The following is a 51878-nucleotide window of genomic DNA, read 5'->3' on the forward strand; positions in this document are numbered from 1 at the left end:
TCTGTGGTTGGCTCCAAACTGCCCATGTGGTTGGCTCCAAACTCCCTCATGCTGGGGTTCGGTGGATGCTTCATTTCATCCAAGGGCCAGGAAAATGGTTCATAAGCCAGGAAGGCAATGGATAAACTGGCTCTGAAAATGACAGGAGTGGGGGTAGAAAGGGGTTGGATGGCAGGTGATTTTCAAAGTAAAAGAACCAAATAAGTATAAAAATTCATAATTGGGAGAAACCATTAATGAGATGGAAGTATTAATGAATTGCTTCTCATATGACTATTTCAGGAAAACCAAACCAACACAGAATGATTGATTATGGTTATTAATGAGACTGCAGCGACCAAAATCAGTGATGAATTCTGGTCACTTGCCACCTCAGGCATGTTGGGCATTTGCTAAGAAGAATGAGACTGCAATCCAGGAGTAACCACATAAAAATGAACAAAGGATTCTGCTTCCTTTATACTAAAGTACAGCCCAAAACAAAACAACTGAACTCAAATTTAAAATAGGGAAACATTTATTTAAGTACTCAAAACTGATTGAAGAAACCAACAAAAAATTAAATCCACAAGGATTATCCAATTGAGACACACCAACTGAAAAAAGGTAAATCAAACAAATGATACAATGTATGAACTCTTAAAATAACCTCTTAACTAACTTGAAATTCTAAAATAGAATAACTTAGGATACTAACAAGCATCAACAGTCCCCCCCCCCCCCAATAAAATTCACTTGTAGCTAAGTATTATCAACAGAATTTAACAGCTAATCTTAAAGAAAACATTTCAGATAACTATGTATAACCTCAGTAAAGTAACTGGATTACAAACACTATAATTCAACTTGATATTAAAACGTTTAAACTCAAAACAAATTTGGATGAAACTAGATAGGTTGAATAGTAACAATAACACTGAAAGTAGTGTAAACAGCACAAAATCTACCAAAACCATTACTACATCTTTTATTTCTGTCTTTAAAAGGTAGCATTGTGAGGCTAAGCATGATTTAAGGCAAATTCGCAAGTCATATGATCACCACAGCTCGAAATTCAGCCGTGTTTAGACACACGTATCTAGTTGGAAATGGTTACAATGACACATATAATAAATGAGGTACAAGAATCACCCAATTTGATTATTATACAACAATGCAGATGAGAGAGGATTAGCTTTGGTTTGATGGCGTTAATAGGCAATTTTACAAGGGTGAAAGTTCAGAAAGCAGTTTGATTAACCAAGGTATTCAAATTAAAGTTAGTCAAGGAGACCGAGGGAGTTTTCTTAGAAAGTTGAAAGGTGCTATATTGCAGGGAGATCCTGGTATTTGAGTTAATTGGTGGGGGGAGGGGGGAGGGGGAAGAGAGAGAGAGATTATTAAAGGTAATTCCATACACCAATAGGTAAACATTGTAACATTCAAATATAGAAAGAGAACTATCACAAAGTACCATACCCTGCTACTGGTATATAAAATTGACAAATGTAAAATAAGAACTGGTTAAATTCTTACTCCAAGATTGGGAAAAGGTTTGTGTGGAGTGTAAGATATAAACATATTAGATCATTCTGTAGTTAGAAACACACAACACAACTGAAGTTAGTACAAAATTATACTAAAGTTTAGAACACACACAAATAAAGACTGACGAAGAGATTTTTGAAGTTAGACAATAACTTCTCTCACACACAGTGTAATGTTACAAGGGTGAGATCTCACTGGCATTTAATTCTCACTCACACATGCAAAAACCGCACAGCTGGAGGTGCTGAGGGAAAAATCCAGGAAAGAGTAGAACAGTGATTAACAAAGTTGCTAGTTCTTAGTAACACTTCAAGATAGGACCTGAAACAAGACAACAAAAGTATTAATTTCCACAAAGATACAGTAACACAATCAGCACAGCTGAGATTTAGTTATGTTCTCATCAAACCAAAAATTTGAAGGGTAGCTCTTTTAAGCAGTAAGCCAGATAATTTAGTAAGCAAAGTTAAGTGCATCCAGCACCACACTCCCATGGTGTGAACAATAAGTCTGGCAGCTACAGGTTACAGCATGCAGTTTAAAGCAGTCAAAACCTGCAATGTTGTCAGATTCAAACCCTATCTTACTCTAGTTATGTTCTTTAAGGCTCTGTTTCTTTGAAGCACTGAAAATCCCTATGGAATTGTAGCAGCAAGTTTTGATTTCCTAAATCTTTCTGCGCTTTGAAGCAGGTGCAATTTCTCACCCTTCCTTCTGCTGTTCAGCATACAGCCTTCTTTGTGGTGAGTGATGGGACTTAGGATCTTACAATCATTGGAGAAGGGGGATTGGATCCAGAGTCACCCACCTTATCGGTGGATGCCCTGACCCACAGGCTGTGGAATCATTCTCACACTCTCACTCTGGCCCAATGACTCCTTAAGTATTTATATACAGTGGAACTGCTTTGCTAGGAGAGACAATGAGACACTCACATCAGAGTATCCCATACTTTGGTAGTTCAGCCACTCTCCTGAGAAGTGCAAGATCCCTGTTCAAATCCCTTTGCCTCAGCAGGTGGGGGTGGGGGGACATGAACTAGGTGTCTCCCACATCCTGGGTGAATAAAATAGCCATGAAGCTAAAGGTTATGAAAGAGCTCCTCCATCTGCTTCCTTCCCAGCTGTGTTGTGTGGAGATAGGTGGCCTCTGAATGTGACTTCTGTATCAAACCCCATTAGCAGAGGAACATCTAAATTCCCCAGTTCCTGACTTAAAGGAAGAGGCAGGCATCTATCTCCATAAAAGGGATGGGGCTTAGAAGACTCCTCTCCCGGTGGCATCCTCCACTGGGCAGCTTAGGTGGCTACCCACCTAGTATGTTGGGTTCTGTGCCAACATTGCTTTTAAAAAGCAAAGTTGCACTGATGTTTTGGGTTTTCTTTTAAGACTTTTATTGTTGTTGGGTTTTTTTAAACAAAGTTGCAGCCTGCCGGTTTTTTGCTTAATTCCAAATGACCTGAAAATCAAAAAGGAATCCTACAAAAAGTGGAAACATGGTCAGATCAATAAGGAGTAGTACAAAAGAACAGCACAAGAATATAGGGACAAAAGCAGAAAGGCTAAGGCACAAAATGAGTTACACATGGCAAGGGACAGAAAAGTCCATAAGAAGAGGTTCTTTAAATACATAGGAGCAAGAGAAAGACAACAAAAAGTGTGGGCACTCTACTTAGCAGGAAGGAGAGCATCAATAGACACTTAATGCCTATTTTCCTTCAATCTTCACTTAAATGATTAATGATGACCAAATACTCAACACAATTAATATTGACAACCGGGGGAAAGAAAGCAAACCAAAATAGGGTAAGACTAGGTTAAAGAATATTTAGATAAATTAGATGTATTCCAGTCAGCAGGCCCTGATTAAATGAATCCCAGGGTAGGTAAAGAACTAGCTGAAGCAATCTCCAAGTCATTAGCAATTCTCTTTGAGAACCTCTGGAGGACAGTGAGGCACCAGAAGACTGGAGAAGGGCAAACATGGTACCTATCTTTAAAAAAGGGAACAAGAAGGACCTGGGGAATTATAGATCAGTCAGCTTATCTTCACTAGATGTAAATATGCTGGAGCAAAGTATTAATCATTTTGTAAGCACCTGGGGGATAATAGGTTATAAGGCATAGTCACAATAGATTTGTCAAGAACAAATCATGCCAAACCAATTCAATTTCCTTCTTTGATAGGATTACTGACTTAGTGGCTGGGAGGAAGCCGTAGATGTGTTATAACCTGATTTTAGTAAGGTTTTTGACAGAGTTCCACATGACATTTTCATAGGCAAACTAGGGAAATGTGATCTAAAGGAAATTATTATAAGGTGGGTGCACAACATGTTGAAAGACCATACTCAAAGAGTAGTTATCAATGGTTTACTGTCAAATTGGGAGATCATATCTAGTGGGTTCCCACCAGGGTCAGTCCTGGGTCTGGTACTATTCAATATTTTAATTAATGACCCGATAATGTAGTAGAGAGTATGCTTATAAAATATACAGATGACAGCAAGCTAGAAGGAGTTGCAAGCACTTTGGAGGACAGGTTTAAAATTCGAAATGACCTTGACAAATTGGAGAATTGGTCTGGATTCAACAAGATGAAATTCAATAAAGACAAGTGCATAGGACTTCACTTAGGAAGGAAAAAGCAAATGCAGAACAATAAAATGGGAAACAACTGTGTGGGTGGTAGTACTACTGAAAAGAACCAGGGCGGGGGGAGAGGGAGGGAGAAGAGGGGGAGTGTATAGTGGACCACAAACTGAATTTGAGTCGTCAATGTGACAACTGCAAAAAAGGCTAATATGATTCTGGGGTCTATTAACAGAAGTGTTGTATGTAAAACACAGGAAGTAATTGTCCTGCTCTATTCAGCACTGGTGAGGCCCCAACTGAAATACTGTGGACAAATTGGGGAGAGCTCAGAGGAGAGCAATAAAAATGATAAAAGGTTTAGAAAACCTGACCTATGAGTAAAGATTTAAAAAATGGGCATGTTTAGTCTTGAGAGCTGTTATAAAGGGGATGGTGAACAATTGTTCTCCATGTCCACTGAAGGTAGGACATGCAGTGATGGGCTTAATCTGCAGCAAGGGAGATTTAGGTGAGATATCAGGAAAAACTTTCTAAATATAAGGGTTGTTAAGCTCTTCAATTGGCTTCCAAGGGAGGTCAAGGAGTCCCCATCATTGGAAGCTTTTAAAAACAAGTTGGACAAACACCTGTCAGGGATGGTCTAGGTTTACTTGGTCCGCTGGCCATGGAGAAGGAGGCTGGACTTGATGACTTCTCAAGGTCCCTTCCAGCCCTGCATTTCTACGATTCTATGAGAAAGGGTTTTTTTTTCCTCCAGGTTTTTCTGTTGTGCTTTGAGTGTGCTCCTCCTGCTGCCCAGCATGATTGACGAACACCTGTTCTGCAACTCTCCCTCATTTCTGCCTGGCAGCCAAAGGACTCATTATTTCTTTTAAAAGTAAGCAGATGCCCTTGATGAGCCATTCCACTTTTTATTTTTTAAGATTATAAATTTCACTGATGGGTTTGTCGTGGCTATTTGAAGAGCAAGATTTTTTCCCTTATTTCAGAATTGGTAAGGGTTCTGAGTAGACTTCAGTACCGGTTAGGTTTCGGATGGGTTTAGTTTCCCTTCCTGCAGCTGTGCTATTACTATTCCTTCTTGCATATCATTAAAAATCCTTCTGATTATCTGATGGCCCAGAGAAGAGAGAGGGAGCTTTAAAGTATGGGAAGAACATTTTTTGTACTGAAGCATGTAGAAAGACAATTTCACTTTCTTTTGGAAGTCAAGGATGTTGTTCCCCTGAGCAAACAGCATCCGCCCCCCACTGGGAATCATAGCCCTAGGGGTATGAGTCAGATGTATATGGGTGGGGGTGGTGTGTGGACGTAAGGGGTACATGGCGAGGTATGTGTGGGAGTGTGTGTGTGGGGCGGGAGTGCAATAAACAAATCTCATGACAACATGGGAATTTTATCTCAGCCTCTTGGTCTACACAGCTTTGTTCCAGGCATGTGATTTCATTCTCTGCTTTACTAACTAACTATTGCAGGTCCTCATTACAGGGCCACTCCAGCCTGGCCTGACCCTTTGAGGTTCATGGTACTCAACAGAGGTCTTATACACATGACCCATTCCTAGGGGTTGTGTCCCGTGTGGATTCTCTGATATGTAATGAGGTTTGAGCTCTCACTGAAGCCTTTCCCACATTTCTCTCACTTATAGGGTCTCTCTCCGCCACGTGGGTTCTCTGATGCTTAATAAGGGTTGATTTCCGACTGAAGCTTTTCCCACAGTCGGAGCAGTTATAGGGTCTCTCTCCTGTGTGGATTCTCTGATGCTGAATAAGGTTGGAACTTTGACTGAAGCTTTTCCTGCACTCATTGCATTTGTAGGGTCTGTCATCAAGGTGGGTGCTCTGATGATTACAAAGGGCTGAGCTGCTACAGAAACTTTTCCCACAGTGAAGACACTTATAGGGTCTCTCTCCACTGTGGATTCTCTGATGTTTCCTAAGGGCTGAGCTCGCATTGAAGCTTTTCCCACATTCGGGGCATTTAAAGGGTTTCTCAGCCATGTGGATTCTCTTGTGAGTAACAAGAGTTGACTTCAGTCTGAAGCTTTCCCCGCAGTCAGGGCAGTTATAGAGTCTCTCTCCCATGTGAATTCTTTGATGTGTATAAAGGTTTGAGCTTTGACTAAAGCTTTTCCCACATTCACTGCATTTGTAGGGTTTCTCTCCTGTGTGGGTCCTCTGGTGACTAGTAAGATGTGCACTGTGACCGAAGCTTTTCCCACACTCAGCACAGGTATAGGGTTTCTCTTCTGTGTGGATTCTCTGATGTGATAGAAGGGTTGATCTACGACTGAAGCTTTTCCTGCACTCGAGACATTCAAAAGGTTTCTCTCCCGTGTGGATTCTCTGATGTGACAGAAGGTTTGAACTCTGATTGAAGCTTTTCCCGCAGTCGGGACACTTATAGGGTTTCTCTCCCGTGTGGATTCTCTGATGTTGAATAAGGTTGGAGCTCACACTGAAACTTTTCCCACACACGGGGCAGTCATAGGGTCTTTCTCCTGTGTGAGTTCTCTGATGTAATAGAAACTTTGAGCTCACACTGAAGCTTTTCCCGCACTCATTACATTTGTAGGGTTTCTCTCCCATGTGGATTCGCTGATGGTGAATAAGGGTTAAGCTCTGACTGAAGCTTTTCCCACAGTCACCACATGAGTAGGGACTCTCTCCAGTGGGGATTCTCTGTTGAACAGTTTCTTTGATTTTCTTGATGCCTCTGCTCTTGTGAGTGGATTTACCCAATCTCTCCTCTGAGTGGTTTCCCTGCTTCCTTTTTGGTCTGCGCTGAATTTCACAGGCTTCTCCCTGCTCAGGACTCTGGGAAACATGCCCTTCAGCTCTTCCTGATACTATTCCCTGTGGCTCCACTCGCTCAGGACCTTCCTGCTGAGGATTTTCCTCCTCATTCTCACTCACCATCCCATCACCTGCTGGAACAGAGAGCAAATCCAGACAGGAGTCAGTCCCTGTGCCATGGACAGGGAACCTCAGAAAGGGAAATAGGAAAGGGGAGAACAAACCCAAATAACAGCTGGGGAGATTGAACTATCGGGAGCTGAATCCTGCTCCCCCCATACCCTTTCCCATAGGAGGGGACCCATTCTTCCTCCACATGCTATGAGCACAGATGAAGGCAGGGGCTGAAGGGTCAGACAAGTTTGATGAAAATGCATACGTGACATCTACCAGGATGACAGAATAACTGATTTCTGAGTAAGTTTAATTGATTTTTCACCTGTGTGGGGGTCTCTCAGAATCTCCCTTTCCTCATAGTCCCAGAGATCAGAAATGCACAGCCTCTCCCCTTGTTCCAGCTGGGAGATCACATCAGGTTTGGAAACTGGGAATCCTGCTTGGCAGAGGGGGTGAGGAAACAAGTGTTGATCTTGGTCATTAAGCTCAGGCCTGTTATTACTTCCAAACCAAGGATCTGAGCAGCTCACCCACAGAGGCTTCTTCCTCTCCCTACTCCCAACCCTACGGGGACTGGGTTATAAATCGTACAAGATCCCATGATGCACTGCTCTGGAGCAAGGGTTCACCCACTCTGCCTAGGGAATGGCCCTGACTTATTCCCCTGAGGAGCTGAGCGGAGTTGCTACACTCTGAAGGTACCTGGGGTATGACTTAGCCTCCATCATTTACAGTCACATCTCCCCCACCCCACCCACCTCTATAACTCTTCTCAACACAAGGTAGAACAGGAGGATATTACTCAGACCATCAACTCTTTGGTATGGAGACTTCTCTCCTAGTCTGCATCCATGCAGCACCTAGCTCCACAGGGCTGTGTCACCTGATTAGGGACCCTAGATTCTCTCCCAATGACAAGCTGTTCAGAAATAAACAGAGGAAACACCATCCAGGGCCTGGAAAAAGATTACTAGACACCTGCCCCCTGTCCAACGCAGGAAGCAAAGAGCTCTCCATGAGTCATGATGGACCAGCAAAAGGGCCCCCCTGCGCTTGCTGATCAACTGTCATTCATCCCTTCCCCATTATCCATAAGACCTGATCTGCTCCTGCTGGGGTCCGGCTGGCTCACACCTCAGGCCCGATATTGGCTTTTCCTACCCCCTTAGCCTGCTCCATACACCTCAGAGCCAGAGAGGACAGCTCTGGCTGTGATTAGATGTTCTTCTCCCACCTTGGCTCAAATCATAGAAATGTGTTGCTGAAAAGAACATCAAGAGCTCATCTGTCCCAGCCCCCTGCATTGAGACAGAACCAGGTACCCCAAGACCAACCCTGACAGATGTTTGTCTATCCTGTTCTTAAAAGCAACCAGTGACTGGCTCTTTGTCTACACTGGCGATTGAATGATAAAACTTTTGTCTTTCAGAGGTGTTAAACACCCCCACCATCAGAAAGACAAAAGTTTTGCCATGACAAGTGCCAGTGTGAACAGCATGTTGTCGGCAGGAGTGCTCTCCTAAAAAGCTGTGTAGTGTAGACAAAACCTGGGATTTCACAACTTCCCTTGGTAACCTGTTCCATTACCTAACTGTCCTTACAGATAGAAAGTTTTTCCTAATATCAAACCTAAATCTCCCTTGCTGCAGGTTAAGCCCATCACTTCATGTCCTACGTTCTGTGGACATGGAGAACAATCGATCACCTTCCTCTTCATAACACCCCTTCCCACATTTGAAGACTGATATCAGGTCTCCCACTCAGTCTTCTTTTCTCAAGACTAAACATGTCCACTTCTTTTTGCCTTTTCTCATAGGTCATAATTTTTCAAAACCTTTCATAATTTTTTTTTGCTCTCCTCTATACTCTCTCCAATTTGTCCACATCTTTGCAAAAGTGAGGCACCCAGAAGTGTCCACAGTACTCCAAATGAGTCCTCATCAGTGCCAAATAGAGAGGGACAATTACCTACGTGTCCACAGGACAGAAGCGACTTTGTCTGTACAAAGTGCAAGCTGGTCTCCATATTGGAAGAGAAGGTTCGAGGGCTGGAGAAACGAGTGTCGACTCTGCGTTGCATAAGGGAAAATGAAGATTTCCTGGACAGACGTCAGGAGATGCTTCTACGGCCACAATGTTCTGAAGATTCAGAGCAGGCGCAGCAGGGACAGAAGGATTGTGAGGAGGTTTGGCAGCATGTGACCTCCAGAAGGAGAAAGAGGAGCGTCCATGCACCAGCAATGGAGATACAGGTAAGCAATCGTTTCCATGTTCTCTCTACAGGTACTAATGCGGAGAGTGGACTAGATGACCCATCTGAGGGAAGGGAACAGAAGGAGACTCCACCGATTGGAAGGCAAAAGATGCACTGTCCTAGGGATGGGGGTTCCACGACCACCACTTCCAAGAGGAGGAGGAGGGTGGTGGTGGTCGGGGACTCCCTCCTCAGGGGGACTGAGTCATCTATCTGCCGCCCCGACCGGGAAAACCGAGAGGTCTGCTGCTTGCCAGGAGCTAGGATACACGATGTGACGGAGAGACTGCCGAGACTCATCAAGCCCTCGGATCGCTACCCCTTCCTGCTTCTCCACGTGGGCACCAATGATACTGCCAAGAATGACCTTGAGCAGATCACTGCAGACTACGTGGCTCTGGGAAGAAGGATAAAGGAGTTTGAGGCGCAAGTGGTGTTCTCGTCCATCCTCCCTGTGCAAGGAAAAGGCCGGGGTAGAGACCGTCGAATCGTGGAAGTCAACGAATGGCTACGCAGGTGGTGTCGGAGAAAAGGCTTTGGATTCTTTGACCATGGGATGGTGTTCCAAGAAGAAGGTGTGCTAGGCAGAGACGGGCTCCACCTAACGAAGAGAGGGAAGAGCATCTTCGCCAGCAGGCTGGCTAACCTAGTGAGGAGGGCTTTAAACTAGGTTCACCGGGGGAAGGAGACCAAAGCCCTGAGGTAAGTGGGGAAATGGGATCCTGGGAGGAAGCACAAGCAGGAGAGCGCAAGAGGGGAGGACTCCTGTCTCATACTGAGAAAGAGGGACGATCGATGAGTTATCTTAAGTGCCTATACACAAATGCAAGAAGCCTGGGAAACAAGCAGGGAGAACTGGAAGTCCTGGCACAGTCAGGGAACTATGATGTGATTGGAATAATAGAGACTTGGTGGGATAACTCACATGACTGGAGTACTGTCATGGATGGATATAAACTGTTCAGGAAGGACAGGCAGGGCAGAAAAGGTGGGGGAGTTGCATTGTATGTAAGAGAGGAGTATGACTGCTCAGAGCTCCGGTATGAAACTGCAGAAAAACCTGAGAGTCTCTGGATAAAGTTGAGAAGTGTGAGCAACAAGGGTGATGTCGTGGTTGGAGTCTGCTATAGACCACCAGACCAGGGGGATGAGGTGGACGAGGCTTTCTTCTGGCAACTAGCAGAAGTTGCTAGATCGCAGGCCCTGGTTCTCATGGGAGGCTTTAATCACCCTGATATCTGCTGGGAGAGCAATACAGCGGTGCACAGACAATCCAGGAAATTTTTGGATAGTGTAGGGGACAATTTCCTGGTGCAAGTGCTGGAGGAACCAACTAGGGGCAAAGCTTTTCTTGACCTGCTACTCACAAACAGGAAAGAACTAGTAGGGGAAGCAAAAGTGGATGGGAACCTGGGAGGCAGTGACCATGAGATGGTCGAGTTCAGGATCCTGACACAAGGAAGAAAGGAGAGCAGCAGAATACGGACCCTGGACTTCAGAAAAGCAGACTTTGACTCCCTCAGGGAACAGATGGGCAGGATCCCCTGGGAGAATAACATGAAGGGCAAAGGGGTCCAGGAGAGCTGGCTGTATTTTAAAGAATCCTTATTGAGGTTGCAGGAACAAACCATCCCGATGTGTAGAAAGAATAGTAAATATGGCAGGCGACCAGCTTGGCTAAACAGTGAAATCCTTGCTGATCTTAAGCAAAAAAGAAGTTTACAAGAAGTGGAAGATTGGACAAATGACCAGGGAGGAGTATAAAAATATTGATCAGGCGTGCAGGAGTGAAATCAGGAAGGCCAAATCACACTTGGAGTTGCAGTTAGCAAGAGATGTTAAGAGTAACAAGAAGGGTTTCTTCAGGTATGTTAGCAACAAGAAGAAAATCAAGGTAAGTGTGGGCCCCTTAGTGAATGAGGGAGGCAACCATCCACAACTGAGGATGTGGAAAAACCTAATGTACTCAATGATTTTTTTGCCTCTGTCTTCACGCACAAGGTCAGCTCCCAGATTGCTGCACTGGGCAGTACAGCATGGGGAGAAGGTGAACAACCCTCTGTGGAGAAAGAAGTGGTTCGGGACTATTTAGAAAAACTGGACGTGCACAAGTCCATGGGGCCGGATGCGCTGCATCCGAGGGTGCTAAAGGAGTTGGCGGGTGAGATTGCAGAGCCATTAGCCATTATTTTTGAAAACTCATGGCGATCGGGGGAGGTCCCAGATGACTGGAAAAAGGCTAATGTAGTGCCCATCTTTAAAAAAGGGAAGAAGGAGGATCCGGGCAACTACAGGCCAGTCAGCCTCACCTCAGTCCCTGGAAAAATCATGGAGCAGGTCCTCAAGGAATCAATTATGAAACATTTAGAGGAGAGGAAAGTGATCAGGAACAGTCAGCATGGATTCACCAAGGGGAAGTCGTGCCTGACTAACCTAATTGCCTTCTATGATGAGATAACTGGCTCTGTGGATGAGGGGAAAGCAGTGGATGTGTTATTCCTTAACTTTAGCAAAGCTTTTGATACGGTCTCCCACAGTATTCTTGCCGCCAAGTTAAAGAAGTATGGGCTGGATGAATGGACTGTAAGGTGGATAGAAAGCTGGCTAGATCGTCGGGCTCAACGAGTAGTGATCAATGGCTCCATGTCTAGTTGGCAGCCGGTTTCAAGCGGAGTGCCCCAAGGGTCGGTCCTGGGGCCGGTTTTGTTTAATATCTTTATTAATGATCTGGAGGATGGTGTGGACTGCACTCTCAGCAAGTTTGCAGATGAAACTAAACTAGGAGGCGTGGTAGATACACTAGAGGGTAGGGATCGGATACAGAGGGACTTAGACAAATTAGAGGATTGGGCCGAAAAAAACCTGATGAGGTTCAATAAGGAGAAGTGCAGAGTCCTGCACTTAGGACGGAAGAATCCCATGCACTGCTACAGACTAGGGACCGAATGGCTAGGTAGCAGTTCTGCAGAAAAGGACCTAGGGGTCACAGTAGACGAGAAGCTGGATATGAGTCAACAGTGTGCTCTTGTTGCCAAGAAGGCTAACGGCATTTTGGGCTGTATAAGTAGGGGCATTGCCAGCAGATCGAGGAACGTGATCGTTCCCCTTTATTCGACATTGGTGAGGCCTCATCTGGAATACTGTGTCCAGTTTTGGGCCCCACACTACAAGAAGGATGTGGAAAAATTGGAAAGAGTCCAGCGGAGGGCAACAAAAATGATTAGGGGTCTGGAGCACATGACTTATGAGGAGAGGCTGAGGGAACTGGGATTGTTTAGTCTCCAGAAGAGAAGAATGAGGGGGGATTTGATAGCAACCTTCAACTACCTGAAGGGGGGTTCCAAAGAGGATGGAGCTCGGCTGTTCTCAGTGGTGGCAGATGATAGAACAAGGAGCAATGGTCTCAAGTTGCAATGGAGGAGGTCCAGGTTGGATATCAGGAAAAACTATTTCACTAGGAGGGTGGTGAAACACTGGAATGCGTTACCTAGGGAGGTGGTGGAATCTCCTTCCTTGGAGGTTTTTAAGGCCCGGCTTGACAAAGCCCTGGCTGGGATGATTTAGCTGGGAATTGGTCCTGCTTTGAGCAGGGGGTTGGACTAGATGACCTCTTGAGGTCCCTTCCAACTCTGATATTCTATTCTATGATTCTATTCTATTCATACATATGACTCTCCTTTTAATACAGCCTAGCATGATATTAGCCTTTTTTGCAGTTACATCACATTGTTGGCTCACATTCAATTTGTGATCCACTGTAACTCCCAAATGCTTTTCTACAGTACTACTTCCTAGCCAGCTATTGCACATTGTGTATTTGTGCATTTGATTTATCCTTCCTCAGTGTAACACTTTGGACTTGACTTATTCTTGACAAATCCATGTTGGCTATTACTTATCCACTAGGTGCTTACAAATTGATTGTTTAATAATTTGGTTCAATGTCTATACAGGTACAAAGTTAGGCTCATTGGCCTATAATTTGCAAGTCGTCTTTGTTCCCCCTTTTATTGATAAGTACTATGACTGCCCTTCTCCAGTCTCTGGGACCTCACCTGTCCATGAATTCTCAAAGATAACTCTTAATAGTTTTGAGATTGCTTCAGCTATTTCCTTAAGTACCCCAGGGTGAATTTTGTCAGTCCCCGATGACTTAAAGAATATTTAAATAAATTAGATGTATTCAATCTGTTCTCTCTCAACTCTGGCTTGTGTTCCTTCCCCCATTATTTTTTATATTAGTTCTATTAAGCATCTGGTCAACATTAACTTTTTTACTAAACACTAAAGGAAAATAGGAATGAAAAACTCAGCCTTTTTGATGTTATCATTTTTAGCCCTCCTTCCCCTCTAAGTAGTGGGCCTACACTGTCTTTTGTTTTTCTCTTGTTTTGCTCCTCATGTATTTACAGGATCACTTCTCATTGCCTTTTATGTCTCTTGCTATTTGTAATGTGCCTCAGACTTCTTGATTTTCTCATTACATGCCTCTTCCGTTATTTCATACTCATCCTTAGCAAGTTGTCCATGTTTCCACTTTTTGCAGGATTCCTTTTCAATGTTCATGTCATTAAAGATCTCCTGATGCAGCGATATTGGCCCCTTGCTATTCTTCCTATCTTTCTGTGTTATTGGGATATGCTTTTGGCTTGTAAATATTGTTTCTTTGAGAAACTGCCAGCTCTCCTGAACTCCTTTTTCCCTTAGATTTCTTCCTATGGGACCATACATTTCTTCCTATGGGACCATACATACCAAGTTCTCAGAGTTTGTGAAAGTCTGCTTTTTGGCAGAACATTGTCCTTATTCTGCTAGTTTCACCCCTTCTTTTCTTTAGATGCAGGACAACTCCATCCAAAGAAATCCCACCAAGCGAATCCCTATAGACCCCCAGGTTCCTAGTCGAGCAGCTCTCTTGTAGTTAGTGCTTGAGTCACATTGGTGCTTGGTGAATAGAGAAGTTTGCTGAATTGGGACTTGACCAAATTTCTGACTAATCTACAGATCTGCAAACATAGATTACCAGATGTAAAGGCCAGAAGGGAATATTATGATTATCTAGTCTGACCTCCTGTAGGTTAGACAGGTCAGACAACCTTACCCAGAGATTCCTTCATCAAGCCCATATCTTGTGATTGAGCTAGACTATATTTATTAGAAAGAGACATCCAAGCTTGATTCAAAGACTCTTAGTGATGGAGAATCCACCACATCCCTGAGTAAGTTATTCCAATGGTTAATTCACCTCACTGTTAAACATCTGCACTTTACGACTGGTCTGAATTTATCCAGCTTCAGCTTCCAACCACTGGATCTCCTTCTGATTTTGTCTGCTAGATTAAGGAGCTCTCTGCTGTCAGAAATCTCCCTCTGTAGATACCTAATGTTTCTGTTTAAAATACCGCTTAATCTTCTCCTGGATAAACTCAATATACTGAGCTCTTTAAGTCTCTCACTCTAAGACACATTTTCCAAACTTGAAATCATTCTTGTGGCACTTTTATGAACACCGTGCCAACTTGTGAATATTCTTCTAACCTCCCTGGACCATCCCTCTGACATTCACATGGGACAGCAATAGACTCACAGAATACTCCCAGACCACCAATTACTTCATATACCCTCCTTCAGCCCTGAACACAGCCCCTCTCAGTGCGAGGAACCATCATGGGCAAGAAGAGACACCAGGACCAACATCCTCCTTTCAAGAACTCAGCACCTTGGCAGAAGAGATAGCTCTAGAGACACTAATGGCAACCAGCCTCATGACTCTGGTCCATGGCCTTCCTGACAGGTAGAAGAGTCTAGAACATCTGGCACCTCCCGCTAACATATCTGGCTCAGGCAGAATGCAGTCAAGATGGAGATAAAGTGCACTTACAAATCTTGGTTCTGGGAAGAATAGCACCATCAACATGTCCCTCAATCTTCTATCCTATGGGAAGGGACAGTCTCACAGACACACGATCTAGGGACTAACAGGGCTGATCGTTACAGAAATATGGGGGATCAATTAAGAATCCTGAAGAGAAGGTGACCCAGATGCTTCTGAGACCCCCAGTTTCTAATACCCAAGGGGACAGGAATCCTTACCCAGTGAGGTCACGGTCTCATAATTTTCCTGCATAACATTCCTGTACAGGGCTCTCTGACCCAGGTCCAGTAGGGCCCATTCTTCCTCAGTGAAATACACAGCCACCTCCTCGAAGGTCACCGGCTCCGCTGCAGCCATTTCCCTTCCTTGTCTCTCCATGGATGGGATGAACTGGAGCAAATGTGGATTTTATTCTGCAACCTGTCAGAGTGAGAAGGGAGATAGGGAAGGTTTCAGAAGGGGTTTAATACATTACACACCCCGATTTCCCCCAGACTCCTTCCCTGCCAACAGACACTGTAGACTGTCATCCCTGAGAATACTTGAGCCAAGACACTAAAAAAACAAAACAAAAAAAAAACAGCCCAAAGTTAAGTCCCAAATCCACAGTCAAGTCTCTCAATAAGTGGCCTGCGTTTCAAGAATGCTGAGCCTGCCACATTGGGTCTCAGTTCTGAGTGTCCAGCCTTGCTGATAATCAGGCCAGTGACTGAGCTGTCTGAACACAGGTTTCTACATTAGTCTCCTGTTTTTTAAGGATCCTGGCTTTCATCATTTTATTTACAGCCCAGCCCATCCCCTCCCACAAGGACTAAACCCACAGAGACTTTTAAACACTATTAGTGACAGAGAGTAAGTGAAGTCAATGGGACCACTGAGATGCTTAATATTTAATATGTGTGAGTGGTTTTAGGATGAGTTCCCAAGATTCCTACAGCTTAAGGCCAGAAAGGACTAGGAGATCATCTAGTCTGACCCTTTGTATGTCACAGTCCCTTGCATTTTACCCTGTTACCCAGTTCTGAGCCCAATGACCTGCATTTGTCTAAAGTATATTTGTCGGAAAAGCATCCAATGTTTATTTAAAGACATCAAGAGATGGAGAATCCACCACTTCCTTTGGTCATTTGTTCCAGTGGTTAATCACTTTCACCCTGTGGGGTGGGCGGGTCCAGCCTAAACCAGGAAGTCTAGGTAGCCATGAAACAGCCCTGCTGCCAGAGCCCCATGTGGGCTATCACAGGCCAGCTGAGGGTTTTGCTTTTGCTGTGTAGACATACCCTCTGTGGCTCAAAAGCTGTTCTCTTTCATGAACAGAAGTTGGTCCAATAAGATATTACTTCACCCACCTTGTCTCTTGAATAGGAATTCTCAGTCAAATGTAAAATTTTTACCCAAATTCTTAAGGGACTAGAATTAGTTTAAAAAATAAAATGGTAACATTGTAATTTGCTCTTTTCCCAGGCCCCTTCTCAAAAACAAGCTAAGTGTTTTCCCATATCAAACTTTCCAAATAAATTCATCCAGGACAGAGACTCTCTGCCCTAAAATGAGCATAGGAATTGTCAGACTGTGTCAGACCTGAGGCCTGTCTAGTAACTCTGAGTGTGTTATAAGGAACTGAAAAGCTTCCTTTAGACTGAAACGGTGCAGCCAACACTGTCAGTGTCACTGTATGCTCCAGCTATACTGAAAGAGCAGAACAAAAGCAGCCACTTTGGGGATCCCGCCTGACACTGTCCCCAGGGCAGCGCATCCCCCCAGCAGTGCGGGGACCAGGCAGAGGCAGGAACTGGCTTTTCCTCTCCCAGCTCCTCCCCCGGAAAGTCAGTCTGCCCCGGGGTGCTGCAGGGAATGGGGCTGGGCAGGGCTGGGAGCCGGGAACCTCCCTCCCCACTGATTGCTCCTGCTGCCCCTTCCAGTCTCTATCCCTGTCTCCCTCCCGCCCCCTCCCCTCGGGCTGGGAGACTCGGTCCCTGGCCGGGCCCGGGGCGTTCGCTCTCCCGGAGCTGGCTCGGCTCCTGCAGGCGCTCAGGGGAGCAGAGCCTGGGGGGGGGGGGGGGGGTCGGGGAGGGCAGCAGCTCTGGGAGGAGCCGTTGGTGTGGAGTCACTTTCCTGCCCGGCCCCAGCCCTTTCCCCCGGGTCTCTCCCCTCACCTGCAGGCTCCGGCTCTGGGGCTGGTTCCAGCCACCGGAGAAAGTCCCCCGGGCACAGAGGGGGGTTAGTGCAGATCTGTCCCCGTACAGACCCCGCTGGAGCTGGAGGCAGCAGTCAATGTTTGACCCAGGAAGTCCAACCTCCACCTGTGCAGCAGCAAGAGCCAGAGCAACTTCCCCTCCCAGCACTAAGCAGAGCAGCAATCTGGCGTTACAGTGTTAACCCCTCAGCTGCTGGACGCCAGCCAGAATCCTTCTCTCCTTCCTGAACCGAGAGAAACCCACAGCGTGTAGACAAGTATCAGAGGGGTAACCGTGTTAGTCTGTATCTACAAAAACAACAAGGAGTCTGGTGGCCCCTTAAAGACTAACAGATTTATTTGGGCGTAAGCTTTCATGGGTAAAAACCTCACTTCTTCAGATGCATAGAGTGAAAGTTACAGATGCAGACGTTATATACTGACACATGGACAGCAGGTTGCTCAGTGACATCTGCTGAAGCCACTGCCCTCACTCTGCCCTTCCTATCCTCCCAATCTGCTTCCTGCGGCAAGGAAATGGTGCTAAAAGTGGGAGAAAATGAGAGGGGAAGAATGGGAGAAATCGTGGAGGGGTAAAAAATGTGTCCAAAGGAGGAGAGAACTGGTGGAGGCAAGAGAAGGAGATGGTCAGATTAGGAAAAGTCAGGGCAAGGAGCAAGTACTGTCCTGATTGCCTGGATTGCACTCCCTTTCCTGTAATCCACAGGTTAATGCAGTTTCACTGATTTTCATTATTTATTTTAAATGTTCATGTGACTCTTTAAAAAGCAACAGAGGCCCCGTCTGATGAAGTGGGCATTCACCCACGAAAGCTTATGCTCCAATACTTCTGTTAGTCTTAAAGGTGCCACAGGACCCTCTGTTGCTTTTTACAGATTCAGACTAACATGGCTACCCCTCTGATACTCTTCAGATATAGCCGCTCCTCACCCCATCTCTGCCCCTGGGGATCTGTGAGTCCCAGAGCTGCTGCCCTCACTGACACCCCCAGGCTCTGCTCCCCTGAGCGCCTGTAGGAACCGAACAAGCTCTGGGAGAATGAATGCCCTGGGAACCGGACCAACAACCAAGTCTCCCAGCCCAAGGGTAGGGAAGAGGGGGAAGGAGGGAGACGGGGGAGAGACTGGAAGGGGCAGCAGGAGCAATCAGTGGGGAGGGAGGTTCCCGGCTCCCAGCCCTGCACAGCTCCATTCCCTGCAGCTTTAGGCTGATTCCACTGATTCCCCTGACTTGGGTCCCGCATCTCAGAGGGCCCCGCACAGATCAGGCAGCTTCCCTGCCTGAAGCAAAGCTCTGTGGCTCTCCCAGAAGCAGTAGCTGTTGCTGCTAGGCAATGAGAGACGCTGGGCGCAACCCGGGGCCGCTCTGGGCACGCTGCAGCCAGCCCGGTCCGCTCCCCCGGCCCCAGCTGGCTCAGAGTGTGGGGCCCCAGCTGGCTCAGAGTGTGGGGCGGGCAGCAGCCCTCCATCAGCCAGGCCGCTACACGGGGGGGGCGGTGTGCAGAGCTGCAGCCCGCGGATCTGCCCCGCCCCCCAGCCAGCTCCGGGATAGCTGGTATGGTGTGCGGGGGGGTGTGGGCAGTGATCGGGGTCTGTGGAGGGGTGGGTGTGTGTGGGGGAGGTTGGCTGCTCTCTGTGTGTAGGGCTCTGTGTGTGTGTGCGTGGGGGGGAGGGTTGGCCTGTGCAATGGTGTGTGTGTGTGTGGGGGGGGATTGGCGGCTTTCTGTGAAGGGCTCTGTGTGTGTGCATGGGGCAGGGAGGGGTGACCTGTGCAGGAGTGTGTGTGTGTGCGGGGGGGGGGGGGGTTGGCTGCTCTCTGTGCAGGGCTCTCTGTGTGAGTGGGGCGGGGAGGGGTGACCTGTGCAGGGGTGTGTGTGGGGTTGGCTGCTCTCTGTGCAGGGCTCTGTGTGTGTGCGTGGGGCGGGGAGGGGTGACCTGTGCAGGGGTGTGTGTGGGGTTGGCTGCTCTCTGTGCAGGGCTCTGTGTGTGTGCGTGGGGGGGAGGGTTGACCTGTGCCTGTGCAAGGGTGTGTGTGTGGAGGTGGGGAGTTGGCTGCTTTCTGTGCAGGGCTCTGTGTGTGTGCATGGGGTGGGGAGGGGTGACCTGTGTAGGGGTGTGTGTGTGTGGGGGGGGGGTTGGCTGCTCTCTGTGTAGGGCTCTGTGTGTGTGCGTGGGGGGGAGGGTTGACCTGTGCCTGTGCAAGGATGTGTGTGGGGGGGAGGGGGGTTGGCTGCTCTCTGTGCAGGGCTTTGTGTGTGTGCGTGGGGCGGGGAGGGGTGACCTGTGCAGGGGTGTGTGTGGGGGGGGTTGGCTGCCCTCTGTGCAGGGTTCTGTGTGTGTGCGTGGGGGGGAGGGTTGACCTGTGCCTGTGCAATGGTTAGGGTTACCATATTTCAGCAAGCAAAAAAGAGGACGGGAGGAGCCCCACCCTAGCCCCGCCCCTGCCCCTCCCACTTCCCGCCCCCCCAGAACCCCCAACCCTCCCCCCGTTCCTTGTCCCCTGACTGCCCCCTCCTGGGACCCCTGCTCCTAACTGCCCTCCAGAACCCCACCCCCTACCTAAGACTCCCTGTTCCTTGTCCCCTAACTGCCCCCTCCTAAGACCCCCCCAACTGCCCCCCAGGACCCTACCCCCTACCTGTACCCTGACTGCCCAAAACTTTCTCCACTCCCCCCAAAAAGCCCCCCCATAACTCCCGACCCCCCCCGTTTCTTGACTGCCCCCTCCAGAACCTCCCTGCCCCTTCTCCTGCCCCCTGGCCCCCTTACCCTGCTGCTCAGAACATGGTGTTGGGCTCTGTGCGAGCTGGACACGTGGCTGCGCTCCCCAGCACAACAAAACCCGGTCTCTGGCTCCGCACAGAGCTGCCGGAGCCGGGCTGCAGGGGAGAGCTGCCGGCTCAGAATGCAGGGCGGAGCTCCTCTACAGCTGCTCCGGAGTCCAGCCCATGACTTTCCTGCAGCCCTCCCAGCCGCTCGCTCTGCTCTGCCAGGGGAGGGGGTAATCCTGGACATTTTGAGTTATTTACAAATTCCCCCCGACGCTATTTTTAGCACAAAAAGGAGGACATGTCTGGGTAAATCCGGACGAATGGTAACCCTAGAATGGTGTATGTGTGTGGGGGGGTGGGGTTGGCTGCTCTCTATGCAGGGCTCTTTGTGTGTGCATGGGGGGGAGGGTTGACCTGTGCCTGTGCAGGCGTGTGAGTGTGTGTGGCAGTGGCGTTGGCTGCTCTCTGTGCAGGGCTCTCTGTGTGCGTGGGGCGGGGAGGGGTGACCTGTGCAGGGGTGTGTGTGGGGTTGGCTGCTCTCTGTGCAGGGCTCTGTGTGTGCGCATGGGGCGGGGAGGGGTGACCTGTGCAGGGGTGTGTGTGTGTGTGTGTGGGGTGGGGGGGTTGGCTGCTCTTTGTGCAGGGCTCTGTGTGTGTGCGTGGGGTGGGTAGGGGTGACCGGTGCCAATGCAGGGGTGTTTGTGTGCGGGGGTGGGGTTGGCTGCTCTCTGTGCAGGGCTCTGTGTGTGTGCGTGGGGGGGAGGGTTGACCTGTGCCCGTGCAAGGATGTGTGTGTGGGGGAGGGGGGTTGGCTGCTCTCTGTGCAGGGATTTGTGTGTGTGCATGGGGCGGGGAGGGGTGGGGTGACCTGTGCAGGGGTGTGGGGGGGGGGGTTGGCTGCTCTCTGTGCAGGGCTCTGTGTGTGCATGGGGGGGAGGGTTGACCTGTGCCAATGCAGGGGTGTGACCGGTGTCTGTGCAGGGGGGAGGGGGGTAGGCAGGCAGGGAATGACTGGTGTCTGTGCAGGGGCAGGCCTGGGCAGGCGGGGAGTGACCGGTGTCTGTGCAGGGGTGTGTGTGTTTGTGGGGGCGGGGAATCAGTTCTGGGTTAGGGTTCTGTCTGCTTCTGTTCAATATGTTCATCAATGATTTAGATAATGGCATAGAGAGTACACTTATAAAGTTTGTGAACGATACCAAGCTGGGAGGGGTTGCAAGTGCTTTGGAGGATAGGATTAAAATTCAAAATGATCTGGACAAACTGGAGAAATGGTCTAAAGTAAATAGGATGAAATTCAATACGGACAAATGCAAAGTACTCCACTTAGGAAGGAACAATCACTTGCACACATATAAACTAGGAAATGACTGCCTAGGAAGGAGTACTGCAGAAAGGGATCTGGGGGTCAGAGTGGATCACAAGCTAAATATGAGTCAACAATGTAACACTGTTGCAAAAAAAGCAAAGATCATTCCGGATGTATTAGCAGGAGTGTTGTAAGCAAGACTCAAGAAGTAATTCTTCTGCTCTACTCCACACTGATATGCCCTCAACTGGAGTATTGTGTCCAGTTCTGAGCACCACCTTTCAGGAAAGATGTGGACAAATTGGAGAAAATCCAGAGAGGAGCAACAAAAATGATTAAAGGTCTAAAAAACATGACTTATGAGGGAAAATTGAAAAAAATGGGTTTGTTTAGTCTGGAGATGAAAAGACTGAGGGGGGACATGCTACCGTTTTTCGAGTACATAAAAGCCTGTTACCAGGAGGAGGGAGGTAAATTGTTCTCTTTAACCTCTGAGGATAAAGACTCCATGGGCTTAAATTGCAGCAAGGGCAGTTTAGGTTGGACATTAGGAAAATCTTCCTGTCAGGGTGGTGAAGCACTGGAATAAATTGCCTAGGGAGGTTGTGGAATCTCCATCATTGGAGGTTTTTAAGAGCAGGTTAGACAAATACCTGTCAGGGATGGTAGATAATACTTAGTCCTGCCATGAGTGCAGGGGACTGGACTAGATGACCTCCCGAGGTCCCTTCCAATTCTATGATTGGGGGAGTCGGGAGAGGGGCTGCTTTGCAATGGCAGCACCAGCTGGCGATTGCTCTTTGGCCAGTGGTAGCACCGACAGCCACTTGGAGATCAGGCCTTATGGCGCCGGGGCCTGCACAAGCACAGAACGAAGATGCTCCTTGTGTCAAGGAGTGGGGCGCTGTCCCAGTGGCAGGGGTCCCTGGGCGTGCTGTGGAGTGTGGGGGGTTTCCTCATTAGTGTGAGGCGCTTCCTCCCTAGGTCAAGTCCAGTGGGGTGATGCTGTCAAATGTTTCCAGCAGGAGCACACTCAGGGCTCTGTGGCTCAGAAGACCACAGAGCTGTTCCCTGTAGAGGTCTGTTGGCCAGGCTGTGAGCTGTGAGCTGCTTTGGGGCTCTTTTGGGAAGGCTGTGGTCTGTTTCCCCTCCAGGGTCTGAGTACGCATCTGCTCTGGAAAGCGCAGGAGTCTCTGCCAGCCCCTTGTGACCGAGGGGATCGCTGGCTCTCTGCCCCATGCAGTGGGGTCTCCAGTGGGGCCGTTGGCTCATGGGATATGGGCTGAGGTAACTGGCGCTTCCCGGGCTTGCTCCTTTGCACGGAGTTGGTGTTCACCACATAGGGTGGCATTAGCCAGGCCAGCTGTTTCCCCCCAGTCCCGTTCAGAGGCTCAGTCCTGGCGTTGCACAGAGCCAGTTTGGTTCAAGTCTGAAGCCGGCAGTGGGCTTTTATACCCCTGTGTTAGTGAGCGGCTGAGGGGCCACACTTGCACTGTGGCTGGGGGAGCCCGTGGGGTCGTCTCCCCTCCACTCTGATTGTTGTGTCTGAATTGACCCTCTTGTGTTTCCAGGGACATTTCCTGGCTGTCCCGTCCATGCCAGCCCCGAGTAGCAGATGAAAGCCGAGCTCAGCGGGTATTTATCTAGATCCCACCTGCTCTGTTCTCACTCAGCAGGGCCCCAATCCCAATACTGGATGGAGCGAGGGGAAGAGCTGCACGTCCCAGATCTCAGCAAAGGCGAGGACGATGAGAGCTGGCCGGGCCCCCAAACAGGTGAGGGATAAATAAGTCCAGCTGAGAGGGGTGGGGGCAGCGGCAGGGCCGGCGCAACCACTAGACGACCTAGGCGGTCGCCTAGGGTGCCAGGATTTGTGGGGGTGGCATTTCGGGTCCCTTGGCGGCATTTTGACGGCGACGCTTTGGCCGCCATGGAATTCAGCGGCATTTTGGCGGTGGGATGATCTTCGGCCACCCCAGTCTTCGGCGGCATTTCAGCGGCAGCTTCTCGCGGAACCGCCCCTCTCCTGTCGTCTTCCATCCTTTTTTGCCGCCTGGGGCAGCAAAAAAGCTGGCGCTGGTCCTGGGCAGCGGGGAGCCCCCACGTCCACCCCTGCAAGCCCTCCTGGCCCAGCTCCTCTCAGAGGCTGTCACCACCCTCTCCCTGATCTGTGTGCACCACTGCACCCATCCCACCACCTGCGCCAGGGTCCACAGAACCATATGAGAGATATGTCTTGGTTCTCACTGAAAAAGCAAATAATATTTCCAGCCCACACAGAGGCAAAGAAAGGCTTGTGAACCTGAGCTGGGTGGTGCTGACACCTGCCTGAGTCTGCAGCAGCCTGAAAAAGCTGCAAGAGGTGTGACCGCCTCCTTCAGTCCCAGCTCGGAAACCGGCTCCAGGGAGGGGCGGGTCCACTTGAGTGGTGCCTCGGGCTCTGGCTGCCTTAGTTGGGGCCCTGTCCTAGCCGGCCTCCTGTGGGGACGGCTCATGCCTGATTGCCCATTTGTTCCTGCAGGTGAGAGGCTGGCGAGCATGGCTGGGGCAGAGGATGCTGCACCGGGAAGAGGTGGCACCAGCACCGATGTGGAGCTGGTGGGAGCGTGGCACAAAGACCCTGCTGTGGGGGCAGAGGAAGTTGTGTGAGGAGGCAGTGCCAGGGTGGAGGAGGCTGTACCAGGAGGTAGCGCTGATGCAGAGCCGGTGAGGCACAGAGGCGTCACCGTTAGGTGGCCCTTTAAATGCAGTGAGTGTGGGAAGAGCTTCCGGCAGAGTGCCACGCTGACAAGGCACCAGCTCCTCCATGCGAGCGAGAGGCCTTACATCTGCACCACCTGCAGCAAAGGCTTTTGCGACCATGCGGCGCCGGCCACGCACCAGCGGGCGCACAGAGGTGAGCATCCCTTCCCCTGCCTGGCATGCGGCAAGGCCTTTGCTGGCAGCTCAGCGCTGCTGGTGCATCAGCGAGTGCACACCGGTGAGCATCCCTACCGCTGTGGGGAGTGCGGGCAGAGCTTCCGGCAGAGTGCCCATCTGGCACGGCACCAGCAGGGCGCCCACGCCAGCCAGCGCCCCCACGCCTGCGCTCACTGCGGCAAGAGCTTTGGGCTGCGCTCCACGCTGGCACGGCACTTGCAGACACACAGTGTCAAACGCCCACATGCCTGCCCTGACTGCCCCCGCCGCTTCCGCCAGCGAGCCCACCTGCTCCGGCACCAGCTAGCGCACACAGGTGAACGTCCCTTCCCCTGCCTGGTCTGTGGCAAAGCCTTTGCCCTGAGTGCCACATTGCTGCGGCACCAACTGGTGCACACGGGTGAGCGCCCCTACCGCTGTGGGGAGTAGGAGCTATACACAGAGCTCCTACCTGCGCCAGCACCAGCGCAGTGCCCATGCTGGCCAGCGCCCCCACACCTGCCCTGACTGCGGCCGTGCCTTTGCTGACCGTGCCAACCTCCTGCGGCACCAGCGGGGCCATACAGGCGCCCGACCCCACACCTGTGCTGAGTATGGGTGGTGCTTTGCCCAGCTGGTACACCTACGGGAGCACGGGCGCACACATAGCAGGGAGCAGCCATTCTGCTGCAGCTGGTGTGGCCAAGCCTTTGGGCACCGCTCAGCCCTGGCTGCGTACCAGCGCGCACACAGTGGAGAGCGCCCCTACCCCTGTACCCAGTGTGGGTGCCACTTTGCCTAGCTTGCCAGTCTGGTGGAGCACCGCCGGCGGCACACGGGCAAGAAACCTCACGAGTGCTCCCACTGTGGGCGCCGCTTCCGCCACCGCTCAGCCCTGCTTCGCCACCAGCACTCCCATGCTGGGGCGCGCCCCTTCCGCTGCGGGCAGTGCAGTTGTGGCTACACCCGCAGCTCCAACCTCCTGCTGCACCAGCGGGTGCATGCTGCTGAGTGACATCCCAGCCCCCAGGACATCACCGGCATCCGGTGACTCCCACACCCCTCATGCTGGGATGGTCCTGGCCTGGCCCTGACCAGAGTCCACACTGTTGCATGGCCACTCCCCCACCCACTGCCCAGGAATGGGGGTGGCTGGGCCAGGCCTGCGTTGCCTGGCCAGGTACTGAGTGTGAGTGAAGCTGCTGCCACCAGTCATGGTTTCTCCAGCCCCAGGTAGCAAACATGGGGGCAGAGCTTCCTGCAGGGTGCAGCCCTGCTCAGAGGTGGGGCTCAGGGAATGGGGACTGTGCTCAGGCAGTGCCAGACCTTGTTTTTCTCCCATTTTGCTGGCTGGTGCTGCCTGGGCTGCTGCTCCAACACCATGGGCCCTGCCGTGTGGCCCAGCCAAGCCAAAACCCGCCCTACAGCTGCCCAGATGTGTGCGGGGTGGGGGAACAGAAGCAGGGGGATGCCAGTACTCAATGCAGGCTTGTGGGAAACGGGAGGGGCTGGGTGGAGGGATGGGGGCCTGGGCTGCGGGAGCAGCTGCTAATGAATTTTCTAAAATGTTTTGTTACAAAGTGAAAATAAACCTGTGAAATTCCCAGGGGCACTGTCGTGTCTGCAGTGGGCAGGCACTGGGCCCCATGGCCTGACTGCACCAAGCTCCCCGGAGGGGAATGCCAGCTGGGCACAGGCACCCGGTGTTGCTATGGCTTCATTTGTGTCGCGGCATCCTGGCTCCGTTTTGGAGAAATGTCTCTTTGGGGGTTTTTGTTGCCACCCCATTGTGTGTGAACCTGGGCAGTGCCACCTCCCTGGTCCGTGCCAGTCACTCTGAGAGGAGCCAGCTGCCTCCCTTATCTCAGCGGGGCATGACCCTTTGCACTGTCAGTAACGTTCACTTCCCAGCCTCTCAGCACCGCAGCTGCAGGTTTCTGTTCAGTGTGCAGTCCCAAAGCGTGCCCTCTCTTCCAGCCCAGTTTCTCCAGCCGCCAGGTGGGACGGGGCTAGGCTGGCTCTGGTCACAATCCTGCTGTGCTGCGAGACCAGCCTGCATGAGGACACCATTGTCAGCTGCCTCTGGAAATCACTAGCACGCTGTGGCCCTGAGCAGGCTCTGCATTTCCTCTGCCTGGAAGTGTCTAAAGCTGCTGCAGAATGGCCTGCAGCAGGCCTGGGTACTCAGGGCCTTGCTTATGGGCCCAGAGCTCCAGATCAGCTTGTTGCCAGCACAGAGTGCCTGAGGCAAAGCAACAGAGGGGTTCGTTGCCCGGTGTGCTTCGCGCCAATAAACACACCAGGGGGAGAAGCAAACAAAGTTTATTTGGGATCCCAAAGTGGTGCAAGGAGACAGGCACGTCTCAGATCAAGCACACTAACAGGAACAGTTTTTCTTCTTTTATACATTTTGCAGTTAAGCCTCACCCCCCCCTTTCCCCTCTAGCCCTCCCTTTCTCCCCCCCCCATTCCTCCCTCTACCCCTCCCGTCCCTGGTAATAGTTAAGTCATTCTTGGCAGCTATAAGCCTAGCTTGTTAGTAACTTCTTTAAACCGTTATCTTGTCCTTTTTCCCTTCAGCCAGAAACATGCAGGCCTCATTATTACTGCTTGAGCAGGGGGGTGCACAGAGATAACTGGTTGCTTACATATTCCAATTGCACCTGGCTTTTGAGGTTGATTAGAGTTTAAACATGGAAGGATAGAGTTTGGTTCACTTAGGCCTAGTGCAGGAAGGCTTCATTGACACTTAGTGGCCTTCCACCCTCCCGAGTTACCTAGGGTGATGCCTAGTGACGTCAACAAGTCCTTCCTTTGAGAATACCCAACAAGCTTTTGGCTGAGTTTTCTCATATTCTGTGGACAAGATATGATTAAGTGCTATGAAGCTGGGGTTTTCAATGAGAGGGTATGCGGGGATTTTTGAGGAACGGGGGGCACAAAGCTTACGGAGGAGCAATTTAAAACAAGCAATCAGGAGGAGGGTGACCAGGCACAGTACCACACCGGTGAGGAGGAGACACACAAGGCCACCCCCCAGTCCTCCTAGGTTGGGCAACCAACTTCAAAGGGAATCGAAAACTGTGGGTTTCCTTTCCTGGGCCTTCCACTGCTTGAAAGCCTGTTTGGCCGACAGGACGTGCTTGTTAATGTCCTGTGAGTTTTCTGGGACATAAGTACAACATTCATTCCCAATAAGGGCACACACCCCACCCTGGGAGGCTAAAACATAATCTAAGGCCTGTCTGTTTTGCAGGGACAGCAACCGGAGCTGGTATAGCTTTGAGTTAAGGCTCTTCTCTATGGCCAAGGTTTCATTGGCGAACTTGGTGAGAAACACAGAGAGCCTGCGATAAAATTGGGTTAGCCGTTCCACCCCATAGGATGGGAGGAGGATCATACCCAACCTGTCTCCTTCCTTAATGGGCTCTGAGGTGGCATACAAAGATTTACGCTGCCTGGGGTGGCCAGGGGTTGTCCCTTAATGCATACTGGGATTCAATGGTACAGTTTTGCGACAAGGGGGTACCCGAGGTATTTCTTCCCCTACTGAACCATCCCCAACAGATATCTGACCAATTTTGGGGGACCACCCTCCAGGGTAACCCTGCTGCGTGGTGCGGGATTTGGGAGCATACTTAGCAGTTAGAGAGGTTAAACTCTTGGGCAAAGCAAACCTTCAAGGACTCATATGTGTCTGTTTCCAAGTTAGTAGGGATCCCTTTCCATCCCACATGTGCCTGGGGGGAAACGGGAGGTAACGAGAGGAGTGTCCCTATGGCAAAGAGTACCACTGTGGCAGACCCTGGACCTGAACTCATGCTGGGCAGCTGACCCTAAGGCCTAACAATTACAATTCCCCAAATACCCACAAAATATCAATTACCAATAGTAGGCAGATTAAAAACAAAAAGGACCAGGCCACCAGGTTAGGCTGGCCCTGTGAGAGTAAACACAACCAATGCTTAGAGTTTTCGTGGGGAGTGCGCTGCGACTGTCCAAAGAGACCACAGGGCATTCCCAGCAGACACTATTGTCTTTTGAATAACAGTTTAAGTCTCAGGTCGTCGCTGGTAGTCCTTTTCCGTAGGCTGGACGGTCCACCGTTCAGGAGCGGGCACTGCCTTCAGACGGGAGTGATGAATCCAGTTCTTGTGTCCCTTGACCTTTGCTGCTGTGTGGGAGACCAGCAGGACGGTGTGGGGTCCCTTCCACTTCTCTTGGAGAGGCTTGTCCTTCCAGGTCCGAACGAGAACGGAATCACCTGGCTGCAAGGAGTGGACAGGGGCATCCAGCGGGAGAGGCTGCAAATCTCTGGTATACCTGTGGAGAGAACAGAGAACAGCAGACAGAGAGCACATATACTGAGATAAAAAGCCACACCCCATTTCCCACTTCCCTGCCAGAACCGGTGTACCGTTCATAGGCCAAGCCCTTCAAAACATAATCTCGAAGGAACTGAGCCCTAACCTGCCCTTTGGGAGAGCGCGAATGCGGAGCAAAACAAGGGGTAAGGCATCAGGCCACTTAAGGGAAGCCTCTTGGCAGACCTTTGAGAGGTGCCGCTTAAGTGTCTGATTTGTGCGTTCCACTGCTCCACTGGCCTGCGGTCGCCATGGAGTGTGGAACTTTCAGGGGATTTGCAGGGCATCCGATATCTTTTGAATGACTTGGGATGTGAAGTGTGTTCTGTTGTCAGATTCCATCCACTGAGGGAGTCCGAAGCGGGGAATGATCTCCTTGACAAATTTCAGAGCCACCGTCTTGGCAGTGTTGTTATGGCGTGGAAAGGCTTCAGGCCATCCGCTGAATCAATCCACCAAGACGAAAAGGTATTTGAATCCTTGGGTCTGGGGGAACTCAGTAAAGTCTATTTGCCAAACCAGCCCTGGGCCTGGGGTAGGTTCCAGAGTGGCTGGTGGCACTGACACTTCTGGTCGAGGGTTGTTCTTTTGGCAAACTAGACATTCAGCCTGTACCTGGGAGGCCAGGGGTCTAAGAGCCTCCCTGCCAGCGTATAATTCTTTGTTTCTTCACCAGGGTCAGTTCTTAATATCTTTTGTAGTCAGGAATTCCTGGACTTTGTGGTTTCAATGAAGCAAGTGTTCCTTCTTCTCTTTTTCTGAAACAGTGTGGTTCAGCATCATACAGGGGAGAGGTTACTAGCACATCACCCTGTCTTTAAATAGGCTTATCATCAGTCGGAGAGTCCTTCCGAGGTGGAGGGGTCTTTTTACAGTAAGAAGCCTGGGTCCAGGTGGGCAGTCCTTGGTACTTCACAGCGGTGTTGGTGGTTAACAGGACTTGGAAAGGGCCTTTCCAGTGTGGAGCCAAAGCAGTTTTTCGTTGATGGACCTTAAGTAGAGTCAGTCTCTTTATTTCAATGAATGGCAGGGCTGCTAGGGTCTTTGGTTAGCACTTCTTTTATCTGTGAGAAAAGAAACCTTACACATTTCATTAATGCCTAGCAGTGTTTTGCAGATCTCATAGTTGCTTGGGCACATTCAGGCCCCCCTTTTCTTGGTTGTCAGCCAAGTCTTAGCTGTGAACAATGCCCTTGGATGGGGCCAGCATCTTATTTTTGGACTGAGCTTGCTAGCTATATTTTTTTCCTCAGTTAACTCGCTCTGTTTTTTTTCCTTCTCTCCTTCTTGGCTTCTTTTAACTTACAAAGGAAACTTCCACTTTTCACTCATACACCTTTTTCCAACAATGAACACATACACATTGCCATTATACACCCTTCCAGTAAAATAACTTTTATACAGAGCTTTGGAGCAACAAACCAGGACAAGCACACCCACTTTTGAGGAGTTCAACAAAATTCAGGAGGCTCACAGTGGCTTTAAGGCAAGGGGTGAGACCCACAGCGGCAATTAACAAGTCATCCACATATTGCAGGAGGAGGACCTTGTCCTCATTGTCCCACTCCTCCAAGTCTCTGGCCAGGGCCTGGCCGAAAAGGGTGGGGGAATTTTTAAATCCCTGGGCCAACACTGTCCAGCAAAGCTGCTTTTTAACCCTCCTTTTGTCCTCCCACTGGCTCCAATCTGTAGGCTTGCATGGCTGAGGGATCAATTGCAAGGGTCATTATCCAGGCATTCTCTGGGGGTAAGGTGAGGGTTATTTCATAGATTCATAGATTCATAGATTCTAGGACTGGAAGGGACCTCGAGAGGTCATCGAGTCCAGTCCCCTGCCCGCATGGCAGGACCAAATACTGTCTAGACCATCCCTGATAGATATTTATCTAACCTACTCTTAAATATCTTAAATAAAGATGGGGATTCCACAACCTCCCTAGGCAATTTATTCCAGTGTTTAACCACCCTGACAGTTAGGAACTTTTTCCTAATGTCCAACCTAGACCTCCCTTGCTGCAGTTTAAACCCATTGCTTCTGGTTCTATCCTTAGAGGCTAAGGTGAACAAGTTTTCTCCCTCCTCCTTATGACACCCTTTTAGATACCTGAAAACTGCTATCATGTCCCCTCTCAGTCTTCTCTTTTCCAAACTAAACAAACCCAATTCTTTCAGCCTTCCTTCATAGGTCATGTTCTCAAGACCTTTAATCATTCTTGTTGCTCTTCTCTGGACCCTTTCCAATTTCTCCACATCTTTTTTAAAATGCGGCGCCCAGAACTGGACACAATACTCCAGCTGAGGCCTAACCAGAGCAGAGTAGAGCGGAAGAATGACCTCTCGTGTCTTGCTCACAACACACCTGTTAATACATCCCAGGATCATGTTTGCTTTTTTTGCAACAGCATCACACTGTTGACTCATATTTAGCTTGTGGTCCACTATAACCCCTAGATCCCTTTCTGCCGTACTCCTTCCTAGACAGTCTCATCCCATTCTGTATGTGTGAAACTGATTTTTCCTTCCTAAGTGGAGCACTTTGCATTTGTCTTTGTTAAACTTCATCCTGTTTAACTCAGACCATTTCTCCAATTTGTCCAGATCATTTTGAATTATGACCCTGTTCTCCAAAGCAGTTGCAATCCCTCCCAGTTTGGTATCATCCGCAAACTTAATAAGCGTACTTTCTATGCCAATATCTAAGTCGTTGATGAAGATATTGAACAGAGCCGGTCCCAAAACAGACCCCTGCGGTACCCCACTCGTTACGCCTTTCCAGCATGATTGGGAATCATTAATAACAACTCTCTGAGTACGGTTATCCAGCCAGTTATGCACCCACCTTATAGTAGCCCCATCTAAATTGTATTTGCCTAGTTTATCAATAAGAATATCATGCGAGACTGTATCAAATGCCTTACTAAAGTCTAGGTATACCACATCCACAGCTTCACCCTTATCCACAAGGCTCGTTATCCTATCAAAGAAAGCTATCAGATTGGTTTGACATGATTTGTTCTTCACAAATCCATGCTGGCTGTTCCCTATCACCTTACCACCTTCCAAGTGTTTGCAGATGATTTCCTTAATTACTTGCTCCATTATCTTCCCTGGCACAGAAGTTAAACTAACTGGTCTGTAGTTTCCTGGGTTGTTTTTATTTCCCTTTTTATAGATGGGCATGATTTTTGCCCTTTTCCAGTCTTCTGGAATCTCTCCTGTCTCCCATGACTTTCCAAAGATAATAGCTAGAGGCTCAGATACCTCCTCTATTAGCTCCTTGAGTATTCTAGGATGCATTTCATCAGGCCCTGGTGACTTGCAGGCATCTAACTTTTCTAAATGATTTTTAACTTGTTCTTTTTTTATTTTATCCGCTAAACCTACCCCCTTCCCATTAGTATTCACTATGTTAGGCATTCCTTCAGACTTCTCGGTGAAGACCGAAACAAAGAAGTCATTAAGCATCTCTGCCATTTCCAAGTTTCCTGTTACTGTTTCTCCCTCTTCACTAAGCAGTGGGCCTACCCTGTCTTTGGTCTTCCTCTTGCTTCTAATGTATTGATAAAAAGTCTTCTTGTTTCCTTTTATTCCCGTAGCTAGTTTGAGCTCATTTTGTGCCTTTTGCCTTTCTAATCTTGCCCCTGCATTCCTGTGTTGTTTGCCTATATTCATCCTTTGTAATCTGTCCTAGTTTCCATTTTTTATATGACTCCTTTTTATTTTTTAGATCGTGCAAGATCTTGTGGTTAAGCCAAGGTGGTCTTTTGCCACATTTTCTATCTTTCCTAACCAGCGGAATAGCTTGCTTTTGGGCCCTTAATAGTGTCCCTTTGAAAAACTGCCAACTCTCCTCAGTTGTTTTTCCCCTCAGTCTTGATTCCTATGGGACCTTACCTATCAGCTCTCTGAGCTTACCAAAATCTGCCTTCCTGAAATCCATTGTCTCTATTTTGCTGTTCTCCCTTCTACCCTTCCTTAGAATTGCAAACTCTATGATTTCATGATCACTTTCACCCAGGCTGCCTTCTACTTTCAAATTCTCAACGAGTTCCTCCCTATTTGTTAAAATCAAGTCTAGAACAGCTTCCCCCCTGGTAGCTTTTTCAACCTTCTGAAATAAAAAGTTGTCTCCAATGCAGTCCAAGAATTTGTTGGATAGTCTGTGCCCCGCTGTGTTATTTTCCCAACATATATCCGGATAGTTGAAGTCCCCCATCACCACCAAATCTTGGGCTTTGGATGATTTTGTTAGTTGCTTGAAAAAAGCCTCATCCACCTCTTCCATCTGGTTAGGTGGCCTGTAGTAGACTCCTAGCATGACATCTCCCTTGTTTTTTACCCCTTTTAGCCTAACCCAGAGACTCTCAACACTTCCATCTCCTCTGTCCATCTCTACCTCAGTCCAAGTGTGTACATTTTTAATATATAAGGCAACACCTCCTCCCTTTTTCCCCTGTCTATCCTTCCTGAGCAAGCTGTACCCATCCACACCAACATTCCAATCATGTGTATTATCCCACCAAGTTTCAGTGATGCCAACAATGTCATAGTTGTATTTATTTATTAGCACTTCCAGTTCTTCCTGCTTATTCCCCATACTTCTCGCATTTGTATATAGGCATCTAAGATACTGGTTTGATCTTTCCTCCCAGTTTTGTCCTGACCCTCCTTTCTCTCTGCCAATATAGCCCACACTCCCTCTCGTTTCCGACCCATCTCCCCGGTCTCCATGTTCCCCACTTACCTGTGGGCTTTGCTCACCTGTCCCCGTCGAACCTAGTTTAAAGCCCTCCTCACTAGGTTAGCCAGTCTGTGTCCGAATAGGGTCTTTCCTCTCCTCGAAAGGTGAACGCCATCTCTGCCTAGCAGTAATTCCTCGAATAGCATCCCGTGGTCTAGGAAGCCAAAGCCCTCCTGGCGACACCATCTTCGCAGCCAGGCATTCACCTCCATGATGCATCTGTCTCTGCCCGGGCCCCTACCTTTGACAGGAAGAATTGAAGAGAATACCACCTGCGCTCCAAACTCCTTCACCCGTACTCCCAGAGCCCTGTAGTCACTCTTGATCCGCTCAGTGTCACACCGTGCAGTATCATTTGTGCCCACATGGATGAGTAGCATGGGGTAGTAGTCAGAGGGCTGGATAATCCTCGACAATGCCTCCGTAACGTCTCGGATACGGGCTCCCGGCAGGCAGCATACCTCCTGAGATGAAATGTCAGGGTGACAGATGGGCGCCTCCGTCCCCCTCAGCAAAGAGTCTCCGACCACCACTACCCTGCGTTTCCTATTCGCAGTGGTGGCAGCAGACCTCCCAGCCTTAGGGGTACGAGGCTTCTCCTCCTTCACTGTAGGGAGTGATTCCTTCTTTCCTGTATCAAGAAGGGCATAACGGTTACCTATTACCACGGCAGGAGGGTTCGGAGCAGGGGTGGAGCACTGCCTGCTGCCAGAAGTAACCAGCTGCCAGTGTCCACCCTGAGCCATCTCCTCCTCCACCAGTGGTGTATCAGCAGTCCTGCGTACTGGGACAGCTACCTCAGCTGTCTCCACATTGACACTGTCAAGGAATTGCTCGTGAATTCGGATGCTCCTCAACCTAGCCACCTCCTCCTGTAGCTCTCCCCACCTGCTGCCTGAGAGATTCCACCAGCAGGCACCTCTCACATTGGATGGTCCCCCCAGCCTGGATATCAGTAAGTGGAAATTGCAAGTTACAGTCTCTGCAAAACCACACCAGGATCTGGGTAGAAGCATCCATGCTCCGGCACTCTGTCTGGCTACAGGCACAGGTGGAGGAGACAGAAGCAGTGCTGGCACAGGTGTTGCGGGTCTTCCTAACCATCGTAAGCCTCCCTCTGTCAAACTCCTGTCTGCAGCCCCCTGTCAGCTGAAAGGGTTGTTTAAGCAAGAAGTTTTTAATGTAGTTGGTTTATAGGTTTATAGGGGAATAAAGAGAAAACAGATGGAACCGGTAAGGGACCCTCGCCCCCTTCCTGCTCCCCTTCCAAACTCCCTTGCGAAACTCCCTGTTAGCAGCCCCTGTTCGCAAATTTCATCTTGGGTGAAATGCAGGGTGGCTCCTAAGCGACAAAGCAGGTCCCGTCCTAGTAGAAGTGTTGGACAATCGGGGAGGTAAACCAGTTTGTGAGATAGAGTTCTGTTTCCCAAAGCACATTCCGCTGGGGCATATACTGGGCACTTGGTTCCTTTCCCTGTGGCACCCACCACAGTGAAGGACTCTGACACAGGCAGCTTCAGGGGTTGGTTTACAGCGGGTCGTGCAGCTCCAGAGTCTATTAAAAAGTTTATGTCCAAGTCTCCCACCCTCATGTTTACTCGGGGTTCCAGGGGAGGATAGTCCGTCTCCCCTGACACCCCTATTCTTGATCCTCCGCTGCCATCATAGGGGTACCTTCCCTTTCGGGGCACTCATTTTTTCAATGTCCCTCCTTTCGGCATCTGGCACACTGGTTACAACCCAGATGCCTTTCCTGTGAGCCAGGGCGCCCATGTCCTCTTATTCCCCGGCCCCTTCCACCTTCCTGGAATTTTCCCCTGCCACCGGCCTGTACTGCTGCGACCATCATTTTTGCTTGCCTCTTTTCCTTTTGTTTAGACACAACCTGATTATGCTCCACCTCAGACAGCAGGATCCGCATAAGGACATTACAATCATCACAGTCAGGCTTACAGCTAGCCAGGCACCCTTCAAAGACCGGTTCGTAGAGAATTCCCCTGCCTGTGCCTTAAAGGCTGGCTAGGTCCACCGGGTTAAAAGACACATGGGTGTAAACATGCATAGTAGTGGCCTGATTCCTATCTGAGCCATGTCTGGACACCACGGTCTCACTGATCAACAGATAAAATTCCACCGAGGGGGCAATCTCTGGGACCTGAGATACCTTGTCTTTATATGGTGGGGGTGTGATAGCCGAAGGGGACACCGGACCTGCCATTACAGCTGTAGGGGGGTTCTGGGGACTAACAGTAGCTACTACCGAACCTGTCGGAGTCAAATTACACTTTTGCAAAATCTCTAACCTATCTCTTAGCAACATAAACAACTGTACATACATATGTTCATTCCATTTACCCATTTGCTGACAAAACAGAAGTAATTGAAGGATCGTGTTATAATTAAGTGATCCTTCCGGTGGCCACCTTTCCTGGTCCTATAGCTGATATTGAGGCCAGTCTACTGTACAGAACCTTTTTAATCTACTTTTAGTTATTGGATTTGTGCCAAACACTTTCCAATTCACCAGAATGCATTCCAAGGGTGTACACCTTGCCCTGCCTGCAGTACTCTGTCCCTGCCCCGTAGGGAGACACTGGGCGTCCCCAGGTCATAACAGGTAGACACTGGGCGTCCCCAGGTCAAGACAGATAAAGTCCCCACTGGACTGTTCCTACCTTATCCAAGGGTCCTGTTCTGCACCGTCGCCCTATCCATGGGACCGGTTCCCCACCGTCGCCTGCAGCTGCTTCTCCACTACTCGAACGCATTGCACCGTTGTGCCCTCTGGGGTTGACCAAACCACGTCTTCGCCGAAGCCCCCGGTAAAGTCACCGGTGCGCGCTGGGCGTCGGTCATCGCCGCAATCTGTCGACCTCCGACAGGGGTCCGGGCAAGGTTAAATTTCAGCCTCGAGCCCCACGTTGGGCGCCAAAACTGTTGCCAGCACAGAGTGCCCGAGGCAAAGCAACAGAGGGGTTCGTTGCCCGGTGTGCTTCGCGCCAATAAACACACCAGGGGGAGAAGCAAACAAAGTTTATTTGGGATCCCAAAGCGGTGCAAGGAGACAGACACGTCTCAGATCAAGCACACTAACAGGAACAGTTTTTCTTCTTTTATACATTTTGCAGTTAAGCCTCACCCCCCCCTTTCCCCTCTAGCCTTCCCTTTCTCCCCCCCCCATTCCTCCCTCTACCCCTCCCGTCCCTGGTAATAGTTAAGTCATTCTTGGCAGCTATAAGCCTAGCTTGTTAGTAACTTCTTTAAACCGTTATCTTGTCCTTTTTCCCTTCAGCCAGAAACATGCAGGCCTCATTATTACTGCTTGAGCAGGGGGTTGCACAGAGATAACTGGTTGCTTACATATTCCAATTGCACCTGGCTTTTGAGGTTGATTAGAGTTTAAACATGGAAGGATAGAGTTTGGTTCACTTAGGCCTAGTGCAGGAAGGCTTCATTGACACTTAGTGGCCTTCCACCCTCCCGAGTTACCTAGGGTGATGCCTAGTGACGTCAACAAGCTTTACGCCTCATCTGCCACCTGTGGGGTGGGACATGGCTGCAGCAGCATGGCCAGGCAGCCAGTGCTGAGTGGCAGATACTGCCTGGTGTCAGCAATGCGGGCTGACAATGAGCAGAGGGGAGATGGCTTCAGGCTAGGGGGTCTGTGCCCAGGTCTGGTGGAGAGGGGCAGCGACTAGGTCTTGGCTTTCCTAGGAGCCCCAGCTCCTCATAGTTCCAGTTCCCTAGACCTGAACACTCCCTGCTAGGCAGCAGGCTGAGGGGCACCAGCTCTGCTGCATGCTACTGTGGGCCTGGTCACTGGCAGCTGGCACCCTGGCCGTTAACCCCTGGAACATTGATTCCCGGTTGTGGGGCCTGCATGCTGCATGGGTGCCTTGGCCCTGGATTTAGTGTAAGCATCACAGGTGCCCAGCTGAGGGGTGTCTCTCTGCTAGGGGGCTGGTGCCTGGGGGAGGGGGCTCTTGGGGGTTGCAGTAAGGGGGGGGCCCTGCAGTTTGGGTCTCTGGGCAGGCCTGAGCTTTGCCATATAGTGGAGGCTTCCTAGAGCAAAGCCGGCGGTCAGACTGGGCTGCATTTCCTGGGTGGCTGGAGTCACTGGTGCAGTGGTCCGGGCCCGAGGGAAGCCCTTAGAGCAGGTGGGAGGTGCTGCTGCAAAGGCGGGCGGCCACCAGTGCAGTGATCCAAGGGTAGTAACTGGGGAGTAGCTGACAGGAGAGCCAGGCCAAGCAGCAGCCATGGCTAACTCCTTGCTGCTACTAGACCAAGGTTAATTACAGAAGCTGGGGCCACATGGGTCCTGGTCCTTGGGTTGGGAAGTGACAGTGACCGCTTGGCCAGCAGATCTCATCGAAGAGCCTGGGCCGATGTGCACCCCCTGAGCTGCAGCCGGTCCCAGGCCAGGGCATCCTGCAGCTAGAGCTGGCACCAGGGCCAAAGCCACCTACAGGAGCAGCCCCCAGGGCTTTGCTGGGAATTCAGGCCTGGGGGCTGGGGCTCCCCAGCTGGGAGCAGTTGCAGTGCTGGGAGGGGGGTAGATTCACCTTCCCAGCTGCTGGATGCAGGCAGCAGGGCCCATGGGAGCTGCAGCCAAGTGGGCACAGAGGAAGGGAAAGAGTCTCACACACCATGGATCTGCTGGGAGCTGATCCTGCACCACATGGCGGGGGAGGGAGAAGGGCATGAGCAGGCACAGAGCCTGCCAAGCACAGGAGCTAGGCCCCAGTGCAGCACAGAGGATGGAGTTGGAGCCTCCTCTGACCTACCAGGCACCTCCCCCTGCAGTGAGTTGGGGGGCCAGGCCCAACCCCAGTTTCCTACATGAGGCCCACGAGGGGAAGGGAACCGTGCAGGGCTCAGTGGGCACACAGCTTGGCAGAGCTGCACCCACCTTTGGTGGGACAGGACTCATGGTCTGAGGGAAAACAAGCCAACCCCTGCCCCAGCAGCAGCGGCTCCACAGGCTGCCCAGAGCAGGGACAGCAGCTCCTGAGCACCTTGCTTTCTCCTGCAGGAGCCAGCCTGGGCTGAGTTGGGGCCAGTGGAGCCACAGGCCCACTCTTGTTATTCCCAAACACCTCCCTGGGAGGAGGCTGAGCCGGGGGCTGCCCCAGGGGCCCCGGAGGCTGATCAGAGAGTTGGCCGAGAGTGACCGTCAGCCCGGCCAGTGGAAGCTTTTATTCTGGCAGGATGGGCAGACCCTGCCCCAGCCAGGCAGCCACAAGCAGGTTTTTAAATAAAAAATAAATAACAAAATTCCAGTGCCCAGGTCTCTCCGTGCCAGCCCCTCACCCCCCTGCAGCTCCCACCCTCAGCAATAACTTAAAAATAAGTAGCATCTAGGGTTATATGGCTCCCACTCTGGCCGCAGCTGGGATGTGGGCGCTCTATGACAGTGATGGGGTGCCTGGAGGGAGGTGCAAACAGCAGCTCAGCCAGGAATGTGGGATGCCCAGGAGCTGGGAAGTGGGGGGGGAGGGTCCAGGCCTGCTGAGCCCAGGATTTGCTTCCCTGGGGAAAGGGGCTGCCCCAGGAATAGCAGCCTGAGCTGGCAGAGGTACACGCAGCCAGGGAGCGAGGCTCTGGCCTAAATCACCCACCACCCCCTGGCTGTGGGTCCCCTGGCTTCCCCTACAGGCCAGGCAAGCTGGGGCTATAGCAGGCCCTGCTGATCCCTGATCCTGAGTGCGGGGCCCAGCCCTGCTCCCCGTGGCTCCAGGAAGCCCAGGCCCTCTCTAGGGGTGGCAGGTGGGTCTGGGAAGGAGAAGCAGCTGCAGGAGAGACGCTGAGGGGCATGTCCCACAGCAGCAATGCGGAGGAGGGCAAGAGGGAAATGACACTGCCCCTATACACAGTGCATGTAGGGGAGGAGGGAGAGGCAGTGTTTTCACCAAAGCACTCAGCCTGGGTGGGGGGATACAGGACTCCCAGGTTCTGGGCTCAGTGCAGTGTTCAGGACCCCAGGTGGCGATCCAGGGGAAGAGAAGCTGGCAGAAGCTGGGGATGGACCTAGAAGGGCTTGGGGGCATTTACCTCACCCCTCAGGCACCTCCTCTTGGGAACCCCCACCTCACCTGAGAGGGTCATGCAGCAGCACCTGGCCAAGAGGTGAGCCCTGGCACCCAGCAAGGAGCATGCAGGCACAGGGCCATGGGGGAAGGGAGCAGGGCCCTGCCTGCCAGCTGCGCCCCGTGGCCCTCCATGAGGCAGGCAGAGGGCAAGCGAAGGGAGCAGCAAGGAAGGGCCATGGGCCCTCGTGTGTGTGGCGGGGAGGGGGCTGGGGTAGTCCTGCCCCAGTATCCTGCCCTCATCCCCACCCCCTACCAGCAGAGGCTGCTGGACTGGGCCCTGCTGTCCCTGGAGCAATGCAGGGCCTCGGAGTGAGCAGCAGTGGCCTGTAGCTGATACAGCGGGTAGCTGTGGGTGCCCCGGGACTGCAGCAGCACTGACCTGGGTCAAGTACTCGCTGGTGGAGGGTGCTGGGCCCAGTGGCCGCCACTCCACCCTGAGATGAGCCCAGGCCAGGTCCCACTGCACACTGGGAGATGTAGAATGGCTGCTGACCCCAGCAGAACCTTGGCCATTAACCGAGTGGAACCAGGCCGGCCTCAGGACTCCAGCAGCAGATGCAGGCCGGAGGCTCCAGCGCAGGATGGGCTCCAGTGCCCCAGCAACATGCAGGCTGCAGTCTCCTAGTGCCAGCCCTGGGCCTGCAGGCTCCATCTGTCCCAGTCCAGGAGCAGGTGGCTGGGCTCACTCCGGGGGCGGGGAGTTGCGGTGCCGCAGACTCTTCTCCTCATCTGGGAAGGAGAAGACACCATGTGATGGCACAGACCCAGCCCTCGGGGAGAATAGGGCCCGGCCAGCCACCAAGCGGCAGGAGGGGTCAGCAGTGCTGCTGTCATGATGGGCCCTTGCCCCCAGGCCAGAGAGCTCAGGGCCAGGAAGGACCAGCAGGATGAGTGTGAACTCAGACTAGAGTCCAGTCAGTGGCTGAGTGGAGAACACCCCCCCCGTCCCTCCATCCAGTCCAGAGTGAGACCCCCGCGCCCCAGGAGAGCTGCCCCCAGGGCAATCGCCCTGCCTCTTCCCAGGCCAAGGCAGGGACAATTCAGGCCTGTTAGTGAGAGCTGGGTAAGGACAAGCCATGTGGCCAGGAGCCCCCCTCCTCCCAAGCACACCAGGGTCATCTAGGGCATTGGTTCTCAAACTGGTGGTTGCAACCCCTCAGGGGGTCACAACCCGGTTATGTGGGGGGTTGCAAGCTCCAACCCCGAGCCCTGCGCTGGGCTGCCAGCCCCAAGCTCCTCCAGCCCAGCTCCACCCCCAACTCCACTCCACTCCACCTCCAGCGCTGCTCCACCTCCAAAGAAAGGGTGCCAAATAGAAGTTTGCCCAGGGCGCCCTTTTTCCTATGGCTGGCCCTGGTACTGAGACAACATTAGAGGGCTTGATTCGCAGCTGAACAAGTACTGTATTAATTAACAGTCAGAGACACAAGTGCAAACTTTTTCCTGAAAATAATGGCCACTTGTACTGCTAAAACCGCTAAAAAACGAAAGGATTTCGAGTCTTACATTAAACTTGGCTTTACCAGAATCATCACCTCTGGTATTGAAAAACCGCAATATGTCATTTGCTGTTAAGTTTTGTCTGCTGAATCAATGCAACCATGCAAACTGCAGTGACATCTTGAAACTAAACATCCTGAGCATAAAAATTGAAACGTGGATTTTTTCAAACACAGAGAAGAAGCAACAAACGTCAATTCATTTTAAGCAATAGGGTTTAAATTTAGTATTTAACATAGTGTTAAATATCAAAAATGTGCTTTTAATTTCTAAGGGGAGGTCGCACTCAAGAGGCTTGGTGTTCGAAAGGGGTCACCAATACAAAAAGTTTGAGAACAACTGATCTAGGGGAACATCTGGGTCCAGACAAGCCCCATGTTGCGGTGGGTGGTGCTGGTCCCCATACTCAAGAGGGGAAGGTCCATTTCCCACCCTCTCCCACACGACTCTTAGCCCCACCCCCAGGATCTGGCCTCTCTGGGCTCTGGAGCTGGGCAATGCCAGCCGGTGACGAACTGGGACTGTTCTTAATGTGGTCTTTGAATGCTAAGTGGGGAGTGTTGGCTGAGAAGGCAGGGGAGTGTGACTAGGATGGTCTGCATGGGGGGATGGGAGACTGGCCGAGGGAAGATACCTGAGCATGTAACATGAGAACCCAGGAAGGGGTTAGAGGCCAGGTGACACCTTTGCCCGGGAAACTGAACAAAGGGTGGGGGGAGAGTTTCAGAGCTAGCTGGTGGAATGGCTGGGAGGCAGACAGGGCTCTGACCTCCCAAGGGGGCTGGGGTGCCCTGGGACCCCAAGATGGACCTAACTGAGGGGGTCCTGTTGTCTGCGCCTGCAAGAACTGTCTTGGACTGTGTCCCTGTTGTCTAAATAAACCTGCTTTACTGGCTGGCTGAGAGTCATGGTGAATCGCAGGAAGCCGGGGGCGCCGGGCCCTGTGTCCCCCCACACTCCGTGACACAGCCTGAGAGCAAGGAGCCCAGGAGCTGGCATGGAGAGTGTGAACGGGACCCCCCCCCCGAGGAGTGGGGGAGTGTGGAGAGCACCCCGTGGGGAGCCTGCAATATTTGTGCAGGGAAGGGGGGCATGGTCCCAGGGGCTGGGGAATCCAGGCCCACCCTTGCTCCCTGGAGCATGGGCAGCAGCATCGGGACCAGCGCTCCCTACAGCTGCCAGAACAGAGACACAGACGGAGCCCCACCTCAGCCAGCTCCCCCATCTGGAGAGGGCCCCAGGAGAAGCAGCTGGGCCCAGCACACGCCATCCCCAGGGAGCAGAGACCAGAGCTTACAGTCTCAAATACCTCAGTGTGGGTCCACTCAGCCGGTGCTAACAGCTCCTCCTCTCCCCCCTCAGGGTCCAGCCCTTCCTCCTCGTACTCCGTCAGGTAGTCAGATTCCTCACCTGGGATGGGAGCACACATGGGGCTAGCAGTTGCTCCTGGCCTGGCCCTGGTGCCCCTCAATCCCGACCCACAGTCCCCACTTCTATCCCAGCTCTAGCCCCCCTCCCCCAGCCTTGCTGGGGCCCCAGAATCCTATTGGAGTGACATGGGCAGAGAGCCCTGCGTCGCGCCCCCTGCCCCCACTCACCATCAGCATAGCCATCGGACAGGTAGCTCTTGGCCGGCTCGATGCAAGACACGATCTCAGCCAGATCAGTGAACCCCACGCTGGGGCAAGTCAGCACCTGGGGGGTGAGAGCCAGGCTAGAGATGCCCCCGTCAGTTAGCCTGGGGGGGCTGGGACACAGGGAGGAAGTGCTATGTGGGCTGAGCTAGAGAGCGGGTGGTTCAGGAGGGCTCCAGTGCGTGAGGACAAGGAGTGGGGGGCATTGTGGCAAAGGGTGTGGGTCAGGCTCTCACCCCATGCAGGTGGCTCTGAGTCCAGCCCCGAGGGGGTCCCCCACTTCGCCAAGGGGCTCGGCCTAAGGACAAAGGGACCAGAGCCACACGGCAGCTCCTGCTGGAACTGGAGTCTGCACTGATGAGGGAGGGCACTTCCTTGCCAAGCCCCCCACTCCCCTTGGAGCCCCCAGCCCTACTACTTGGGGCACCAGGGCTGAGCTGGTTGTTCCCCTGTACCAGGCACTGGTCCTGTGTCACGGGGCTGCCACAGCCAGGACCCTGTAGGAACGTCAGCTTGGCACAAAAGGGAGCTAAGTGGCTGGAGTGTTACGAGGCACAAACTGTAGCTACGCATCCCCTGCTGGCACATGCCCCACTGTTGCCCCCTCACTCACATCCATGCGCTTGCTCTCGTAGAAGTCGGCCGAGCGCTGGTCCTTCACCATCTTCTCAATGATGTCACCGCGGCTCCAGCCGCTGGACATCACCTTGCCATGCTGGTAGCCCACGTCCTGCATGAGATGGATGGGCAGGATGAGGGGCCCACTCCTTCCAGCCAGCTGCGGGGGGACTGGCTAGGCCAGGCGGCTCCCGCTGCAGAGCAAGACATGGATTTGCCCTGGGTGCTTCAACGCAGCTGCAGGGCTGCTCCCCTCAAGGGTGGCCATCAGATTTCCAACCCATCCCCTCAAGCAGGGCCTCTCCCTCCCCAACCTGGGCACAGCCAGTGGCCAAGATTGGGGCCTCCCACCCTCCCCATCCCCGGCCAAGCGCAGCCCCCAGTCTCCCACACCCTGCTGAGCACTGACCCCCCTCTCCCAAGATCAGGGCCACCCCCGTCTGAGCACAGACCCTCCCTCGGCCTCCCCAGATTGGGGCCTCCCACCCTCCCCACCGCTGCCCGAGCACAGACTCCTCTCCCCCTCCAGATCACGGCCTCTTACCCGCAGCCCAGTGCAGCCCAGGGCCCAGATCAGGGCCTCCCACCTCCCCATCCCCAGCCGAGCACAGACACTCCCCCAACCCCCTAATCAGGGCCTCTCACATTCCCCACCCCCGTGGCCCAGGCCATCTGGACTCACGTAGATCTCGTCGAACTTGCTAAAGTCCATGGTTTTGAAGCGGTCGATGGGCAGGCAAATGTATTCGCAGTAGGAGCTCAACTTTACCACCTCCAGCTGGCGCACACACGACACATAGGCCAGACACAACTGGATCTCCGCCATGTTGGGCACCTGTATGTGTGTGGGGAAAAACAGGAGTGTCCTGCAAGGGGGTGGATCAGCCCCACCTGGGACAGCATCCTGGGGCAGGGGGCTGCAAGGGACAGTCTCTCCTACATTCTGCAGGTCTGACTCCCCACCCCAGCTGGCTCAGTCCAGCTGAGTGGCTGGAGCCGGATCCCAGCAACTGCCAGTGGGGCATCAGGAGTGACTGTGCCCAGCCAGCCTGAGGGAAGCCACTGGCTGCCAAGGCAGGCCCGCATGCTCAGGCAGGAGCAGCCCTGGGAGGCAGGGGCTGTGGTGGAAGGGACCCTGCCAGCACCTAGGGCTGTCGCTGCCCTTGGGGTAGGGGGCAGAGGAAGGGCAGGGGAGAGGGATGGTGAAGAGCCCCAGCCTTGGGTGGGTGGGGCCTGCCTGCCTCCCCTCACATGCCCCCCGGCCTGCAGCATGGGACAGGTGCAGCAGCAAGCTTTTTACAAAATGGAGTAAGCCTTTTAAATTGAATGACAATATGGCAAACAGTGAACAGAAGTTACAATGTAGGCAAGTGTAATGAATGGTGAACAGAAGTTACACTACTGAGATACTGAAAGAGTGCAAGTCGTAGTGACTAAAACAGGAATCGGATTGATATTGAAACTTACAAAGGCAGATGGCTGAACAACTGTAGCTCTTAACAAGCAGCTTAATTGAGCTAAGCAGCAGCGGACTTAACCGCGGGAGCTCACCAAGCGGCTTCAAAATCAATTAGCCAGTTATTGGGGTAACCAGTTTTATGAATGAATGTGGTTCATTCATAAAATGAATGTGGTTTCATTCATAAAACTTTACTTATGAAGTTACATTGATATAAAATGAATGTGGTTTCATTCATAAAACTTTATTTATGAAGTTACATTGATAAAGTGAACAATTAAAAACAATTTCATTGATCACTTCTACACAGGTGACCGGGGTGACGTGCCCGGAGGCAGCAGGAGAGATGGGGCAGGTTCCCCTTGGAGGGGGCTCTCGGGCACAGAAGCCCCCAGGGCAGGGCAGGGCTCACCTTAACCTTCTGGGCCCAGGGATTGAGGCGTTTCCACAGCAGCCACCAGCCTGAGAGGCTGTCCCCATAGTCGCAGAGGTCAGTCTCGTCCTGGCTGCCCACGTCGATGGCGACCACTGATTTGGGGCCCAGGTTCTGGGCAATGTCCACTAGTGTCAGAGTGAGCGCGTCAGGGGCAGCGGCCCAGCAGAAAGTGGCATTGCCGGCTCCCCATGCTCCTGCCTGCTGCCATTAGGGCAGCTCCCCACCCCAGGCCCCAACCCTCAAACACAGCTGGGAAGCAGGGCAGAACCCCAGTAGGAGGTGGGGAGCAAAGCCAGGTTTGCAGCAACCACTTTTCTCCCCTCCTCCCCATTTGCGTGGGAGGCATGAGCAGCGTGAGAGCGGGTGGAGTAGGTGGGGGTGGCTCCGCTGCACCAGGAAGTCCAGGGACCCCTTCCCACTAGCACTGCCCAGCTGGCCAGGTGGGGAGCTTCCCAGTGCAGGCTCCAGCATGGCCAGATCTTCCCCATCCCCCCTCTGACTTTCTCTGTGTGAAGTGCAGGTCCAGCTCACCCAGCCTGCCCCTGCTGGCTCTGTTCTGCCTGGGAGCTCCCCCTCCATGGCACATTCAGAGGGCAGTAGGAACCAGCAAGTCGTCCCATGCAAGGACCCCTGGCCAGACAGGCTGCAGCAGGACTCAGAGCTTCGACAGCGACAGCCCATCGCAGTGCTGGGGAGGGCCCAGTGCAGCTCCAGAGGCAGAGCACAGCTGCTGGAGCAGTGTGTAAATGGCTGTCTGTCAAAGACCTGCCGAAAGCTTTACCCAAGTCTGTGACTGCCAATGGGTGCAGTCACTTCTGTTAGACTGCATGGAAGGAGCAATGAAGCCCCTTTATGTAGTGTGGTAACTAAACAGAAGCCATTGCCCAAGGCCCTGGGTGGGCCACATGGCAAGGCCAACCATACGCTGAACTGTGTGGGCTGAAGGCTTCCCTGTAAGTTTTTGTAATATTTTTTGGAAAGTGTGTGACTCAGTTACCCTATTGTGTAATGCCACCCCCTGGGTATGAAGGGGTTCATCACTCCTCAGGGATGGGGAGATGAGAGATGGGGTGTGGGTGTTATGCAGGCAGGTCTGGGGTGGTTTGAATGAACTATCAAGAACTGTCCCCACATGGACAAAGTTGCCTTGGAGACACAATGACTGGACAGTGACTGTTACAGACTGGGAGCTGAGGGGCGCACAGCAGGATAGCAGCTGAGACAAAGAGAACGGGTGTATGTGAGTGGAGGGTTTTAAGATGGCTGCTGCCAGGGCCGGCTCTAGGCACCAGCCCTCCAAGCATGTGCTTGGGGCAGCACTTTCTAAGGGGCAGCACTCCAGCCCCCCTTTTTTTATTTTTATTTTTTTGCTTGGGGCGGCATTGCTGGAAGCTGGCCTTGGCCCAGCCACTCGCCCTGTCAGCGCAAGCCGGGATCTGCGCCCCCTGCCCAGCCCGGCGGCGCCCTGCATAGCCCACTCGGGAAACGCCACGCCGCCCTGGGGAGACTCGGCATGGCAGCAGCAGCAGGACCCCATCTCCCACCCTGCATCCCAACCCCCCACAGCTCCTCACACACTCCGGGAGTCTCTCTCGCCGCCACTGCAGTCCGGGCTCAGGGCTGCGGCAGCAGCAAGAAGGGCTCCCAGAGTGTGTGAGGAGTGGGGAGGGAGGGAAGCGGAGTCCCCTGGAGCCAAGCCTGGGCTGCGGTGGCGGCGAGAGGGGCACTCAGAGTCAGGGCTGCCCGGGGGGCAGGGAGAGTGGGGCAATTTGACCCGGACCCCGCAGGGGCCCCACGAGTATGTCCGAGGCTCCCCCCGCCTCCATCTTCCCCCATCCCTTGGCGTCTCAGCCGGTAAGGGGGCAGGGCTGCGAGCTGCGGCCGAGTGGCAGGAACTCAGGCCCTGCTGGAGACACCATGCGGCTGCTGCACTGTCCGGGAGAGGGGGTAAGCGGCATGGTAAGGGGAAGGGGACGGACACCCCCCGACCCCATCCCCCACAGCCCTGACCCCCAGCTCCGAGCCCAGCCCCTGTGAGCTAGGTACACCCCCGACCCCATCTCCCCACAGCCCTGAGCCCAGCCCCTGTGAGCCGGGCACCCCCCAACCCAGAGCCCAGCTCCCCACCCAGCCCTGGGCAACAGCAGCACCACCCCCAGGCAGCGACAGCCCATTGGCACCAACCATCACCATCACCCAGCAACAGCCCATTATGTAATTGCAAATGTAGACATACCATTAAAGCATTTAATGTTTTTAAATAATGTATTTAGTGTATTTTAAAATTATTACAAATTAATTTTAGAATGTATTTCACTAGTTATTTTTTACATTTCCAAATACATGTTACTATAGTATTGCAACTTTTTTTTATGGAAGGGGCCCCCGAAATTGCTTTGCCCCAGGCCCCCTGAATCCTCTGGGCGGCCCTGCCCAGAGTGTGTGAGGAGCCGGTTAGGGAGGGAAGTGGGGTCCCCTGGAGCCAAGCCCGGGCTGTGGCTGTGGCAAGAGGGGCTTCTGGAGTGTGTGAAGAGGTGAGTGGCCGGCTGGGTTCATCGGTGCTGAGCAGGTAGCCCCACAGCCAGAGATCCTCACCTACTGCCCACCGGGGCTGGGCCAGGGTGCGGTGAGGCTGAAGAGCAGCAGGTCCGGGGGGCTCTCCAGGTCCTCAGCTGCCAGCATGTTGGGGGTGAGGGCAGTGAGCACGAACTGATCCACCTTGGCCACCAGCAGCGCCGCGAAGCCCAAGGAGGGGGCCATGTTCTCTGTGCTGCCCCGCAGCCGCACTGCCACCTGGAAGTACTCCCGCTCTACGCCGCCCAGCAGCTCCACCCACATGGGGACAGAGTCACGGCTGGGCCAGGGCTCAGCCGCCGTGTGCTGGTAGCAGATCCCACGTTTCGGGGGGAGCCCAGGGCTGGGGCGGCAGGGGGTGTGGGTGGGTGGGGCACTGGTGGGCGGGGGGGGGGAGCTCAGGGCTGGGTGGGGGGCAGCCAAAAATGTTTTTGCTCGGGGTGGCAAAAAACCTAGAGCTGGCCCTGGCTGCTGCCCAGCCGGAAGATTGAGAATGCAGGTGGTTTGGAGCAGAGGCTCTGAGTTCAGACAAACTTGACCTCCTCGGTCCTGGAGTCCAGGTGACTAATGAGGGCGTGGTCTGAACAGGCTGTGCGGTGTCACTGCCAATCCCTGCTGGCTGCATCGCTGCCAAAGGGGTCGAGTCTCTCACAGGGGTCTACACTCAGCTGGACTCACTGGGGAGCCCCGGTGAGAAGCGGGGGAGCTAGAGTCTGAAGTCTCAGAGTCATGGGGCTCGCCCTTGCAAATAGAGGAGGCCTGGGGCCTAGCACAACCCTAGGGGCATCCCGAGCATGATGGGCACCCTGGGACACCAGGATAGAGGGGGGACTAGTTCAAGCTGGGAGGACCTGAACACGAGCAGCCGGTGGCAGCAGTAGTGAGGGGGTGGTGGTCATGACGGGGAGCAGAGACAGAGCTCTGGGGGTACAGGACAGGCAGCTGGAAATCGGGACCAAGGAATGTGCCTACTGCTGTTTGCTCCTGCTGCTCCCATGGGAAGAAGGCTGGGGGCGTTCTCAGCCCACAAACAGAACCACCTGGCTCTCCCTGGAGGAGGAGACCCTGGCAAGGTCTCACTTCACTGGGGCTGAAGGGGGACAGGTACATTCCAGGGCCTGACAGGTCCACGCTCAGCCCAGCTCCTGCATGTAACAATGGGAACTGCCACTCGTGGAGCCCACCCGGCCCAGACTGGTGCTAAGTTCCAAGCAGCCAGACCCTGCCCCTCCCTGTGGCTGCCGGCCTGTGCTGGCACCATTTGGCTGCAGCATGGATCAGCAGGTGCTGATGCACGAGGCTGAGCTCAGTGCGACTCCACGCAGCTGCAAAGGGAACCCGGTTCCTTGGGACCTGAGGCTGTTTGCTCTGGAGCCTCAGGTACAAGCCTCCCCCGTCCCTGCTCGGGGGCTTGTGGGGCCGGGGCTGAGGGAAAAGCTGACTATCTCCACGGGTAAAGAGCTGGGCATGGTTCCAGCTGAGGAGCAGCCTGGGGTTCTTCCACGGCCTTTGCTCCAGTTTAAGAAGCCCTCACCCAGGCCAGGGCCCAGCACTGCAGTTCCATAATGTCCAGCCCTCCAAGGGGGAGGCAAAGCAGGGACCCCACACCCCCCAAACCCATTCCCCACTTGGGATGCCAGGGACAGCAGACAGCAAGAATGCAAAGCAGTCATTGGAGAAGAGCTGCTCCCCTATACACACATATAACATGAGTCTGCCCAGCTGGCCATGGGCCCAGATGCTGCACCAGCCCCGCAGGGTGGTGGGAGGGAAGCCCCCCTGCTTAAGCAGGATCCACACTTCGGGTGAGTTGCTGGTTTTAACAATAACATTCCCCCACACCCACAGAAGGGCAAGAGGCCCGGGCCCCAGCTCAGCTGTGAAGAGGCGGAGACACCAGTGGGGGTGGCGATGGAGATGCGTGCCAGGGCAGAGCCGGGCAACGGGGGCAGAAAACGCTGGCAGCAGCAGTGCCTCCCCCCAGTCTGTGAGCAGCGTCTCCATCGGCGGCAGGTACTTGCCTGGCAGGTTGTTGATGTAGCCACCGTCCATCACTAAGTTGCCATCCTTGGGGTCACAGAGTGGCGGCAGGTACCCGGAAAGGGTCATGCTCGCTCGCACATACCGCCACAGAGAGACTAACCAGCAGGAACAGACGCAGTCAGGAGACGGCCTCTTGCAGGCCCTGAGCCCCGGGGGAGGGAGGGCGCCCCTGGCACCCAGGCTGGGGAATCTGCACAGCGCGGCGATAGGCATGGCCCTTGGAGCCAGCAAGGGACAAGCCAACTGCCTAGAGCTCAGCCAGGGGGTTGGGGCCCATCCCTGCCCCTTGCTCTGGAACAGGTGGTGCCTTGGATTGACTCCCAAAAGCCTCAGGAGAGACCGAGCACCTGGCCTGGTGGCCGAGGCTCCCAGCACCGGCCCCCACGAGGTGCAGATTTCTCAGCTCGAGCAGCACATGTCTGGACAGGGTGCTGGGATCCAGCTGTGCCCTCAGGCCTGTCAGAACCAGCCCTCGCCAGGGAAGGACGAGCTATAGCATTGAAGGAGGCAGTGGCTGCAGCCCAACTTGGGGCAGCCATGGCAGAGTATGGAGGGCAGGGTTGCAGCCAGTTGCCACCCCGGCCCAGCCTGGCCCTCCCTTCCAAGCCACGCAGGTCATCCCCGTGGCCCAGGGCCCGAGGAGCGCATGATGCTGACCTGGGACATTGTTAACATAGCAGCCGTCCACAAGCAGGTGGCTGTTGGGGTCGCAGAGAGGAGGCAGGTAGGGGGGATAAGATGCACTGGCTCTGACGTAGCGCCACACACTGCCTGCTGGAGGGAGAGGAGACAGTCACAGGGGACGGGGACAGCACAGACGGAGAGAAGACAGGAAACGACATGAAAGAAGCTTCAGAAATCCAGATGCCCGCTTTGGAGCAGGGGTACTGGGAGGTCTCCCCAGCCTTGCGGGGAGAGGGCACACCAGCTCAGACACGGGGTGGTCTGTGCTAGGAGTCAGGCTGGGTGTGGGAACAGGTGTCCCTTGCCACCCCCAGCCTAATAGAGGGACAGGTCCTTGTGACATACCCAGAAATCCGCCCCTGCACCAGCAAAGGAGGGACCAATTCCCTGAACACCCATCCCCCTCAGCCCACTCCAGCTAGTGGTGGCTACATTGACAACTGGGCTGGGCTATTCTACCTACCCCAACGCCCTGCTGGCTCTTCCTGCCATGGGGCAGTGCCAGGCCCTGGCCCAACAAGACGCTGCTGTGTGCTTGCTGGCAGAAGGCTGCCCGGCAACAGGCACACAGGCATGTTGTGACCAGCACTCAAGGGGCTGCTGGACCCCTGGGGCCAGGCCAGCTAGGGAATGAGGCTGTGCAGACTATGAATTCAGTTGGCTGTCAGGAGCTCTTTGCACGACTTTGCCTCAGCCTGCAGCCTCCACCTTAGTCAGAGCTTTTCACTGCCTGTTGGGCTGACATTCCAGCAGAGCAGTGGTGCAGGGCTGACCACAGAGGGTCGTTAACTGGGATGGATAACACCCAGCCAAGACACTGGCTCCCCCACCCCCTATGCCCCAGGAAATGGTTTGCTTGGCAACACCACGAGGGAGGATTCTGGTCACCTGCGGAGGCTGACCAGGGAGGTTCCAGTAAAGCTGCTTCCAGCCCCTGCCAGGCAACTCCCTGGTCGGCCTCCGCAGGTCTTTGGCCCTTTTTCAACAGCTCAAGGTAAGGGAAGCTGCTGAGGGAGCCAGATTCGGAGAAGGAACCCCCAAGGACTGCCTGGGACGGGGGAGCAAGTGAGTGGCCCTGTGCTCAGGAGGGTGGTGTTTTCTATAGGATCTGTACCCTCAGGGTGTTTCTCCTTCTTAGGTAAAGAGCACTCCTGTCACACAGCTGTGCAGAGGGCCTTAGGGTTACCATATTTTAAGTAGGGTTACCATACATCCGGATTTTCCCGGACATGTCTGGCTTTTTGGCCCTCAAATCCCCATCTGGGAGGAGATCCCAAAAGGTGGACATGTCTGGGAAAATAGGGAGGGAGGGGCTGGCAGTGCGGGCCAGGGGTCGGGGGTGCTTGGCCAGGGCCGGGGGTGCTCAGCTGGGGGCCGAGGGTGCTTGGCTGGGGGCCGGGGC

At 52.7% G+C, this 51878-nt stretch overlaps 2 protein-coding genes and 1 long non-coding RNA gene across 8 annotated transcripts; 1 reads left to right on the plus strand and 2 right to left on the minus strand.

The window, feature by feature from the left end:
- Nucleotides 1-499: 499 nt before the first annotated feature.
- LOC101950676 (zinc finger protein OZF-like) lies at nucleotides 500-17484 on the minus strand. Of its 6 annotated transcripts, none has more exons than XM_042847427.2 (4): nucleotides 17320-17484; nucleotides 15382-15583; nucleotides 7357-7470; nucleotides 500-7048 (listed from the first exon to the last, which is right to left on the minus strand). In XM_042847427.2, the coding sequence occupies exons 2-4, from the start codon at nucleotides 15539-15541 to the stop codon at nucleotides 5664-5666; spliced, it is 1659 nt and encodes a 552-aa protein (XP_042703361.1). In that variant the 5' UTR covers nucleotides 15542-15583; nucleotides 17320-17484; the 3' UTR covers nucleotides 500-5663. The 6 variants fall into 6 exon arrangements, with proteins under 6 accessions (XP_042703361.1, XP_042703358.1, XP_042703360.1 ...); XM_042847424.2 differs by having other exon boundaries at nucleotides 500-7051; XM_042847426.2 differs by having other exon boundaries at nucleotides 500-7051; nucleotides 17412-17453.
- Nucleotides 17485-21172: 3688 nt separating this feature from the next.
- Nucleotides 21173-27757, plus strand: LOC135974471 (uncharacterized). The gene is made up of 2 exons (XR_010591729.1): nucleotides 21173-23211; nucleotides 23958-27757. It is a non-coding gene; the product is annotated as an uncharacterized LOC135974471 (long non-coding RNA).
- Nucleotides 27758-40210: 12453 nt separating this feature from the next.
- Nucleotides 40211-51300, minus strand: LOC101951769 (patatin-like phospholipase domain-containing protein 6). The gene is made up of 7 exons (XM_065562976.1): nucleotides 49771-51300; nucleotides 45152-45300; nucleotides 43963-44115; nucleotides 43276-43392; nucleotides 42627-42723; nucleotides 42097-42438; nucleotides 40211-40257 (listed from the first exon to the last, which is right to left on the minus strand). Exons 1-7 carry the CDS (start codon nucleotides 50003-50005, stop codon nucleotides 40211-40213), a joined length of 1140 nt encoding a protein of 379 aa, XP_065419048.1. The 5' UTR covers nucleotides 50006-51300.
- Between the last annotated feature and the right edge of the window lie 578 nt (nucleotides 51301-51878).

Source organism: Chrysemys picta, chromosome 12, assembly GCF_011386835.1.
Source record: "Chrysemys picta bellii isolate R12L10 chromosome 12, ASM1138683v2, whole genome shotgun sequence".
NCBI lineage: Eukaryota > Metazoa > Chordata > Testudines > Emydidae > Chrysemys > Chrysemys picta.

Excerpts from the sequence above, each read along its gene's own strand:
- LOC101950676 (XM_042847424.2), bottom strand. The coding sequence starts at position 15,541 with ATGGAGAGACAAGGAAGGGAAATGGCTGCAGCGGAGCCGGTGACCTTC. Across the intron at positions 7,471-15,381 it reads TGAGACCGTGACCTCACTGG|GATTCCCAGTTTCCAAACCT; the intron begins GTAAGGATTCCT and ends TCTGCCAAGCAG. Across the intron at positions 7,052-7,356 it reads TCTGAGAGACCCCCACACAG|CAGGTGATGGGATGGTGAGT; the intron begins GTGAAAAATCAA and ends TCTCTGTTCCAG.
- LOC101951769 (XM_065562976.1), bottom strand. The coding sequence starts at position 50,005 with ATGCCTATCGCCGCGCTGTGCAGATTCCCCAGCCTGGGTGCCAGGGGC. Across the intron at positions 44,116-45,151 it reads CCTGGGCCCAGAAGGTTAAG|GTGCCCAACATGGCGGAGAT; the intron begins GTGAGCCCTGCC and ends ACACACATACAG. Across the intron at positions 42,439-42,626 it reads GTCCGATGGCTATGCTGATG|GTGAGGAATCTGACTACCTG; the intron begins GTGAGTGGGGGC and ends CTCCCATCCCAG.